Source organism: Mauremys mutica, chromosome 3, assembly GCF_020497125.1.
Source record: "Mauremys mutica isolate MM-2020 ecotype Southern chromosome 3, ASM2049712v1, whole genome shotgun sequence".
Lineage (NCBI taxonomy): Eukaryota > Metazoa > Chordata > Testudines > Geoemydidae > Mauremys > Mauremys mutica.
Window position 1 is genome coordinate 105,145,110 of NC_059074.1, and position 60,948 is coordinate 105,206,057.

Here is a 60,948-nt window from a genome sequence, read left to right on the forward strand (position 1 = left end):
TCTGTGACTCTAAATATTCAATAATCTATCAGTAACGTCCTATTGTTTCCTTGTGCTCTCATGTCTGTTTCTCTCTATCCACCTATTGTTTCTTGTCTTACGCTTAGATTGTAAACCCTTTGGGGTAGCCACTGCCTTTTTGTGCTGTGCTCGTTCAGTACCTCACATAGCATGGTCCTGGTCCATGAGTGGGCTCCTAAGTGCTACTGCAATACAAATAATAATAAATAACATAACCAGGGGATGTATTCCCACCACTTTTCCAGTTTAGATGGTCATTTGCTAACTAAAGATATGCACGCAGTCTGATTCCAACTAAAGTCAATGGAAGTTTTGCCATTGGCTTTAGTGTGAGTAGGTTCAGGTCCATTTATGACATACTATTTATAGTACAGCTGTTTACATCTCTCAGACCTTTGGGTTGTATCTGCCCTCCAACCCCAGGAATTTCACAAATAAATCTCAGTGTTAGGTAATAGGACTTGTAACCCAGTTCTAAATAAGGGCATAGGAAGCATAAGGAACCAATGTAATATTTTAGTGCATGGGAAAGCATGAAGATGAGGCTATTGGCACAACATGCTTTCTTGTCTCTTCCTTACCATGGGAAAGGAGTGACCTAATTTAAATCTCATTCCCACTTATATATACGCCCATCTTGCAGCGAATATGGAATCTCAGCCATTTTTAGCATCTGCTCCTTCACCCTAACCTCCTTATACTGTAAATTCTTCCAGATCCTCCATAAAATTATAAAGGACTATAAAAGACAGTGGAGCCTGACTTATGCTGTCGCTGATGGGTCCAGGAAAAATTGCTCTTTAGTAGAGGCATAAACTGAATATTTATACTGGAAGCTTCCAGCATACCTTAAAGTGGTTGCTTGGGAAAAATGATATGTTGTTGGAGATGGTCCTGAGTGCAGAGTTTTATATATATCTAAATTAAAGTTGGGTTTTTCAAAGAAGACTAAGGGAATTAGGCACCCACTTCCCACTGAATGTCACTGAGAGCCGGGCCCCCCCTGAAAATGCCACCCTAAAATCATACTTTTATCTTAATGCCAGGGGTGAAAATAACTTCAGGGACTTACCGGTACGCAGGGCGGCCGGGGTCCTGAGCCAGGTTGGGCGGGGCGGCTCAACCAGAAGGGGTGGGGCCTCGGGCAGAAGGGGTGGGGCCAGACTCCCCCAGCCAGCCCTTCAATGCTCTCTGCCCGCGCTGCCGGGCCTCCAGGAGCGATTTAAAGGGCCCAGGACTCCCAGCCGCCGCTAGTGCCCTGGAGCTTTGGCAGTGATTTAAAGGGCTGGAGCCCTGGGCTCTTTAAATCGCCACTGGAACCGCAGGGCTCCCAGCTGCTGCTACCGCTACCCCAGGGCTCCGGCAGCAATTTAAAGGGCCTAGGGCTCCAGCCGCTGGCACGGTAGCAGTGGTCGGGAGCCCCGGGCCCTTTAAATCACCGCCAGAGCCCCATGATAGTGGTAGCAGCGGCCAGGAGCCCTGGGCCCTTTTAAATGGCTGGACCCCAGGGAAGCTGCCCCTTTTGGCCCCCCTCATCAGCGGCCCTGCCGGTACGGTCGGCTGTGTACCGGCTCTTACCAGTACGCCGTACCAAACCGTACCAGCTTACTTTCACTTCTGCTTAAAGCTACATTCCCAATGTAAATATTTCCCTTATTATGCTACGTTGTAAATTAGCCCTGTCCCAAAGAAGAGATCCTTAACATGTCCATTCACTCAAATCTCACACATTTATTCCTAATCCTGTGAGATGCTGCGCTCTTACCTCTAGGCACTGAAAGCTAAATCGACAAGTGGGGTGTAGGCATCTAACTACCCTTTTGTGTTTAGGCATCACAGGCATTCACAAAACCATTGCTCAGCTGCTGCTTAACCCTGTAGTCACCTAAGCACCCAGGTTTATGACAGTAAAAACCCCTAGGTACCAAAATTTTCTACCAGGGGCATGAACAAATCTGTCGAAATCCTGACAGTGCTGAGCTGCCCAGGCCTCACCCCTGGCAGGATTCACAAACTAGCCATTCCCTGCCTGTTGCTCCAGCCTGGTGTGCTCAGAGACTGCCTACCTGACTGGAACCTGCACAAAACACAGAGTAAGTAGTCCCATCGACTTCAGTACTCCACCTCCCCAAGAAGCAGAAGCTAAGTCAACAGGAGAGCCAGGCAGGAGAAGGATTTGAACCTGCCTTGCCTACATCCAGGGTAAAGGTACTAGCCAGGGGCTTATTGTAGGCACCCCACTTTTTTCCTGTTCTTTCATGTGAGAGAGGGCTGGCTTAGGCAACTAACTCCTGGAAAGGGTTCACAGCTGAGAATCCCAAGCAAAGATAGGCAACTAACTATCAATGAAGGGTGGGGCTTAGGCTTTCCATTCTCCTTAGCATTTCCTATTGACTAGTTTAGGTTACTCCCTAGTGAAGGTAACCGTCATCTGTAAATCCTTTTTTGGGCTCCTAACTCCTGTACGGGGCCTAACTCAGAGCTGTGAATTCCATTAGGCAGGAGGATGCCTAAAAGCTAGAGGTTGCAATGCTGAGCATTGCAACACCAATGCCTCCTTTGTGACTCTAGCCTGGAGTGACCTAACTTTGCACTGATGTTAATGAGTGCTGAGAGTGCTCAACACCTTGCAGTGTCCAGCCCATTGGAAGCTTTCCCATAGCTTCTAATTCAATTTAATGGTGTTAGGACAAAGGTAAAGGGATATTTAATGAATTCACCATCTCATCTATATACATGCATACTTTATATTCTCCTCCCCCTCCCCCCCGCAATGCAAGCATACCATAATATCCTCAACTCCAGAATGGCATTAAATTATCTCAGATGATGGAATAGATTTATGGAACATATATATAGTTACCAGTTAATCCATATGGAGCAGCAAGTAGAACAGAGCTCTGCCAGCCCTGGGCTCTAAAGATACAAGCCCTAGCTCTTGAGCTAAAGAAGGGCCTCCCTGAGATGTTAACAGTAGAAATGGTTATGGTTACTATGTAGGCCAAACAGCAGAAAGGGATATAACCACTAATGACTGAGGATCCCATCCCGTCCCTTCCTTGATAACTGAAAAAACAAAGGCTCAGATTCCCAAAGGTACATAGGTACCGTCCCCCAGACTTAGGTGTCTCAGTATGGTTTTAGATGCCACTGTGATCACCAAAACTCCTGCTTGGCTGTCTCTTCTGACTAACTCACCTGCAGGGCCTGATCTGGTAGGAGTTGTATCATGATCAGTGGAACTGGAGTCAGAGGGTCAATGTTCCGTAGAGGGGCTGTTATTGACAGGCGGACACTCAGCCATATGGATAGAGCAGTCCACAGTGTTTAATAAAGTTTCATTTGTTTAACCCAGCCTGCACTCAGTTTTGCACTTTTGTGAATGAAACAGGCAGGCTCAGAGGCTTCCCAACTCAACACAAAAATGTTGGGAGAAGACGTAGTCCCTTGTAACCTTTAGCCCATTGGTTAGCATACTCACCTGTGATGTGGGAGACCACCACTTCAAGTCCCCGCTCTGGCTGATGAGGAAAGAGAATTTGAACAGAGGTTTCCCATTTCTCAGATGAGTGTCTAGTGAAAAATAGTGTCTTGCTATTTCTTTGTCCTAATGAATATTTAAATAAGGTGGAACAATTGCAATAGGAAAGACTGAGGAAGCCCCACATCAAAATATCCCATATCCCCATGGTTAGAGCACTCACCTGAGAGGTGGCAAAGCCGTGTTCAAATACCTGCTCTTCAACAGGCAGATGGGTAACTTGAATGGGTGGTCTTGGAAAACATAATCCCAACTATACATATAAAATGATGGGGTCTAAATTAGCTGTTACCGCTCAAGAGAGAGATCTTGGCGTCATTGTGGATAGTTCTCTGAAAACATCCACTCAATGTGCAGCGGCAGTCAAAAAAAGCTAACAGAATGCTGGGAATCATTAAGAAAGGGAAAGATAATAAGACAGAAAATACATTGCCCCTTTATAATCCATCTTGAAAACTGTGTGCAGATGTGGTCGCCCCATCTCAGAAAAGATATAGTAGAATTGGAAAAGGTTCAGAAAAGGGCAACAACAATGATTAGAGGTATGAAACAGCTTCCGTATGAGGAGAGATTAATAAGACTGGGACTTTTCAGCTTGGAAAAGAGACGACTAAGGAAGGATATGCTAGAGGTCTATAAAATCATGACTGCTGTGGAGAAAGTAAACAGGGAAGTGTTATTTACTCCTTCTCATAACACAAGAACTGGGGGTAACCAAATAACTGGGGGGAGGGATAGCTCAGTGGTTCAAGCATTGGCCTGCTAAACCTAGGGTTGTGAGTTCAATCCTTGAGGAGTCCATTTAGGGAACTGAGGTAAAAATCTGTCTGAGGATTGGTCCTGCTTTGAGCAGGGGGTTGGACTAGATGACCTCCTAAGGTCCCTTCCAACCTTGATGTTCTGTTATTCTAACACTAAAAGGCAGCAGGTTTAAAAAAAAAACCAAAAGGAAGTATTTCTTCACACAACACACAGTCAGTCTGTGGAACTCTGACAGAGAATGTTGTGAAGGCCAAGACTATAACAGGGTTCAAAAAAGAACTAGATAAGTTTATAGAGGATAGGTCCATCAATGGCTATTAATCAGGAGGGGCAGGGATGGTGTCCCTAGCTTCTGTTTGCCAGAAGCTGGGACAGAGGGTGACAGAATCACTTGATGATTACCTGTTCTGTTCATTCCCTCTGGGGCACATGGCATTGGCCACTGTTGACAGATAGGATACTGGGCTAGATGGACCTTTGGTCTGACCCATTATGGCCGTTCTTATGTTCTCCCACATCTTGAGGAAATGACCTAACCACTGGACTAAAGGTTATAAGGTAAGTCCTCCTCCTCTTCCTATGCCAGCTGTTTTGTGTGGCAACCTCTGAGCACACCTACAGGATCAGGCCCTACACGTGAGGCTCGTGGATCAGAAACAGACTTAGGCACCTATGTCTATGCGAGGGACAAGGCTTGGCACACGCACACCCCTCATCAGCATCTGCCATTGATTTGATTAGGCCAGAAGCCTAATCAGAAGCCTAGTGTTCTGGTTTTGGGGCTCACCTTCTAACATGCCTCTCTCCCCACATTCATTTTTTAGAGAGCCTAGGCATCTAACTCAGGCTTTGTGAAGGCTTTGTAGATCACCGTGTTGTTCCTGTGATCTTCCAGCTGCCTAAAAGTTAGTCGTAACACTTAAGTCCCTTTTGAGGATCCTGGCCAAAGTGACTATATTTTATACTGGCTGCTAATTGAGTAACTTTTTATGTATGTATTATAATAATAATGCTGCGTAAGTATATAGTAGTTCACATCTTCAGGGTGCTTTATAAACATTAAATAATCGTAGCAACATCTCAGTGGGATATGTAAGTATGCATTCCTATCCCCATTTTCCAAACACAGAAATTGAGATGCAAAGAGGTCAAGTAACTTAGCCAAGGCCATACAATAAATCACTGGAAGAGCTAGGATTAGAACTTGGGCGTTCCTATTATCAATTTCCATGCTAAATCTTCCAAACGATGCTGCCTTTCCTTTTCTGAAATGAATACATTAATTAAACTCATAATCTTTAAGACATTTTAATGATAAATAAGTGCCAGGCACTACAGCACTGTCTCAGAGTTAGATTTGCCTAGAATCATCAAGGATTAATATGTGTAACTCCCATGTACCTTCAGATTAAAACAGATGCCCTTGCAACTAACTGGTGTTTATTGAAGTACGTTTTGTGAAGGCTCAGATTCAAGGAAGTTCTTGGAATGATATATAGTAGTTTTTAAATTTGTTACAATATTTTCAGAGAACCAATTTTCCAATTGGCTCATCTTTATAGCAGGTTCATTTATATACCAGTTTAATGACAAGCATATGCATGCTGTATGTTCTAATTACAGATGTCAGCTAGTATTTAATTAGTGAACTAAGAATTCAGAATATGTGTTATCCTTAATAGCGACATATAATTAGCGAGCATCATGTTTTAGCTACTCCTTAAGTGATGGCAGTATGACTCAGCTTTATAGGTAAAAATAAAACAATGTATATGTATGTGCTTATAGATGACAATTTTAGGATGAAAAACCACTGACACATAATCAAATGTATAGAGGAAGGGACTGATGCTGCATCATAAGGGAGATTGAACTGCCTGATGGTTAGAACAAAGGAGAGGAAACTATGAGGATCATAGATTCCAAATGAGCCAAGACAATGACTCAATGTGGGTTTGACCCTGTACTACTTATTTATTTTTAATGGGGACAAGATCAGGCCTTGTGTGACTGTGCACAACTTAATGGACCTCTTCATGCTGGTCAACCCATCTGGGAAATTGGGTGAAAGTCAGGGGCTCAATCCTGCTCCCCTTGAACTTAGTGAACCAGAGGTTTATCACTGACAATATGACATCAGTGGGAGCAGCAGGCTTGCCCATAAAAGTAGATGCAAGGCTCCCAAATAAAACAAGTCTCACTGACACACACCTATGTGCAAGCCCTGTCATGCCTCCTGGAAGTCTTGCGAAGTTGCAGTACCTCCCACTGCCAATGGGGGACACGTGCCTGCTCTGCAAGCTTTCAATCAGTCTCTCTGCTGCCTGGCTCTGTTCCTGGCCCACTTCACTGCCCAGATCAGTAGCCAGGGGGAGTGAGGATGGAGTGGCAGTCAGAGACTGTCCTGGAGAAAGAGGGAACTGAGCTAAATATGTCAGGACAGACATACTATTTAATAGGGGGGGAAAAAACCAAACCTACTCATACTATGTTTATGGCCTGTATTATGCAGGAGGCTAGACTATAGGATCATAACCGTCCATTCTGGCATTAAACTCTGTGAATCTGTGCTGAAATTGTGACACAGACCAACACCAAGTAAAATGATCAAAGATAAGACAGACACTAGGATCCATTGTTCCTGCTCCTTGTTTTATTTTGTGAATTCATTTCTCATGAACTGTGCCAAATGATGTCAAGTAGCAGGGGGTAGCGAGGTTAGTCTGTATCCACAAAAACAACAGGGAGTCCGGTGGCACATTGGAAAAAAATAACCCCAACTATACATACAATATGATGGGGGCTATTTTAGCTACAACGAGTCAGGAAAAAGATCTTGGAGTCATCGTGGATAGTTCTCTGAAGATGTCCACGCAGTGTGCAGAGGCAGTCAAAAAAGCAAACAGGATGTTAGGAATCATTAAAAAGGGGATAGAGAATAAGATGGAGAATATATTATTGCCCTTATATAAATCCATGGTACGCCCACATCTCGAATACTGTGTACAGATGTGGTCTCCTCACCTCAAAAAAGATATTCTAGCACTAGAAAAGGTTCAGAAAAGGGCAACTAAAATGATTAGGGGTTTGGAGAGGGTCCCATACGAGGAAAGATTAAAGAGGCTAGGACTCTTCAGCTTGGAAAAGAGAAGACTAAGGAGGGATATAATAGAGGTATATAAAATCATGAGTGATGTTGAGAAAGTGGATAAGGAAAAGTTATTTACTTATTCCCATAATACAAGAACTAGGGGTCATCAAATGAAATTAATAGGCAGCAGGTTTAAAACAAATAAAAGGAAGTTCTTCTTCACGCAGCACACAGTCAACTTGTGGAACTCCTTACCTGAGGAGGTTGTGAAGGCTAGGACTATAACAATGTTTAAAAGGGAACTGGATAAATTCATGGTGGCTAAGTCCATAAATGGCTATTAGCTAGGATGGGTAAGAATGGTGTCCCTAGCCTCTGTTTGTCAGAGGATGGAGATGGATGGCAGGAGAGAGATCACTTGATCATTGCCTGTTAGGTTCACTCCCTCTGGGACACCTGGCATTGGCCACTGTCGGTAGACAGATACTGGGCTAGATGGACCTTTGGTCTGACCAGGTACGGCCGTTCTTATGTTCTTAAAGACTAACAGATTTATTTGGGTGTTTTTTACTCATGAAAGGATATGCCCAAATAAATGTTAGTCTTTAAGGTGCCACTGGACTCCCTGTTTTTTTTGCCAAATGATGAAATCCTCTCTTTATTCACACAGTGGGTATAGCATGGGAAATGAGAGTGCAAGCTTCCCTGCCACTGTAACTTACCAACTGTACTTCAGCCCTGATGTGGCAGGACCACCCCTCTGGGTGAAAGGTTAGTTCAGTTTCCAGGGGTCAGCCAATCCTTGGCCTCTCTGCTGAGTCTATCACCAAAGATGCAAATCAACTAATGCTGGGATTGTTTTAAGAGAAACAAATAATAATTTTGCCTTCTGTTAAACTGCTTGAAAAGAGAATTTATTTGTTAAAGAGAATACAGTTCCCAACATTTAAATAATTTTAAAACCCCATACATTATACTGAATGTAAATCTAGTAAAACTGATAATGTGGCTGTTTGGGTTTCTGCTTATTGTTTAGTGTGAGCAAGGAAAGAGAGGATGGAAACCAGCAGATTCTGAGCCCCTACAGATACATATTTATACATCATTCGGAAAGATTGTGATTTTTGTTAATACCGGGCTATACGCTTTTATTTTCCCTAGTACAAAAGATATTTTTTTGCATTGAAACTGGAGATGGATATTTATTACAGACAGTGAGGGAGGGTGATATATTGGCATTTATACAGTAGTCAGTAGCCTTCTTAGAAGGTATGACAGGGCTTGCAGACCCCAGGCTTACCTCTAATTTGGGTATGTCTACACTATCCGCCAGATCGGTGGGCAGCGATCAATCCAGTGAGAGTCGATTTATCGCGTCTAATCTAGATGCGATAAATCGATCCCCGAGCACTCTCCCATCGACTCCTGTACTCCAGCTTGGTGAAAGGTGCAGGCAGAGTTGATAGGGGAGTGGCAGCAGTCGACTCACCGCAGTGAAGACACTGCGGTGAGTAGGTCTAAGTACAACAACTTTAGCTACGTTATTCACGTAGCTGAAGTTGCATAACTTAGATTGATTTCCCCTCTTCTCCCCCAAGTGTAGACCAGGCCAGAAGGACACCACAGCTTCCTGCCCTCAAAGCAGGGCTCACCAGAGACTGGGGCCATGATGAGAAAGTGGCTGGGCCCAGCTGGTGAGAATTACCTAAACCCCCAAGAAACTACCAAAAGTTGCGTATCCTGGGGAATCTAGCAGCCTGCCTCAGTCAGTTCTAGGATCTGGAGACTCTGTGGAAGTAAAAGCCCTTTTCATGGTTCATTCTGACCAGGCAAAGCTGATCTTTCCAGTATTGCCCACCCCAAGCATTCAAAAACCATGAATCAGTCCACAAAAATAATGGCTGGATTAAAAAATGAGCATTTTAACCAGCAATAATGTTGGGCTCTCTTTATTTGGCTTCTAGTTGTTGAGCCTCTGGTGTTCATATTTTAAAGTATTTCTCTGCAACCGTGAGGTCTAGAAACTTTTTTTAAATGACAGGTAAGAGTCTCACGTAATCATATGACTTCAAATGCTGGGACATGAAGAAAAACACCAGCTATTGGACTCATGATTAAACCATGCCAGTTGGCAAAGCTGTCTTTCTATTTCAAGGATTTGCCTCGGATACAGGCAAACCTTCCTGGGTTGTTCTGAGTTTATGCTTTTATTGGGAAAGACCTCCTTTGGCTTTGTTCCAGAAATGGCCTTGAAAGCTTCTCTCCCTCCACTAATTTATCACAAGGTAGTGGGAGTGAATCCTGGTTCCCAGAGTAATTTTCTTCACCAATCCCTGTGGTCTTGGCTCCAACTCACCTGCTGTGTTATGGAAAGATTTTTGTTTTGCATGTGAACTAAAAGTAATAGTAAAAGGGACATCACAGACTCCAGCTCTGCCACTAGAGCTCACAAGTTTTTGTCACTTTGCCCAAATTGGATAATATCTAATGTAAAGAAAACCTTTGTAGTCAAAAATTAAACTCCCAGTTAGATTTCGGTGCCAACACTCTACCCACTTCATCTTGTTTTCTTTTTTTAATATTTTTGCTTTTTAAACTGGTCAGGTTACAACTTGTGATACACTGGGGCAGAGGCCAATTTTAAATCAGTTCTTTTTATGTAACAAAATTCCAGCTTGGAATTTCCCTAATAATTGACTTGGGCAAAGAATGTTTTTTTTAAAGAAGCTTGTGTCAATAGCTCCAAATAGTCTCTTAAAAGTAGAGACTGAAAGAATTTGAGCAGGATTTTCCCCATTTGCAGTACACTACTTCATGTCCTGTAAGTAGTCCTATTAACTTCAATGTGATTACACACAGTGCATGAAATTAAGTAAACGTGTAGGTCTTTGCAGGATCAGGGCCTTAGATAGTAAATTATTTTGGGGCCAGGACTGTCTTATTATGTGATTTTTACATAGCCTAGCAAAATGGGACTCAGGGTGATACAGTAATATAAAAAATAATATAGCACTGACCACTCTTCATTTTCAGATTTTAGTCATAGAGAATAGGAAGAGCTGTATCGATATTAGCTACGGGAAACATACCTTTCTTTACATCTGGTATAAAACACCAAACCATTCTGCATCAGGATAAAAATTAATCTTTTACTTGGGTGTGTTTACTGCTGCCTCCAAAACTAGATCCAGTTTTCAAAACTGCTAATACTGTGGAAAGCATTAAAAGGCATTTAAACCAACTGTTCATCAAGGGACTGTTGTCTTACCCCTATTATGCCCCCAAAATCTGCTTTTGTGTAATACAGAAGAGATTCATTTTGACAAAGGTGCCAGAGATAATTATAACTTGCATGGCATGTATTCAATAGGTGTTGTTCAAGGACTAAAACTTGCACCTCTGGCTAGTCACAAAAATCCTCTCAAGACTTAGCCTTGCTCTCATTTCTCCAGTATTGTGTACATTGTTCGCTGTTTGAATACTTCCTCCTTTCTAAAAATGCACATACATTATTATATTACTACTTTCATAGCTTAGTGCTTTGGCTTTCTACATTTTCCCAGGTGTTTAATGGGAGAATGAAATCTCTTTGAGCTGTACTGCTGATCCCAAACCAACACCCTCATGACTCACCCTCTCTTATTGTGACAATGAGAGATTGTGTTGCCCAGTTACCAAAACAAATGGATCTGTACATATACAGAGTGGTGCAGCAAAGTTCCCAGCCAAAAACTAGAGTTAGTCACTGTTGTACTGCAAGTGGGGAGAGTTACAGTTTGATATTACAGAGACGTTAATAATTAAGATCTCTTCCCTTAGTTCAATGACCTCTCTATATTCAACTGAGGGAAGGAAAGGGAGTTTGACTGATACAAAGTCTACTGCAGTAGACTTTAATTTAAATACTTTAATGTACAGATCTTCGGAACTTTAAACTTAGCCTGCAAAAAATATAAAAAGTCACACAGGTAAGAAAGCATAGTTTATCTGCTATGACTCTATGTACAGTTTCTCCCTGGCAATGCACCTGCTCTTCTGAACCAGCGGCAAAATAAATTGCAAACATCCTGCATAGTGATAAGGTAGCTCTATTGCTCTTTGTTGTTTTCAATATCTCTGGTGTCGCTGTTTCTGTAAAACATTAGAGGGCTGGGTATTTTAAACAAGGAAAGGCTGAGTTTACATGTTCCGGTCACCTGGATGTCTGATGAGGTGAGCAGATTGGGATTTTGAGGCACAAGGGAGTAGAAACAACTAATGAATTCTTCTCCAGGAGCAGCTGGTGGTGTCTTTGGTAAATGCCCAGTGCTAGTTGGGTGTTGTCTTTGGAAAGAGGGTGTGGTGGCATCATGAAGAACAACAGTCTCACAGTGATTGTTTGCCAGCATTAGACACCAATTATAACTAACTACTGATTACAACTTAACAACTCTACATCTTCAAAGTGCTTTACAAACATTAAGCCTGGCAACAACCCTGTGAGCTAGGCAAGCTTATATTATTGAATTTGTCCCCATTTTATGGGAAAACAGATGCACAGAGAAGATAAGTGGTTTGCTCAATCATTGGCAGGGTCAGGATTATAACTCAAGAGTTCCTAGTTCCCAGTTCTGTGCTCAGTCAGTGATTCCACGTGCTTTCCTGTCAACCTTTTGCACTCTAGTACACACTTCTGGACACACTTTGACTCTTATTCATTAAAATCACAACTTGTGCTCACTCTCCTTTACACCACCTCCACTAAACATGTACAAAAACTGACTTTTCAAAAGTAGACTCTAACCTCTGATGCTCACCTTGTGCACATAACTCCATCAAAGTCTGTCTACATTAAGAAAACTCATTAGCTTCTTGCTTATATTTGTCCATTCCAACAGACGATGAGAGGTGCCACATAATCTTAGCAATGCAATAAGCTAAGCTGCTGTAAAAATCGTTTGGAGTTATATCATAGGAGAACATGTCTGTCTTTCCAGAGAGTGTATGTTTTATCTCTCTTTGTTGGGTTTTATCATGTTTTTTCTCTGTAATGTTTGCACCTTAAGAATAAATGTGCTTGCTTAGAAAGTGCTGTGTGGTAACTTGTAACTGCTGGCAACGCATAGTTCAAGCCCTTGGAAAGAAACCAAAGCGTAGGCACTGACCTTTAGACAGTCTGACTTGCTGGGGATATCATAGTGTGAGGTAGGGAGCTGTGCAGCCTCCACCCACCCTGGTCAGAAGGGAGTGGGACAGGAATCCCTCCCAAAGACAGGTGACAGTGGGGGAACCTGAGACCTGACTGGGAATGCCTGGAGCAGTTACCCTGAAACTGTGACACTTGTCAACATAGTAAATTACAGCAATTCTGACTCTGCTTGCTCCTCACTGTTATCCATTCCAGCTGGTGCCAAGGCCTGGATCCAGCTCAGGATGATGACCCATGTCTGCTTTTGGCACTGTTAATGCAGTAAGATGCAGGTGAAGGGCATTTTGATAGCAGCGGGTCTTGGTGAAGAGACCATGCATGGCTAAGTGGAGACAGCTGATGCTGTTTGCAATAGCTGTGAATTCCCAGCTATGTGGACTAGCGGTTCTAGTGCAGAGCTATAATAATAGAATCATAGAATATCAGGGTTGGAAGGGACCTCAGGAGGTCATCTAGTCCAACCCCCTGTGCAAAGCAGGACCAATCCCCAGACAGATTTTTGCCCCAGAGGTAAAAGCACAGAGGTATGGGACTGCATCACCATGCAGACCTGGGATGACCAGTAGTGGCTCCAGAACTGCTGCATGAGGTAGCCAACCACCATAGAGCTATGTGAGGAGCTTGCCCCAACCTTCCAGTGCCAAGACATGCACATAAGAGAGGCCAAACCAGTCCAGAAATGGGTTACTACTGCCATCTGGAAGCTGGGTTCCCCCGACTGCTACCGGTTGGTGGCTAATCAGTTCGGTGTTGACAAGTGTCACAGAGTAGTTGCCCCTTTAAAGGGAGATGGGTCTCAGCCCTACCTGTGACATAGCCAATTCTCCTCCCCATGTGAAGAAAATGAAGGTCACATGACAGTGAATCAAGTGAAACACCAGACCTAAATTTTTAGTCCAGTGGTTAGAGCACTGTGGTGGGGGGACGACTTACCAGCACGGTGCCTCTTGCTGGTCATCCTGGGAATTAGCTCTTCCAGTCCAGAGCACTCTCTGCAGGCCAGTGTCTCACCTGCTGCTGGCCCTGTGTCCTTCCCAGTCCCCAGTGCCCTTTGCCCAGGGGTTCTGCCCAGTGCAGTGCCCCCTCACTCTGGGTCTCCTCTCCCAGGGGAACCGCCAACCCTCTATCCCCACCTCACCTCAGTGGCTACTGCCAGTCTCCATTTAGCCCCCAGTCACTTGGGCAGATTGCAGTCTATAAACTACTCATCAAGGGGGGTTGGACCAACTGCCTCTGCCTATTCCTGGCCTGCCTCTCTGCAGTCCTAGTGCCCTTTTTGTGGGCCCTTAACTCAGCCTGCGGCTTAGCTAGGCTGGAGCTCCCCAGCTCCCTCTGCCCTTCCCCAGCACTGCTCCACCCTAGGTACCCTCCTCAGCTTCCCAGGCAACCAGGTCTTTCTCTCTCAAGAGGCTAAAGAGAGAGTCTCTTTTTCCTTCTGGCCCACCACCAGCCCTGATTGCACTGGCTACAGCGGTGGCTGCTTTCCCAATCAGCCCAGCCTTTCCCCTGCCACAGCGCTCTCCCAGGGCTGTTTTCAGCAGCTCAGGGCAGGAGTGGGGTAACCACCCCACAACAAGCACTCACCTGGAATGTGGAGGACCCTAGGCTACAAACATCTTTGGAATTTCTAAACATTATGAATGACAATTTCCCAACTCAAATGTAATGCAGTGAACACAGGGGGATTTTTTATTGAACCTTGTCCTAACAGATAAAGAGGAACTGATCACAGAACTAAGAGTTTATGGGATCTTATGTACAAGTGATCATGACTTTATCACATTTATAATCATAGAATCATAGGGTTAGAAGGTACCACAAGAGTCATCTAGTCTCTGCCAAGATGCAGGATTTGTTGTATTAAAACCATACAAGACAGGTGGCTATTCAGCCTCCTTTTGAAAACCTCCAGTGAAGGAGCTTCCACAACCTCCCTACACAGTCCATTCCATTGTCCTACTATTCTTACTGTTTAGTTTTTCCTGAGATTTAATCTAAATCTGCTATGCTATAGTTTGAACTGATTGCCTCTTGTCCTGCCCTCTGTGGCAAAAGAAAACAACTTTTCTCCATTTTTTTATGGCAGTCTTTCAAGTATCTGAAGACCACAATCATATCCCCCTTAATCTCCTCCTTTTCAAACTAAACATACCCAGTTTCTTCAGCCTTTGCTCATATGGCTTGTATTCAATTCTTTTGATCATCTTTGTCACTCTGGATCCAGTTTCTCTACATCCTTTTTATACATTGGTGACTAAAATTGGTGACTAAAACAGTACTCCATCTGAGGCCTAACCAGCCAAGTAAAGCAGTACTCCTGTGACTTGAACGCTGTGCCTCTATTATTGCAACCTTTTATTGCCTTTGCTTTTATTGCAACAGTATCATATTGTTGACTCACGTTGAGGCTGTGATCCGCCACAACTCCAGTCCCAGATCCTTCTCGGCAGTGTTGCTTCCAAGCCAATTTTCCCCCTTCTGTATTTGCGCACTTTACATTTGTCTTTGTTGAATTTCATTTTGTCTATACCCCTGTTCTCCAAAGTATCAAGATCCCTCTGAATTTTAGCTCTATCCTCCAAAGTATTGACACCCACCCTTCATTTGTGTCATCTGCAAACTTGATCAGTATGCTCTCTATATCTTCGTCCAGGTCATTAATAAAGATGTTAAACAACACCAGACCCAGAACAGATCCCTGTGGAACACCACCTGAGACCTCCAATCTGACATCATTCCATTATTAGTTACTCTTTGTTTGCAGTTATTTAACCAATTAGATACCCACTTAATGGTAGTTCTGCTGAGCCCACATTTCTCCAGCTTACTTCTCAGAATGTTAAGCAGAGTGAAGTCCAAACCAATAATATATATACCTGGTGCTTTAATAGGGCCAATTTCAAAACTGAAAACAGTTATGAGCCAAATCAGCTGGGAGGAAGAATTTAATTTAAAAAAAAGTGAATGACAACAGGAAACCATTTAAGAACACCTTACTAGATACCCAAAAAGCCACAAGAAGAAAGCCATAGTGGCTGAAAAAACAACCTGGTTTAGAAGGGGAATGAAGGCACCTATAAAAATAAATAAAACAATTGGAAGAAAGGTAGGTTGATAGTAATGAATATAAATCAGAAGTTAGGAATTGTAGAAAATTGATAAGGGAAGCCAAAGGACACAAGAAGAACTCTATGGCCAGCAGAATTAAGGATAATTAGAAGGAGGTTTTTTAAAAAATATATTAGGGAAAAAATATCCTGGCAATGGTATTGGTCCATTACTAAATGGAAACAGTAGAATTATCAATATTAATGCAGAAAAGGCAGAAATGTTCAATTAATATTTCTGTTCTGTATTTTAGGGGAAAACAGGATGATATTATCTCATCATATGGTCATGATAACACTCTTCTCTTTCCACTGGTATCTGAGGAGGATATTTAAACAGGAGCTATTAAAGTAAGTTGTTAATCAGCAAGTCCAGATAACTTGCTTCCAAGAGTTTTAAAAAAGCTGTCTGAGGAGCTCACTGGACTGAGAATGTTGACTTTTCAATAAGTCTTGGAGCACTGGGAAAGCCCCAGAAGACTAGAAGAAAGCTAATGATGTACTAATTTTTAAAAACAGTAAATGAGATTACCTGCGTAGTTATAGGTGTCAGCCTGACATGAATCCCAGACAAGATAATGGAGCGGTTGATATGGGACTCATTTAATAAAGAATGAAAGGAGGGTAATGTAATTATTGCAAATCAACACAGGTTTATGGAAAATAGATCCTGCCAAACTAACCTGATATCTTTTTTTGTATAAGAGTACAAGTTTGAGTGATGAAGGTAATAGTGTTGATGAAATACACTTAGACTTCTGTGAGGGTTTTGACTTGGTACTGCACGACATTGTATTTTTACGTCTGATTTTGTAAGTAGTTTTTAAGTGAGGTGTAACTTGCGGGTACACAAAACAAATCAGACTCCTGAGTGCGCCATATCCCCGCTTCTCCTCCCAGCACTTGCCACCGCAAAACAGCTGTTTCACGGCATAACAAGCTCTGGGAGGGAGGGGGGAGGAGCGGGAACACAGCGCGCTCAGGGGAGGAGGCAGGGAAGAGGCAGTGCCGGGGCAGGGATTCCAATAGGGGCAAGGAGGGGGCAGAGTTGGGGCAGGGACTTTGGGGAAGGGGTTGGAATGAGGGCCAGGCAGGGGTGGAATCGGGGCGAGGGTGGGAGGGGTCGAGCACCCACTGGCATCAGGAGAATTTGGCGCCTATGGGTGGCCAGGGAGGCTCCCCGCACTGCCCCCACCCATAGTGCTTTCTCCGCAGCTCTCATTGGCCAGGAACTGTGGCCAAGGGGAGGTGTGGGTGCAGCGCCTGTGGGTGCAAGGGCAGCACGCGGAGCCTCCCTGGCCACCCATGCACCTAGGGGCTGCAAGGACCTGGCAGACACTTCCTGGGAACTGCGATAAGTCCTGCCGTGATCCTGCTCCCCTACCCCCATCCTGCACCCAACCCCCTGCCCTAACCCAGAGTCCCCTCCCACACCCAAACTCCCTCCTGGAGCCCACACCCTGCACCCACCCCAATACCCCAACACCCTGACCCAGCCCTAAGCCCCCTCCTGCACCCCAAACCCCACATCCCTGGCCCCATCCCAGAGTCCACACTCCCAGCCAGAGCCCTCACCCCCACCCCCGCATCCCAACCCTCTGACCCAGCCCGGAGCCCTCTCCCACACCCTGAACCTCTCCCTTCCGGCCCCACCTGGAGCCTACACCCCCAGCCCAGAGCCCATCCCCCATCTGCACCCCAGCCCTCTTCCCCAGCCCAGAGCCCTCTCCCACATCCCAAACCTCTCATCCCTGGCCCCACCCCAAAGCCGCACCTCCAGCCAGAGCCCTCCTATCCCTCCTGACCCCAATCCCCAGCCCCAGCCTGGTGAAAGCGAGGGAGGGTGGGGGAGAGCAAGCGAAGAAAGGAGGGAGGAATGCAGCAAGTGGGGGAGGAGCCTCAGAGAAGGGGCGGGCTGGGGCGGGTCCTCAGGGAAGGGGCAGGGCAGGAGTGTTTGGTTTTGTGCGATTAAAAAGTTGGCAACCCTACCACAAAGGGACTTAAGTGGTGCATGGCCGAACATTGTGGCACCTGCTGATGCTCACCGAAAGTTCACACCAGAGTGCACTAGGGAAATTTTAGTACATAGCTGTGGGGTCCACACAGATAGTTAGTGCATGACACACTGGAGCACTGTAGATTTACACCCCACCGTGCTGCACAGTGAGTGTGCATATGGACATGCCCTTACAGACAACAAATACTTCCATCAGATCAGATCTGTGTGTAAATGGGATTCAGGACCAGGAAAAAAGAGTATTGACAATTAATACTTTGACCACCTCCACTCCTGAAGTTTTACATGCTTTTACATGAGCAAATGGCTCATTTCTTATAGCTAATGGTTTCTGGTTAGTCCCAAGTGTGTTGGGTCCTGAATAATTAAAAACACTCCAAGTTGTTGTTGACCTCAGTCATTAACAATGAAAGTGATATTTATCACCAGAAGCACATGGCAAGAAGCTTCTACACAAGAAGTTTAAAGAACTAAACATCTTTGTTTAAAAAGAGACTTAGAGGTGATGATCTTATTAAAAGTGTGCAGATACCTCAGTTGGTGGACAGGAGTAAAGAAAGGGGTGTAGGAACGTTTTGTGTGTGCGGGGGTGGGGGTGGCATGGGTTTGGTGCAGGGAGATGTATTTGAAAGTAATTTACATATCAGACAGGACTTTTCATCCATGTGATGTACCCTGTGACATGGTTGGAGGGAATATAAGCCTAGAATGCAAAAAGAACATTAAGAATAACATGATGCTACATCTACTGAGATGCAGAGGAGTCCTGCAGATGGAGTAGGTGAACTTGTCCTTCATGAATTTGTGCTTCTTAATAATTCTCAAGTTACATACAATTGAACTCCTAAATGTGTTCCAGAGTGGCTAACATATTATAACTGAAGGGGAGATGAATTCCAGTCTTACCAAGGTGTCTAATTATTTCATCAGGTTCATACAGAGAGCAGCATTTATCATAAAAGAGCACAGTTCAAGCACACTTTCTTTAGCAGGATGTTTATTTTCCTGAAAATCATAGTAGCCAAACCATACTATAGACCAGTGGTTTTCAACCCTTTTCACTCTTTGAGCCACAAATTTGCTGAAAAATGCTCCCATTATCTCAGTCTTTTGCAGATTGCTAGCAGCCTGATAGTATGGTTACTGTCCCTTACGACGGGCCTTAACAAAAAATAGTTGTCTCAGAAGAAGGCGCCCCATATAGCAACATTTTAAAATTAAAACCAAAAGCAAGGGGGAGGGGCATATTGAATCCAAAATCATGATGTAAATTACTGATTTGGTTAACAAATCAAAGGAGGAAGGGGTAGGGTTGCTACTGGCAACACTCAGATAAATGTGGGTTTAGATGTGATGTAAGGCATTTCGCAGTTAATACAATGAATGAACGATCCAGTCTTGTAGTCCTTATTCAAGCAAACCACCACATTGATGTCAGTGGTGAAACCCAAAGTGAGCATCTCTTACACCTGCCACTACCTACCAAAAGCTTAATGTTATGAGGCCACTTTGAATAACTATGGTGTTTGTTCTAGTCTTGATGTTCACAGTGTTCCCCATTGCCTTCTAACATACTAGTTCACTGCAGTTACAGAAGGCAGACCATTTAATCAAAATAACCGGCAGCCTGAATTATTGCAGCATTCATGTACTGCTGCAGCAATGCAGCACCAATAGGATCCAGATCCCTTTTACTTCCATCCCACCTCCGCTTTTCCCTTTTTGACACTTTTCCATTTTCTCAGGTTGTTCCAAATATATCCCCAATAGGGTTAAAGAAAAGTTTAATTAGGCCACAGAGCTGAGGAACTCCACAGTGTTATTACACAACAATCTTTGTCATATTACACCTTGTTATGGCCTTCACAAAATGGTCCCATTTGGCTTGTTTGAATCATTTGCAGTATGAGTTTGTAATTGACTATTTGATAGAGTACAATTGTTAATTGAAAATACAGGGTGGAGACTACTGAATGTAATTATAAAGTTCCAAACTCTCTGACTGCTTTGCCATGGGAAAGCTGCCTGTAACTTTGATTTCAGCACTGAGTTGGCTTCCCTGCTAAGTGTCTCATTGCCCTCAAGCAATCTCAGGAGGGCTGCTCCTCAGTAAGTAATGTTAAAGCTTTACAGCTTGTGAGTCTTATCCAAGGAGGTGTGGAGGAACCCAGCCCTCGCCTGAGGCAAAGAAAGGAAAAAAGTTTCAGCTGAAGAGGGGATGGTGAATGTGTCATCTCTGGGGTTTCTAGTTAGGATTTTTCTCCTGATTCAGCTTTTTGGAGCTGTTTGGTCATATTGTTCTAAATCTGTTGAAACTGTCAGTAGAATCATTTGACTGCTTCAAAGTTTAAGAGGAACCATCTTATTTTTAATTGTTGCTTTTCCACAGAGATGGCAGAGTTAAATAATTCATGTCAGAGTATATTTTTATTGGGGTATGGACTATAACTATCTATGTAAGCTAGGATCTGCACCTTTCTAGTATCTTGACATTCCTGTGTATACCTGATATAGCCACTGGTTATTTGAGGTGTCTAATTCATAATTGTGCTTACTGAGGGTGGATTACAGTATTTACTCCTAATATTTAATTGCCTAATGTAAACAAAAAGCAAAATGATAAAACGCTACTACAAGAATAGGAACACCTACGTTTGAAATGCCTGTTGCATATGAGTTTATCCTGGAACTTGTATTCTACTCTTTCATTCCTAGATTGACTTACATTTTCAACATTCTGGTGCAAACCAAATGATCCACCCACAGATATAAAAACTAAAGCATCCACAGGACTGAGAGAGAGATTTAAGTCAAACTCTTAGGGCAAGTATGTAAGTCAGCAGCACTATAATAATACTGCTTAGAATGTCTACAGTGCTCAATAGGGTCACAATGCTTTATAAACATTCGTTCATTGTTCACAACAGTGTTGTTGGCAGTTGGTGTATGTTTGTGTTTGATTTGGCATGCAAATTAAAGGAATAATAAGCAACACCAGGAGAGTACGTGAGAAGGAGTTCCCGCACAAGGCCAGTCATATGTAACATAGCTTAGCCTTCTTTGATCTCGGCTACGATAACATTAAAAAACTGCCCTCCTCTTCAAATGTGTTCCTTTCGTTGTTTTAGACTCATTCATGCCACAAATACTAACACTTCTCTTTTTACATTGCTACAGTCTGTTAGCAGCTCAGAACTGTTATGTTCTTAACAGAACTATGTCAGGGATACAGAAGTGGGTTTTTTACCCACGAAAGCTTATGCCCAAATAAATCTGTTAGTCTTTAAGGTGCCACTGGACTCCTCGTTGTTTTTGTGGATACAGACTAACACAGCTACCCCCTGATACTTGAATTTAGAATACCAGATCAAACCATTAGTCCAGTACGCTACCTCCAGCAATGCCGAATATGTTAGAACATCATTTTCCCTTCCAGTTGTGCACTTAGATGATCTGTGTAATGTTACGTGGGAGAAGAAACCCTTCTGGATACCCGAAGCAGTCCCTGGAGCATGTTTAAATTAAATATATTCTTTATTAGCTTGGCTCACGTTTTCTAAGTCAGCTACCTGTGCTCAAGGCTGAGATCCCAGAGCAAGGGCTCAGTCTGGCCAGCCACACAAATCAGCTCCCTCTTTTGAGACCCCTGGTGCTCTTCTGAACCTTTACTGGAGGCCACTCTTGATGGCATTCCAGTTCAGGAATGGGATAAGAGGCTTAGATGGCAAAGCTAGAACATTTCAGCTCAGATCAACCATTGCCCCCTCAAACAAACTACTTCATAATCAAATAATCTAACTTTATTCCATGTCTGCCATCGTCATGACTATACGCTTTTGTGAAGGGGAGAAGCTTGTTTTTTTTATCAAATTCCTGCCATTTTTCTGCATACACCACCTCATTTGGGGCTAGATTGTCACAGCTGTTACCCAGCCATGCAGGGGAATAAAGCTGCCTCTTGTTCTGTGGACTGCCCTGCTCAGGTTCCAACTCCAGCTGAGTAGGGGTGGGGGACAGGAAAGGGAGAGGTGCTCATCCAGTACTCCCTTTGTAAGCAAAAGGATGGGGAGGTGTAGATACAAGTGGGAAACCGAAGGAGCCGAGCTTCCACCTCCACTACTCGCTGTCCACAGTAGCCAATGGGTACACAGAAGGAGTAAGCAGCTCCATGAAAAGGAGCAGAATAACTTACACATGCCCAGAAGAAGGGCAAACGCAAGGACTGAATGGCAACTCCCTGCATTCTCTGGTTTCCTCATGGGGTAATGCAGCTATGTGTCTCCCTATACTCAAGGCAGATTGTGCTTTCCCCTTTACTAATGAGCATTTCATAACACCTAAGAACCAGCTGTAAGAATAATTAAAGATCATTTAAATTGGAGGGTCTTGTTTCTTCTCTTTTCCATTTAATACTCATGGACATTTGTTTTAAAGAAGAGAGTAGCTCCTAGCAGAGTGGACCCCCAATTGTACTTCAAAAACCATTAAGTATGTCTTCATTGCATTTAATGTAGGTTCTTATTCCAGTGTTGCCTTTAACTCTGCTTCTTTCCACACACAAAGCCCTCTCACCTGAGTTTAGCAGTGCTTTCAACCCAGATTAGCTGGGCTGTCTAGGGCTGTGACTAAAATCCAAGTTAAGCTTTTACTTGGGCTGGTAACCATCCCATTTTGCAGTAAGGACACATGCTAAACCACTCAAGTCCATCCCATGCCTTCCCACAAATCCCTGCCTTCGCCCAGAAGGGCAGACAAGTCTAGGGTGACCAGATGTCCCAATTTTATAGGCACAGTCCCAATTTTTCGGTCTTTTTCTCATATAGGCTCCTATTACCTCCCACCCCCATCCTGATTTTTCACACTTGCTGTCTGGTCGCCCTAGACAAGTTTCCCCACAATTCACTGTAGCAGCTTAGCTTACTGCTGCACAATGAACCAGCGAATGTGCCCCAAGAAATTCTAGCGACACACAGGGTGAGTGCAGCACCAATGAGGACACAGTAACTGTAACTCAGGTTTGGCTTTACAATGTGGCTGCTCACATCCAAGCTAGGCTAACCTGGATGCTCAGACGCCAATCACCTGAGTTAATTCTGCAGTGAAGACATACCTCTTAAGCTTTCAAAGGTTATTTTCATGTTAGACTAAGCTCTAGTCTACACTACGGAGTTAGGTTGCTGCAAGACAGCTTATGTCAACCTAACTCTGTAAGTGTCTACACTACAATTTCGCTCCCTCCAATGTAGCTTGCCAGCTACACTGACTTAATAACTCCACCACCACGAGCAGCGTAGCGTCAATGTCAATGGAGTTACGTCAACACAGTGTCAGTGTAGAAATTGCATTGTTTACATTGACTGTTGCTGGCTTTCAGAAACCATCCCATGGTGCCCCAGATTGACAGTTCAATCGGTGCAAGTGCTCCTGATGAGGATGTACCGCACTGATACAAGGAGCAAAGTGTAGACCCACACAAGCCATGTAATTACTGTAGCAGCTGTATGCTGATGTAACTTAGTTTTGTAGTGCAGTTTGCTCCTGTCTCCTAGTCAATTTTGTTTTCTTTTCATTTTGATTTGATTGGTTCTTTCTAAGCATGCCAGCCTGGGAAAATCCTCCCCAGGCCTTTATCCTAGTCCACTTAATGTCCACTTAAGGTCACTAAGCTTTTCACTACTTGTACTTCAAATCTTTGTTGTGAAATGCTCAGGTTAAGTACAGACCCGGAGGGCGAGTGAAGAGGAAAATACTATGAGCGTCAATACTAACAGTAAGTGTGAGCATCTGAATTTTTTTTTTATTACTTTCCTTGTCATGGTTGGGTGTGGTGAAAACTCCAGTGTAAGCATTAAAGAAGCAGCTTTCCAAATGGCAATAGCAATTTTAAAGAACAGAAGTGGGAACTCCTAGTACTGCTACACAGAAGGAGAACAGAATGGGGAAACTTGAAAAACCTGTGTCAAATGTGGTTTACATCATCTGGGCCCAATCTTGCTCCCATTGAAGTCAATGGGAGTCTAAGGATCCAAAATATATTTTTGATATCATCTTGGTCTTGGCCACTGCACAATTAAAGACCTGTGGAAAAACTTTGAAAAATATTCCATTTTTGTAAAGGTTTTGCATGAAAGTGAGGCCAAATTTACCCTCCATTATATAGTGCAACCTCCATTGTAATAAACTGGAGTTTCACCTTGTAATGTGCACAGAATTTGGCCCACAATCAGTAATTAAGAGTTTGCTTATTCTGTACCTGACATTTATAATCCTATCTATGGTGTCACTATCTCTGCCCCATCACTTGAGATGTGATATGAATAATTCACCAGAGAAGGTATTTTAAATGATCCATGGTGTATTCCAGAGATATAATACCTTTATGAAGCGTCCTAAGAAGACTGTGTGCTACTAGCATTGTTCTGAAAATACAAATGTGCTCTTGAAAAAAAAGGTTTTACAAAGAAATAGGTGGTGTAGGTGAACAGTTGCTTAGGTGAATGATTGTGCAGTGGCTGTAAAAAGAAAGGCATGCGGAATATAAGGTATAACTACTGACCTCACCACATTCCTAGATAAATGTGAAATTAGTTTGACTTGGTTTTCCCTTATGTTCATCACTCACACAACACTCTCATATGCACGCAACATTTCTATAGTCTACTCAAGTTTTTATTAGAACATAAGAACGGCCATAGTGGGTCAGACCAAAGGTCCATCTAGCCCAGTATCCTGTCTTCCAACAGTGGCCAATGCCAGGTGCTTCAAAGGAAATGAACAGAACAGGTAATCATCAAATGATTCATCCCCTGTTGCCCATTCCCAGCTTCTGGCAAACAAAGACTAGGGATACCTTCTTCTGTTAAGGAAGGAAGAGAGACAGTGAGGGAGAGAGAGTTTAATATTTTGGAGGCTTTAAAATATGATGATGAGGAGGAGTGGGTTTATAACTACCTTGATAGACAGGAGCACGAGGACTTCTATGCAGTAAGCAAGGGATATAAAGAGACATCTGGGCCCTGACCTGCAAGCACTTAAATACAAAGGCAATGTTAAGCATGTGAGTAGTCCCAATGACTTCATTAAGTATGCAAATAGTTCCAAAATGTCCCATGACCATGAATGCTTTGTTGCATAGGCGCCAACTCTGTGGGTGCACCCGAGCTGGAGCACAAAATGGAAAAAAAATTAGCAGGTGCTTAGCACCCACTGGGAGCCAGCTCCCCCTCTCTCCCAGCACCTACCGCCTGCCGCAATCAGCTATTTCCTGGCATGCAGGAGACTTGGGAGGAGCAGGGATGGGGCATGCTCAGGGGAGGGGGCAGGGCGGGAAGAGGCAGGGTGGGGACTTGGGGAAAGAGGTCAGGTGGGGGTGGGGTCTGGGTCAAAGTGGGGGGTTGAGCACCCCCGGGGTCTGAAGGAAGCCGGTGCCTATGCTTTGTTGGACTGTGGCCCTCATCGTTAAGGAGCCTGGCAGACAAGTCCTATGCAGACTTTTTATAGTGCAATAATAGGCAAGTATTTATTAATTGCTTTCATACAATATCAGTTTAAACATGCAAATTCAATTAAGAAGTGCCCAGTGCAATGCTAGAATAATGTAGGAGGGCTGGGGTTATGTGTTCAGTTACTGTGCAGTAGCTGGTTTAGATAACAGGAAAGCATTCATTGTTGTGGAATAACCTGGTAATTCTTCTAACAGTTTTGATGAGTTGCCCATGTCAGTTTTGATGAGCTAGCCCATATCTAAGCAATTCCAAAAAAACCGAAGGGTTTGTTTAAATGCGTGTCTTTCATTTCTGAGAAGTAGTAACTGGATTTGAGCAGAAAAAAACTGTTTAGAATTGTATCTAATGATAAGAATCCACTGTCCTTTTGTGAGGGAGGTGGTAGTGATGTACCTATTAAAACCTAGTTTTATTAATGGCCAAATTCTGCCAATCTTACACAGTCTGAGTAGTATCTTACTCTGTGAATAGTCCCATTGGGCCAGATTCTGGTATCCTTACTCATGCTGAGTATTTTTTTACTCCTGGAGCAGTCTCATTTAAAATGAGTGGGATTATTTGTGGAGTAAGATACTACTCAGCTTGAATAAGAATGGTATAATATGGCCCTAAAGAGTTTTTATGCTTATAATGAGAAATCCCGGCCCCATAGAAGTCAATGGATGTTTTGCCTTTGACTTCAATAGGGCCAAGATTTCACCCATTGTGCCCGTTTGTGCAATGAAATATGCACAAATTTAGTACAACCTTAAGATTACTTCAGTTTAGACATTTTTAAGGGTTTATCAGGCAAGCTATTTCTTCTGGAGGGCAAATGGGAAATGCCCAAAGAAAACACAATGAAAGGGGTATTTCCTCTGCAAATATTTGAAAAGTTCAAGACCCAAAATTTGCTGTACAAATTCTACTAACTACTAGAAGCCGTTACAAACTGATTTAGAAGGTATTTTATTAAGTTACAGGTTGAAAGTTTTGTAGTTCTCGTCAGTTCTTTTGCTTTTGTGTCCTCCTGAAAGTCCATTTGAAGAACTGCCTGTTTTCAGCACATTTTGTAATTTGATCTTTGATATTAGCTACATACATTCCCCTCCACGTGCAGTTTTTCTCAGTAAATCATTTGGATGCTTGCCAGGAACTAGGGTGACCAGATGTCCCAATTTTATAGGGACAGCCCTGATATTTGGGGCTTTTTTTTATATGGGCTCCTATTAACCCCCACACACTGTTCTGATTTTTCACACTTGCTATCTGGTCACCCTACTGGGAACAGGCAGGAATGACTTCAGCAGCAAAATCTTTTGAGTGCTGGTCAGTACTTTCCTTCTTTGTTGTCGCAGCAGCGCTAAGGTTCTGAAAATAGCAAAAGCTTTAACCATCAGTTTATTTTTTATATCTTTTCTGCACTGCCATTAAAAGTCTCATCCTGTCCCCAAAGAGATATACAGAGACTTCTACTGTGCTGCCCATCATGGTTCACTGCCCCTTCCCTGTAAGAGCCTCGTTTAGAAACTAGGTCCTCTTCACACTGAAACACAGAAGCTGAGAGATGTTTTGTCTCTCCCCTTACTCCCCCCATTCCACTATGTCTTTAATTTCTCCTCTGACTGGAAATTCCAACATCCTAAAGTTGATTTGGCTCAGACCTGATTTTTCTAACAATGGGCTGGCGGTTTTTTTGTAGCAATGGAATCACTGCCACCTATTTTTCTTTGGCCATTCCTGTCTGCCTCAATCTCCTACCTGTTGTTTCCAAAAGATCAGCATGCAAGGGATTCAACTTTGTTTCAAGACATTTTTCTCCCAGAGACGATTGTGTTTTGTCTGTCATTTTAGGATTCCGGGTAGCTCCCAGCTGATTGGCTCCTCTAATCTGGGTGTCAGAGAAAGAGGAGGCACCAAAAGGATCTATAGAACAAAGGTTGGGAAACATGGCTTTCCGCCATTTTTTCTCCTCTCTCTCACCTTTCCCCACATCGCTGGGGCTTAGAAAGCTTGTTCTTCCTTTCCAGGGGTCTGTGATAATCATTATTTTCTGGGGATTAATTATCCAAAGTATTTGCTGCAGCACTCCAGTATTTTTCATCTTCTCAATGGCCAGACCACACCCTTCTCCCACTCTTTGTTTTAAAAATAGTCTTTTCATGAACTGGGCACTATCAGTCATTAGTTTAATGATTATTCAATCGCACTTTTGCACTAGGTCTTACACAGCTCAAATAGCCAATGTAACTCTGTAAGACTCTCACTTGGGAATGTGCTGCACTGGCTGTTGACACAAACTTCCCCAGAACTAATTAGTTACATAGCCAGTGTATAGAAATGCTGAAGTATCACAAACCCTCCTCCTTCCAAGTTACTTTATCATTTGTATTTATAGGATTTTCTGTGGGTTGCAGATCAAATGTCCTCATTTCTTAAAGCTTTTGTGATAGCTAGTGAAAGTATAAAAAACACTATCTCTCATATATTGTTTGTATAGGTATCATCTGTTATTATTCACTGAGGATTATTGCTGTAGGAAGCTACAAAATAATACTATCTAAAGAATTCTGTTTCAGTGTTTTCTAAATCATCCTCACAATAGTCTGAGGTAATGAAGTGATATGTTCTTTCTTACCGGAGAAGAGTTAGGAGTTCCTGATTCCCTTTTCTGTGCTGAAACCAATGGAGTCTTTGGGCTTGGCAACACTTGTGAGTTTGTGCGCAATAAAGGAGCCCCATGCACTCCCCGTCCACACTGGATCTGACTCCGCGGCTAGAGCACTCCTGGTACTCCACCTTGGCGAGAGGAATAACGTTTGCTGCGCCCCCACTGGAGCGCTGCAGCGCCAGTGTGAATGAGGTGTTGCATTATTGCACTCTGATCGGCCTCTGGAAACGTCCCATAATCCCCTTAAGTCAAGTGGTCACTCTTGTCATTGTTTTGTAATACCTGCAGGAATGCGGATATGCCCTTTGAAAGCTCTGTTTCTGACAGCCAGCTGCTTATCTGCTCTGAGACAAATCAACCATTACTGTGGAATGCTGTGTGTGAGAGAGGCTGGGGTGGGGTCAGAGAGGGTCTGCTGCTGTCTGAACTTACAAGACTGCATGCTGACATCTCAGCCCCCCAAAAACCCACTCTCTCTCCCCCCACATACACACAACACACTCCCTGTCATACTCCACCCCACCCCCATTTGAAAAGCACGTTGCAGTCACTTGCATGCTGGGATAGCTGCCCATAATGCACTGCTCCCAATGCCACTGCAAGTGCTGCAAATGTGGCCACACCACTGCGCTTGAAGCTATTAGTGTGGACAGACTTCAGCGCTTTCCCTACTGCACTCTCCAAAGGCTGGTTTAACTCAAAGCACTCTACATCTGCAAGTGTAGCCATGCCCTGTGTCAGCACAGGCTAAAGCAAGCGTTCAAAAGAAATGTATACAGAAGCTACAGTAAAAGGAGAGAAATATTCAGGATATGTTTCAAGGTGCTTGCAGCTCCCAGGTAATGCCAAGTGCAATGATGATAAATGTTAAGCTAGGTAAAGTTAATCTGTTCCTAGAATGCTTTACTCAATGAAAAGCAAAATCAATCACTGCTGACCTGTTGACTCTTGCTGTCTCTTGTCTGATCTCATGTTACTTACATCTGCAAATTGGTCAGTCCAGAGTGTTGAATAGGGGGCCAGAACCAGAGTTCATGGGCAATGAAACCTTGTTTGCCAAAAATCTAAGACTCTGTTCAGATTTCAAGGGCCTCAGTCCCACATGATCTCTTACACAGTTCCTTTAAGGGGACTGTATCCCTGCCACCTGTGTTTTAAGCCCCTCCCCTTGCACCCCAAAAACTACAAACTTTTAAAAGTGAACAAATTATTGACCAGATTCTCCTTTTGCTCCCTAAATGGATTGGCTCATCAGAAGTCTGTTGAATTTTGGGGAGTGGAAATAAAGGATTAGGCCCATTTCAACTTCATAGTTTGGTGAACATCAAAAAATTCATTGTTCTTCATTGTAAATATTAGCCTTGAAACAGCCTCTGTCAATACTTCTCCTTCTCATCAACAAACTGTGGTGTTCACCCCAACAGTTGATGTGCATTTAATAAGAAGGTATATAACATTGTACGTGTGATAATTGTATCCCTCTACCCTAACCATTATATGCTGTAGCTCTTCATAATTTGTAGGCTCTCCTGGGCAGGTTCAGTGTCTTCCTGTGCATGTCAACCGTGAATTATTGTGCTACCAGAATATAAATGAAGAATAATAAAAGTCCCATTAATATTAAATAATAAATTTGCAAGTTACTTTCCCACCCGCTACTTGCTTCAAAATTCTACTGCAATGGAGTGTAGTTTGAGGTATTTTATCCCTCCCTTTCCTTCCTATCCCCAAATAGAATTAAATACAATCACCATGTCTGAAACAAGATACAGACGACCATCATTTATTGAGTGTAGTGAGCATCATGAAAATATCTGCAACAGCTTATTCCTAAACAGATGGACTGCATGTGCATCAACTGCACACTGTCACTTTTTTATACAAAATATTTTCTAAATTTTCTGGCCAGGAAGAACCATAATAATTAATTACAAAACTCTTCTGTCTAACCATTCTCAAGGGTTTATATATATGCTTTGGGTGTGACTCTCCTCTCACTTTTATTGGTCTAAGTTAGGCGTAACTTCAGAGCAGTAAATGGAGTGACACTGCTACAAAACTAGTGCAATATAAGAATCTGGTTGTGTAGCTTCACTTTTTTTAACTGTCCAAGACTTTTAACAAGGAAGACAAGGTTTCCCTCCTGCATTTCATATTTTATAGTGTGGAATACTCAGTGTGGCAGTTTTCATCATCTGCAGTATATAAAGAGAGAGGCAAATTTATTACAAGGTAATATTCATCTTAGAAAATGATATAATTACTTCAATGAGCGTTCTTGTTTGATAAGGATAATAGGATTTGGTCTATAATTTTTTCACCTAAAGCAAAAAATGGAATATTACAAATCCAGGATATATGACACAGAAAACAGCAAGCAAACTTCATTACTTTTCACATATTTTTAGTGTTGTGGAATGTGAAATATATCTGAAAATGTTTCATAAAATGTGGTTGTGTCTTGTTATACAAGTCTTACGGTGGGAGGTTGTGTGAGAGTGTATTTGTGTGTGTGCATATTATATATGCAACATACACACACACACACACTTTCGACTCAGAAAGTAATAGATCTAAATGAAAGAGCCCAATAAGAAAGGGATTTTGTTTTAACTTGTTTAATAACTCTAAATTCAAATTCCAGCAGTTCAATAGTATAGATACAATTGAATACTATAGGGATGAGGGCCATAGGGGTAAATAGAGGTGAAACTCCCATGCCAGCTCTGTCCCTCTGCTACCAGGTAAAAGGGCTCGAATGGCATAAAGGGGCTCTAAAAGCCCTAGATTTGGTGGGGGAAGAATTCCAATGGTGCAGGAACTGAAGAAGACAGAAACAGGCTGTCCTTCAAGGACTCCTGAGGCGTTGGCATAGGCCCCGTGCCAAGGAAGGGGTTAGGAGCAGAGGAGGGTGGAGTCATAGCACATAGGTCTATGGAGGTTTGGACAGTGCTGCTGCCCATAGGGCAACCTGGTGAGGCTGACATAACTTAAACAGTTCCTCAGGACTCTCTATGTTACAGCAGGGGTCTCTCCAGCCCTCAGAGCAGCCCAGAATCTGAAGGGTGAAAGGATGTCTTAAAGCCACTTTTGTCCTCCTCCCGCAGTGTACTAATCCTGTGCTACTCCACTGAGTAGCAGCCCAGAATCTCACCCAGGATTTTTCAGACTGCTTGGATTGCAGCGCACACTACACAGTGATAATACTTGGTTATGTTTAGTGGTATTTGAAGACAGTTTATTTTTCTTCTTATTCTGACCTTTGACAATTTAGCAACTAACTTTGCAACAAAAGCATTGAGAGAAATGAAAATGGCTTGTTAAAAACAAGGAAGTCGTTTTCTCTATCTCTTATCTGACTCTAAGTGCTATATTTTTTATGAATAAAAGAGGAAACAAAGTTACGAAGTGGTAACTGAATTATTGGCAATGGTGGCACAAAGTGGGTAGGAAGGTTTTGTAAGCAACCAAATTTCAGTTTTCAGATTAAGCTATACAAATAAACCCACATATCATGGTATCTGGTTTTCCTGAGCTGCTTTGCCTCAGGGAACCAGGGTTTGTGTTGTCTGGTCCCATAACTGATTCCCTGAGGAATTAAAAGGCTTGTTTGAAATTAAATAAAAACACAAATGTTTGAAACACCAATACCAGAACCACCCCACACCCCTACTAATGGGAGGTAATGGAGCAATACAAAATGGTAGAATAATTAACCTTAACAAACCCACATCAAAGAGGAAAATTCAGAACAATTTAGATCTTCTATTCTATAACTCCAACACTATATTTCTACTTGCATAAAAAAGTTTCCAAGCCTTTCTACTAATTCCTGGTCATAATACTCTGTAAAAATAAGATAGTCTGTATGTATCTCTGGAATCTAAATATCAAAACAACAGTAAGGCACCTCTCCTGTTGTTTCTAGTATTTATGGGGAAGTATAAAAATACGTGGGCTTGATGTTGCCCAGGATCTCATCTTCGTAATTCGGGAGGCAGCAGAAGAAGAACCCCAGGCCTATTTCCATAATGGTGGTGGTCCAAGCAAAGCCATAGGCCCAGCTGAACATATTGACTCCTTCCATGACAATTTCACTTGTGAACTTCACTGGATAAATGACCAGGGCCATGATGGAGAACACCGCTGAAAAAAGAGAAAAGACAACAACAACAAAAAGTCAGAATGAGTGATTAAATTGGTATCCATTCAAGTTTCTGCCTTGATGTTATCTCTAGCCAATCCACCTTTGTTTTAGAGGTTTGAGGATTTACTACTTGGGTGGACTTTGCATTGATTTTAATTGATGTTTCCAACTGCCGAGTGTCTACAGACCTGGGCATAGACTCCTTTGTTTCAAGAGTCAAATAAGGCATGTATCAATTTTACAACAGGTACCATTTTAAAAGGCAACCTTTTCCTCATACACAGTCTTACCAGCAACAAAGAGCAAGCCTCCAATTCCTCGTACGAAGTTGAACCGAAGCGTATCAATGGCGAATGCTATGATGGCCAGGGCAAAACAAATGACCAGAATGATATAGCCAACAAGGAATGTGGCAGCAGCTGCTCTCCCCCAGGCTGAAATCAGAAAGAAAACATATTATGAAGGCAACAACGCATTAAGGTAGATTCATGCCTGCCTTAAAAATGAAGTGTTTTCATTTCAGACAAATGTGAGAAGAGGGTAAACTCTCAAGGAGAGAACACAGCCACCTACTCTCCTTTGACTGGTTTAGAATGTACAAAATGGTTCTGATCCAGCAGAGAGTTAATGCACAATGTATGATGTGTAAACAAACATTAATTCTGAACAGTATGTTATTGGAATGTCAAGGAATTTCAATATTAAGTATTAAGCACTGAGGCAGAAAAAGCAGAATGTAAGAATAACCAGATAACAACCTTATCTTATTTCACTAATACAGGGCATTTGTTCAACGAATGGCAGTCATGGCTCTGTTGCATATGTCTATCATGGCACCAATGGGTATTATGCATAGGCATCAAATGAAGAGGAGGCTCTTCCTCAAAGGCAACTTAAAATCTTCCTTTTTAAAAAACTGTCTATATTAGCATACCATGCTAGTATGTGAACATAAAAGTTTGGCATTATTTAGCAAATCTATACATCAGACACAAACAATCAGGGATAGATCATGACCCTAAGGTTTGCATGTGGAGGGCACCTTTCATGTATGTCTGGCCAAACCGGACAGTCTCTACGTAAAAGAATAAATGGACACAAATCAGATGTCAAGAATTATAACATTCAAAAACCAATTGGAGAACACTTCAGTCTCCCTGGCCACTTGATTACAGACCTAAAAGTTGCAATATTACAGCAAAAAACCTTCAAAAACAGACTTCAACTAGAGACTGCTGAATTGGAATTAATTTGCAAATTGGACACCATCAAACTAGGCTTGAATAAAGACTGGGAGTGGATGGGCCATTACACAAAGTAAAACTATTTCCCCATGCTAATCCCCCCCGCCCCCCCCCCAGTTCCTTACATATCCTTGTCAATTGCTGGAAATGGGCCATTTTCATTACCACTACAAACAGTTCTTTTTCTCTCCTGCTGATAATAGCTCACCTTAACTGTTCACTCTCCTTATAGTATGTATGGTAACACCCATTGTTTCATGTTCTCTGTGTATATATATATCTGCCTACTGTATTTTCCACTACATGCATCTGATGAAGTGGGGCTGTAGCCCACGAAAGCTTATGCTGAAATAAATTTGTTAGTCTCTAAGGTGCCACAAGTACTCCTGTTCTTTTTTTTCAAAAGAACCTAAGTGACTCATTGACTTTCACTGGGACTTGTGCTCCTCAACCACTTGAGCCCACACTAAATCTATAAAGCACCACACAAGTGCAAACAATGATCATTAGATGTCAAGATGATTTCAGATCTCCCAGGCCTTACACTTTGCACTCCAGAATGAACTAAGGCCTCCAGAGCTCAAGATGTCTGAAATACATAAGTGGTGAGATGATCTTTGGGCTCAGTGAGCCTTGGTTGGGGAAGCGAATATAGTTACAGATGATACAAAACTACTCAAGATCGTTAAGTCCAAAGCAGACCATGAAGACCAACAAAGAGATCTCACAGAACTGGGTGACTGGGCAACAAAATGGTAGATGAAATTCAATATTGATAAATGCAAAGTAATGCACATTGGAAAACATAATCCCAACTACACATATAAAATGATGGGGTCTAAATTAGCTGTCACCACTGAAGAAAGAGATCTTGCAGTCACTGTGGTTAGTTCAAAAAAGCAAACAGAATGTTGGGCATCATTAAGAAAGGACTAGATTATGAGACAGAAAATATCATATTGCCTCTATATGAATCCATGGTACATCCACATCTTGAATACTGTGCGCAGATGTGGTCGCCCCATCTCAAAAATGATATATTGGAATTGGAAAAGGTTCAGAAAAAGGCAACAACAATGATTAGGGGTATGGTACAGCTTCCGTATGAGGAGAGATTAATAAGTCTCAGACTTTTCAGCTTGAAAAAGAGATGACTAAGGGGCGATATGATTGAAGTCTATAAAATCATGACTGGTGTGGAGAAAGTAAATAAGAAAGTGTTATTTACTCCTGCTGATAACACACGAATTAGGGGTCACCAAATGAAATTAATAGACAGCAGGTTTAAAACAAACAAAAGGAAGTAGTTCTTCACACAACACACAGTCAACCTGTGGAGCACTTTGACAGAGGATGTTGTGAAGACCAAGAATATAACAGGGTTCAAAAAAAGAATTAGATACATTCATGGAGGATAGGTCCATCAATGGCTATTAGCCAGAATGGGCAGGGATTGTGTCCCTAGCCTCTGTTTGCCAGAAGCTGGAAATGGGAGACAGAGGATGGATCACTTGATGATTGCCTGTGCTGTTCATTCCCTCTGGGACCCTGGCATTGAGAGCATTCCCTCTGGGACCTCTGGGTCACTGTTGGAAGACAGGATACTGGGCTAGATGGACCTTTGGTTTGACTGAGTATGGCCGTTCTTATGTTATTAGGGAAAATCAAGGCCAATCCTTGGCTTCCTTGTTCCATTGGATAGCAAGTCCCAAATGTTCTCTGATTATCTTGGGTTTTTTTCTTCTTTCCTGTGATGTTCTGTTAAATACGACACTGATGACTTTATTATGTGTTCACTTCTTGAAATGCATCTGTAATATTGGCACAATGAAAGGAGTGCACACTACATAAAAGCAGCACTAGAATACAAGAAATGGACCTGTGCTCATATGGGCTGCATTCTTTTTCTCCTTAAAAGAAGCAAACAAATTACATGAAGCCCTGTTAATACAATATAAGATGATGCAGTTTAAGACTCACACAGTACAAGGATATGCAGAAGTTAAGGTTCCCATAACACTGTTACCCTGTCTGTATTTCTCGCAGCAAATATTTCCACTTTACTTTTTAAATCTTGCTACATTATGTTTTGTTAGAGTATGCCATATAACCTACAGGATGTGCAACGTGGTAGAGTTAACAATGATTCCTGTGGCAGTCAAATGTGCATCCAGAAGGTTGCATTAATGCAAACTTTTGAATTTAAATTTATAAAATCTCAATCAATGCAGCTATTTCTGAGGTGATATAATAACTAACTAACACCAGGAACTGTACCATCAATAGAACTAATTCAGCAGCAAAAAGGCTGTAAAGCTGCTTTAACCAGGTAGCTAAGGATTCTCCCCACCATGAGGGAATCCCTAAGGACATGTCTACTCTGCAATTAATCACCCATGGCTAGCCTGTCTCTGCTGACTTGGCCTCATGGGGCTCAGACCAAGGGACCATTTAATTGTGGAGCCGTGGATCTAGGACCCCCACATGAGGGAAGGGTCCCAAGCCCAAGCTCCAGCCAGAGCTCAAATGTCTACACCGCAAATAAACAGCCCCTTAGCCCCTGCCCTGTGAGCCTTAGTCAGCTGACACGAACCAGCCATGGGTGTTTAATTGCACTGTAGACATACCGAGCTTTACACACCTTAGGGCAGATGTGGGCAAACTATGGCCCGCGGGCCACGTCCAGCCCACGGGACCGTCTTGCCCCGCCCCTGAGCTCCCGGCTGGGGAGCCTAATCCCTGGCCCCTCCTCTGCTGTCCCCTCTCCCCCCCAGCCACACTGCCGCGCAGGCTGCATTCTGGCCTGCCGTTCCCGCTGGGCAGCATGGGAAGCGCTGCTGGCTCTGGCTGGGTGTCGCGGCTGCAAGCTCCTGCTGCTCGTAAAGGGGCAGGGAGCAGCGGGGTTGGGTAAGGGAGCAGGAGATCCTGGGGGGCAGTCAGGGGATGGGGAACAGGGAGGGTTGGGAGTGGGAGTCCTCGGGAGCCTGTCGGGGGGCAGGGATGTGGATAGGGGTTGGGAGGGCAGTCAGGGGACAGAGAGCAGGGGGGTTGGATAACGGGGTGGGATCCCAGGGGACAGTTGGGTCAGAAGGTGCCAGGAGGGAGTGGTCAGGGGAGGAGGAGCAGAGGGTGGTTGGATAGGGGCGGGAGTCCTGTGGGGGCTGTCAGGGGGCGGGGGTGTGGATAGGGATTGGGGCAGTCAGGGGATAGGGAGCAGGGGGGTTGGATAGGGGGCGGGGGTCCTGGGAGGGGGACAAGGAGCAGGGGGGGTTGGATGGGTTGGGAATTCTGAGGGGGGCAATCAGGGAGCAGGAAGTGGGAGGGGGTGGATAGGGCACAGCCTCTCCTACCCAGCCCTCCATACAGTTGCACAACCCCAATGTGGCCCTCGGGCCAAAAAGTTTGCCCACCCCTGTCTTAGGGTACACCAGCTCTACGTCATCTCACCCAGCATAGGAAGTCTGTCAGCTTATGGCCAGGTGAGGGGGACGTTGCCACTGCGTTGCTGTGCTTCACCGAGCTCCAGATGGTGTAATGGCCCTTTGAGCTTTTAAGTCGCTCTAACTTGCACAGTGGGACAAACCAACCCCCACCAATGCTGGTGACTGGGAGCATGCGGAGGTGGCAGTAAGCCATTCTCCTCACTCAGCTTCCAGACCAAGCATAGCACAAATAGGGGGAGAAAGTTCTGACCCAATCCTCTAGTCTATCTCTCTTTCTCTCAACAGTTCATGAAGGTTTTGACCATCTCCCATTGCTTTATGACCCATGTTCCATTTCTGTTCATTACATTTGACTAATTCCCCACCCCCCATTATAAAACTTTTTTCTCCCTTCCCATCCCCAGTGCCAGCTGAACCAATTGCCCTGAGGGGCCCCTGCCATTTGGCTGGGGAGAGGTGGAGATGGGACTCTCTCATCCACCCTGCTCCCCACCTCTTCATGCCACTAACCAGTTTTTTCTCCCAGTAGTATTGCAAATGCCATGACTCTGTAGGAAGGCACACTGGGAGAGACTGGCATACTCCCTGCCTTAAGGGAGTTGGCTATATGGCAAGAACAAACATGCTCACTGCAGGATTCTTACATCTTCTGCATTGCTTAGTCACCTAACCATTGCAGGTTTCTAACTCCATCTTCTGCAGCAGAGGACAATTTTAAATCAAGGTTTTAAAGATTCAGTTTTGAAGATGTAAAGACTTTAAGATGCTGTGTGTTCAAACTAAATCTAAGCTGCAAAATGCTACATCAGAGATTTAGTCTAAAAACAGACTTTTTGTTGATTAACTCTATTAACAATTTTGATATATCTCCTAATTTTGTGTTTCAGTAGGGTCATGATGATTTAGATTAACCCAGGGCCAGATTGTGACAGGGACCTGGATGTCACTGTCAACAGCTCAGTGAAGATCTCTGGTCAACCTGCAGCTGCAGTCAGAAAAACTAACATACCTTGATATAAATCCTTCGGAATGCTGTGTGCAACACTGGCCACCCTGTCTGTTAAAGGATATTGCAGAACTGGCGGGGATTCCAAAAAGAGTAACGAGAATGACTGAGGGAATGGCAAAAACTCTCCTATGAAAAGAGATTGAAAACATTGGGATGTTTTCCCAAGAAAGGAGATGAACAAGAGAGAACATGCAAGGTTTAGAAAAGGTAGATCAGGATCTTCTGTTCTCTCTCTCTCTCTCTCTGTTCTTCTGTCTCATAACAAGAACAATGAAATTTGAAGGTGGGAAATTCAAAATTGATAAAAGGAAAAACTTGTTCGCCAACTGTGAGATTAATTCACTGCCACAGGAAGTCACTGGAGTCAAGAACTTAGTAAGATTCAAAAAGGAATTGAATATTTAGGATAAAGAATATCAAGAATTATAATAATTAATTATAACGACAATTTTAGAAGGGATACTAAAACTTGTGCTTCAGGCCTTAAGCCAATCTCTACCTATTAGAGAGCAGGAGGATACCCTAAGATGGGGTCCAAATATCCTGTACTTGCCTTCTATGGGTTTCTTACGCCTTTTTCTGAGGCACCTGGCACTGGCTACTGTCAGAGACAGGATACTGGATTAGATGGACCATGGGTCTGATCTAGTGTAGCAATTGCTATTTGGGTTTAAGTAACAACACAGGGGAGTTACAGGCAGTAATAGCACATGGCTCCCTGCACAGCCACTTTAGTGCTTCCTGCATTGTGGCTGGAGCCTGAGGGCTGGGCCATGAGCAGGTAGGCAAGGAGGGTATGGGAAAAGAACCAATAAAAGTTATTTCCCTCTGAAAAAGGAGGGACTAAAGAAAGAATTTTGACTCCCTGGGCGCCTTGCAGAAGACACAGAGCAAAGGCTCAATCTAGTTTAAAACTTATTGGGCCAAATCCATCTCATATGTAACACTACAATTTAGTGGGGTTGAAAATGATGAGGTTGCATTAGTGTAAATGAGGGCAGAAATTGGTCCTAAGTCTCTCACATTATTTATTATCCACTGTGTTTTTATGTTTTGCTTTAACATGTGGGTAAAGTATAAACACCTATGTGAATGTTAACACATTTCACGGAAGTGTGGAATTAAATCAGGTCAACAATTTTTCACAAATATACACAGACTTAGTCAGGGCCGCCCAGAGGGGGGGCAAAGGGGGCAATTTGCCCTGGGCCCCGGGCTCCGCAGGGGCCCCCAAGAGAACAGCGGAGGCTCCCGCCTCCGCTCCTCTCCCGGAGCCCGAGCACATCGTGTCTCCGCCGGGGCCCCTGAGCCCTGCCCCGCTCAGAGCCGCGTGGTCAGGGGGCAGGGCTGGGAGCTCCGGGCTGAGCTCAGCTCCCTCCGCTCGTCCCGGAGCTCCCAGCCCCGCCCCCTAGCTCCCAGCCCCGCCCCCTCACCGTGCGGCCGCACGCTGCGGCTGTTCCGGCGAGGCGCTGAGACTCCGGGTGAGGAGGGAGCCGGGGGTAAGAGGCTGGGGCCGGGCCGGGCCGGGGGGGGGAAGCGGGACCCGCCGCCGAAGCGCAGCCCGGTCTTCGGCGGCGGGGGGCCCTTCCGTTCCGGGACCCGCCGCCGAAGTGCCCCGAAGACCCGCAGCGGGGACCCTCCCCCGCCGCCGAATTACCGCCGAAGACCGGGCTGCACTTCAGCGGCGGGTCCCGCTTCGGCGGTAATTCGGCGGCGGGGGGCTCCCACCGCGGGTCTTCGGGGCACTTCGGCGGCGGGTCCCAGAACGGAAGGGCCCCCCGCCGCCGAAGACCCCAGGCCCCCGGAATCCTCTGGGCAGCCCTGGACTCAGTATACATGAGACAGAGAGGTCACAGGTTCTAGTCCAGCCCGTTTAAAACTGAAACTAAACAAAACACAGAGAGAGTAGCAGTTTACTTAGCTTTCAGGATGTCAAGCTAAGTCCATAAAAACAAACAACTATTTGCCTGAGATCAATCAAGCAGCTGAAAGAACTGCAGAGTAATTTTTTTGTGTGTGTTTAAAGGTGGTCAGCAGAGAAAAAAAAAACAGAAATTTATATCAGAGAATCCCTAAATACTAGAGCTGGACAGGAAATGATTTTCCTGTCCTGTGAGAATTTTCAAAATTTTGAGCTTTTCCATCCTAAATCAGGACAAAAAATCAAAATCTCAGATTGTCACCAACTGAAAATCCAAGAAAAATTTTGGAGTGGGTTGATCGAAATGTGTTGTTTCAATTTTGACTTTTATATATTCAATATCTGTGTATTTTACTATAAGTAATGTAAATTTTTAAACAAAAAGGATTTTCAAACAAAAAATGAAAAAAAATAATTTAGAAAAGTTTGAAATTAAACATTTTGAAACTTTTTTCAAACATGGAAATTTGTCTAAACTGATCCTTTCCTTCAAAAAGTTTTGGTGAATTGGCATTTTCCAATGTACACCAGCATTCTAAAATGATATCATCATCATTTGAATGGCATGTCTGCTGGTTCCTTCTTGTTTCTCTTTACCACTAAATCAAAGAATGTGTATGATAATTATTAAATGCTAGGAAACTATATACTTTCCAGTCTTAAAAACTCATTACAACTGTCAATGTTTTTAAGTTTTTGTCTTTGGAAATGGGGAAGGCCTTCTATTAGGACAAGTAGAAGAGAACCCAAATCTTTATTTTTATATAAGCAGAGGGAGGAATGGTCCTTCTAGCTATATTTGTTTGATTTGTGGATGGTTAGGCTATCCAAAGGAAATGTAGCAACAGTGTAACCAGGAATCCGAGTATTCTTTGATAAGGCGAGTCTTCAGTCAAATGTAGATTTAAGACTTTTATTAGGGATTCAGATAGGGTGACCAGACAGCAAATGTGAAAAATTGGGACAGGCGGTGGGGGGTAATAGGAGCCTATATAAGAAAAGACCCAAAAACTGGGACTGTCCCTATAAAATCAGGAGATCTGGCCACCCTAGATTCAGAGCTACTAGGAATGTTGCTTTCTGATTTTCCTGACTTACCTCCTCATGTATTCCAGTTTTACATACAATTGAAGGGCTGTTTTCTACACAAAAGGATGTAAATTTAATTTGGGGTAATGTCTGCCCAGTGATGTCTTATATGCAAAACCTTGAAACCCACACTGAATTTTTTTTTACATGTTTGTTGTTCCAAATTTTCTGTGATAACACAAGGGCCACAACACACTGAAAATACACTTCATAACCTAATTGCCTTATACAAAACAAACCAAAGATTCTGGGTTCTTGTGTACTAGCCCACATTGTGTACAAGTATTCCCATCCACACCATTCCATCCCCTCGCTGTGTTTATTCATGGCATGGGTACTGCACTTCATGTGAACGACCAACTACCCTAGGCCTGGCTCAATAGGATGAAATCATGGACAGCTCCGATATCTATCTCCTTGTCTGATTAATAAGAGCACAATTCCTCAACTTTTAATTCCTTCTGCCCTGAAGCTGAAGACATAACCAGCATTTAAAAGAAAAATAAATCTATTGTCAGCTGTTCATACATCTCCACAATTATTTATATTATCATCAAATTATCATTTTAATACGCATTGTTCAGTCAACAACCTCTGACGAAGTGGGTATTCACCCACGAAAGCTCATGCTCCAAAACGTCTGTTAGTCTATAAGGTGCCACAAGACTCTTTGCTGCTTTAACAACCTCTGCAGTTCCTGCATGACATTGTGGTGAGTGACACAGCTGTGTTAAACAAGGGAAGCTTTAATTTAAAAAAACGGAAGACGATATGAAATGCCAGACCTGCACTGAAAATGGAATACTACTTTGATCCTAAGAGCATCCCAATGTCAGAGGGCAAGGGGATCTAGCAGTGAGTCTCAGCTGGCCTGAGCAGTGGAGTGTTCTCCAATTCACTGTTGTCATAATCTGTATCTAACAGATATAAGGTATCATACGCTAACTGGTTACATGCTGGTCATTAATAGTGTTGCCCGGTGATATATGAAAAACTATAAATGTGCTGGAACTATGTTCTTAAAATGTGTTTGGCAGCTAAGGCTTAAGGCGGGACTCCACCCTAGATCAAGGAGTGTGATTCCGCCTGCTCAAATGTGTCTTCAGTGTAAACTGAGCAAGGAGAGACCATAGAAATACATTTACCTACAAAGCCATCAAACTAGCGAGTGGGGGAGACAGCCACTTAACTATCCCAATGAGGTGAGGGGACGAGACAGCCAACAAAGTGCTGTCCACACCGGTGCTTGTGTCACTCAGGAAGGTGTTTTTCTCACACCCCTGAGCAACATAAGTTTTGCCAACTTAAGTGGTACTGCAGACATGGCCTAACTGCTGGTAACCGGGCTTCTCAAACTCAAAACAGACTGTTTCTCATTAAAAGCAAACAGACCTTCACCTGCTCATTATCTTTCTATTTCCAGACAGCATCATCTACACACTCATCAACATATTTGTTAAAAAATCCGGAGTCCACAGTTTTGACATGCCTGAAGACCCTCCTCCTTTTGAGGGAAGCAGCTCAGTTTAGGAAACATTTCAACTTGAAGAGTTTTTTGTTTGCCCAGGATTTTTTTCCCCCACCATCTAGAGGGAGTGGTTCAGTTTCAGCTACTCTCCTCGGCATAAACACACTTGACATGCAGGAGCTTGATTTAGAAGGGAGTCCAACAAAGCTTTGTGCTAATGAGAGATCCTCTCTGATGCTTAGTGCTAGGAAGGGAACAACACAGGGTGTAGAAGAATCATCAAAGGGAGCAGCAGAGGAGTGAGTTAGGTATTAAAAGTAACATGCATGCCAATGCCTCAAAATTGGCTTGATCAGGAGAGAGGCACCAAGTACTCACAGTTCACACCAATTTCAACAGGAATTATGGGCATCCTCAGGATCAGACCTTAATTTTACATGTTTTGATGCTTGATTTGATACATGGTTTGCGTCATTCAGTCTATTTTGAGGTAAATTTTAACTAGGGGGGATTGGAAAAAATGTGTAGCATACTAATAAGCCAATCCAGGTAAATCATGTCAGTTAATCCCAATGTAGCATGTTATATCTGTTTTCTAGCTGTTACTACTATTTGGACAGAAGACCTTGTCAAGGATTAAAGATGAGTTGATTAAAATAACCTAAAGTAACCTAAAAGGGATCTTCTTCTTTTATAACTCAGCCTTACAAACAATGACTATTAAGCAAAGTGTATCCTTTTCCCAAAGCTTGCTCACACTCTTACATCTGGCTGAAGCACAATGGATTTACATTTCATTTCCAAAACCAAGAATTTTTAATCAGCTAACTCTTAGTCTATAGTTTGCAGCAGAATATGAGCAAACTGTGTTCAGAAACCTTGCTGTGGCTAGCTTTAATTGCAGTGAAGGAGTTTCCCTGGGTAGGGAGTGGCTGTGAATCTGGAGCTAACTTTCTAATAGAAACTAAATCCTTCCCACCTAAGAAACAAAAAAGCCTACAGTGAGAGACATGATACTGTTTGCTCATTTCTTCTCCCTGTGACTGAACAAGAAGGCAATATTAACAATTGTTGCTGCTGCACTGTTATTGGCTGTTGATAGGTTGGTTAACATGTGATTGGGAATTACAGAAAGAGTCTGTTATAGTTGTATATTTAGGGACAGATTCTGATACTTTTACTCAATATAGAGGCATCAAGGTCTAGCAGACAAAGCACTGGACTTGGTTTTAGGAGGCTAACAGTTCTATTCCTGTCTCTGGCCTGTTAGTGACTTTGGGCAAGTCACTTTGCTGCTCTTTGCCTCAGTTTCATCTACTGTAAAATGGGGATAATTGATGCTGACCTTCTTTGCAATATATTGGTGAAAAGCACTGCATAAGAACTAATTATTATTACTCTTATTGGATAGCAGCTTCCTCTGTAGCTAGCTTCAGAGACTTCAGTGGAATTGTTTGTGGAGGAAGGCTCTATTCAGTGTCAGTAAAGGCATCAGAATCTGGCCCTACAGTTATCATCAAGCAGCACTTAGATCAAAATTAAATGTTATTTGCAACACATATATGTCTGACATATATATGTCTGCACATATTAATGCTTTCACCCATATAGCATGTACAGTGCCTCAAAGAGTCATACCCCCTCACACACACACACACACACACACACACACACACACCCCTTCCTAACTCCCCTTAAACTGATTTAAAATCCAGTGTATTAAATGGTATGAGAGTTTCCAGATCAGCTTGGACCTTATTTACCATGATAGTGTAGAGTCATTTCTCCTCTAGTAAATATCTAGCTGTGGTCCAAGTTTTCCTCCTTTAGCATCATTGGGCTAAATCCTGCAGTTCTTACTCAGTCAAAGCTGACTAATTTGAAACCATTGGGATTTTTGACTGATCAAGAAATTTCTAAAGACTCTTTGCAAAAGTTCCCAGGAGGAGCTTGGGAATACTATAATATTCTCCTACAATCTTATTCAAAATTGTTCAGAATAGATACCAGCTGTCAACAAGACTTGCCATGAAAAATGTGAAAGCATGAGGCCATGTCTATACTAGCACTGCTGTCAGTATAACTGTTGTTGGTCAGGGGTGTGAAAAATCACCCCTCTGACCTACATAAATTTCACCGACAAAAGCACCAATGTGAACAGTGCTATGCCAATGGGCATGCTCTCTCCCATCAGCATTGAGCGGCTACATGGGAGACCTTATAGCAGTGCAGTTGTGCCGCTGTAAGGTCTGTAGTGTAGACATAGCCCAAGGGATTTGCTTGTTTATCCTCCCAAAGTCATTCAAAGTCAACCTTATAATGGGACTTATATCCAGCTCTTACTATGAAGGAATCATCATCACTCCATCCTGTCAGATTCTCTGAAGAAATGACCCAACTAAAGAAAAACGACAACGTGGTACCTTTTTACCCATTCATAAATCCTCAGCACAGTTACCTCCTGTGTGAAAGGTTAGGAAAAGTAACTGAATGGTGCATGCTTAAGAGAGTTCATTGTCTGAGCCTGCAAAGTGCTGGGATCTCTGCAAGGTCTTGATTGTCCTCAACTGCCTCTATTTTCATATGGTAGCTGAGAGCCCTCAGCATCTCGCACCATAAGCACTGTTTTAGCCAATTTGACTGTAATTATTAGGGAAGTGATCTGATTATAAAAGAGTATTTATTGCCCTCTGAGAGGCTCTTTATAGAGTTAGTTACCCAACTAAGGAAATAACTTATTTAGCAAGGTTCTGATTAAATGCACCTGGCAACAAATGTGTAAAAGGGTGAACTGTGAAATGATAAAGAAAAGTATATCAGTAATTGCAAATGAGGAATATGAATTGCCATGCTGTGGGCCTGATTCCCCTCTCACTTACGCCTGTAAGCAAGAGGAAAATCAAGTCATATCTGTTATTTTCTTCCCTTCTTATCAGAGTTCCTTAAGAACAAAATAACTGAAACATTTTCACTATTGTAACTATTACATTTAACTAGGAGCCCATTTTTTCTAGCATTTAAAAGTCTAACTACTGTGTGAATCGTAAATTCTGTGCATGTTTTGTATTAAGGCTTGACATTAAATCACCTAAGGCTTTTTTGAGAGATGATTTAGAAAGTAGTGTGTGGCTAAGAACCTGTCCACTCTGCAATTGAAACTACCTAAAAAACACACACTGAACCGGTTTGTTTCAGGTTTTGGCTGTAGTATGGACAGGACAAAGTTCTTATCTTCAATTTGCCCTGCAAAGAAGGGGCAGAAAGATTGTACTGTGGTTAAGCAAGTGGACTAGAACTCAGATAGGCATTCCATTTCCAGCTCTACCACAGAATCCCTCTGTAAATCTGGCCAAGACACAATCACTCTGCCACAGGTCCCCCATAAAATGGAGGTACTAATGCTACCCTACCTCGCAGACGGACTGAGAGGATTAATTCATGAATGTTAGTAGGTTTCCACTTACTACTGTGGTGACGATCATGGAAATAACTAGACTAGAACATGCATGCAGTGTTGTTGTAGCTGGGTCGGTCCCAGGATATTAGAAAGTGACCTGAAGGAGAGCTCTGTGTAGCTCAAAAGCTTGTCTCTCTCACTAATAGGGTGACCAGATAGCAAATGTGAAAAATCAGGACGGGGGTGGGTGATAACAGGAGCCCATATAAAAAAAAGCCCCAAATATCAGGACTGTCCCTATAAAATCGGTCACCCTACTCACTAATGCAAGTTTGTCTAATAAAAGATATTAGCTCACCCATCTTGTCTCTCTAGAACAGAACAATTCAATAAAGATTCTGTGAGAGATTTGCAAGGAGGATGAAAGTGGAGAATTATTATTATTTGTATTACAGTAGTACTTAGGGATCATGGATCAGGGCATCATCATACTAGGCATTGTACGAAGATGTAACAAGAAGACAGTCCCTAACTTACTAAGAGAAAAAGATGTTGTACAAAGAAAGCCGCTGAATTATCCCATTGTGTTGTTTCATATAAATACATGAGCTACTAAAATTGACCTCTGTGCTGCAAATAGCATTTATTCTTATTGATACAAAAATTTGACTGGTATTAACAGGCCTTGTATGTTGACAGTGGAATCACTAAAGGAGCAGTAGTTCCACATTGTCGTACCCAGGTTCAGAGGTTGGCTTGAACTGAGTGAAGATAGGTGTTCGGCCACCTTAGTTGCAAACAGCTTAAAACAAAATGGCCAGGGGAATGGATGACCTCCCTTACCACCATTAGCCCAGGGTTACTCACCCAGGTTGTGGTAGACCTTCCTTTCAAGTTCCCCTTCCTCCTGATTGGAAGAAAGGATTTGCCATCTCCCAGGTGAGTGCCCCACGCACCAGGTTATAGAGGTTTGTAACTCTTTCAGGGCCCCGATTAATATGTAATTAGTCAGTTGTTTAAAGTTGAACGTGTTCAATAGGAGAGATTGGGGGAAGGCATGTCCAAGTATTCCATAGCCTAATGATTAAGGCACTCACCAGAGAGATGATGGGTCCTTGTTCAAATCCCTTCTCTCCAAATAGGCACGGGGCTGGGGTGGGTAGCGGCAGTGGCTGGGAGCCCCTTTTAAATCGCTGGCCTTGGGGAAGCTGCCCCTTTCCCCCTACCCCCGACAGTGGCTCGGGGGGTGGGGGCAAAAAGGGCAACTATGTTAAAGCGTGGCCACGCCAGCACTTTAACATCGGCTGCGTAGGGGCCGGTACCAGTTTCTTACCAGTACACCGTACTGACCTACTTTCACCCCTGGCTAACGGTATAAGGGAGGTCTTTCTTTGGCACCCTCCACCCCCATGCTTGAGGGGCCTGATCTGGTAGGTGACCTCTGAGCATGTCTACAGACTCAGGCTTCACACGTGACTTAGGCAGCCCAACATCTATCCCTCCTGATTTGTGAATCGCTGAGGCTTAGGCAGGAAATAGGTGATGTACTGGCCGCCACTTCCCGCATCTCCCATTGGCAGGGAACGGTGATCCGCAGCCACTGGGAGCTGCGGGGTGCCGTGCCTGCAGACGGTCAATGTAAACAAAATGTTTCATGGTCCACCAGTGGTTCCTGATGGGCCACGTGGCGAAGGTTGCCGACCTCTGCTCTGTATAATGACTAGAATCTAGTATTGGATGGTATTTGCAAGTCACTGCAAATATTGAAATTCCACTTGGCATGTGCACAAGCACTGTGTGGATTTTTCAAGATCTGCAAATAAGCCTAACATTTCACACTAAATCTGAAGGACTTTAACCTGCATTTGTCCTATGCATGGCATTTTTCATTGAAATTGATATAAGTTCTGCATGCCAAAGGACTGCAGAATCAGGCATAATATGAGAAAATAGAAAGATTGCATGGATTAAAGATTCTTTCATCTTATTATGCACCACATTCAACTTAGCAAAACAGGAGCAATCATTTTCTAGCAACAGGCAACAAGCATATTCAAACATGTCAAAAGCCTGCAGCACAATACATTAAATATTTAAAAGGCTTTGGCTAAGGCTTTGGGAGGCATACCTTGTTCTGGAGAGATCATATAGCCAAGAGTTAAGAAAATAAAAAGTTGTTGCGCAAACTTTTGGTCCTGCACTAAATTATGGGTGCAGCAGAGAAGCTGGAAATCAAGCCAATAGGAGGGGAATAGAGAAGAAACATGGAGTTCACTCCTCACAAAAAATGTCAAGTCACTTCTGCCCCCTTATAGCTATATTGTCTTTGTTCATGTCTCCATGCTTATGAAAGGGGGAAATGTAATCATACTTGTGATATGGTTTGTGATACTGGACACTTGTCCTCCTTAACATTTTTGTATTAGTGTAGATAAAAGGAAACACACAAATAAAATGCATATTTTATTAAAAACCTGATCATAGGTGCACCTTTTGCTTTAGTTTTCAGTCTATACCAATAGTAAAGACAACTTTTAAATTTGATTACAGGAGTTTACTACAGGTACAGGAAACCTACCATGATGCATTCAGATAGAGGGCTATGGAGCCAAAAATTAGCATTCCCACTCTAGCCAAAAAGGATCAGTGGAAGGCAGTTTTGATTTCCAGCTCAGAGCTGGTCAATAAGAAATGGCATTAACTTAATCCAAAGGGCTCAGTTTGCCCATTCTCTCCAGATCCAAAGCATGTCCTAGTACAGAGAGCGGAAGCATGAGCTTGTGATTAAAACACAGGATTAAGAGCAGCCAGGAATTCCGAATTCACTATCCAAATTTTGCCAAAGACTTCCTGTTCAACCTTGGGCAATTCATTTAGTCCCAAATTTTCAAAAGTGTCCATTAATCTGGGGTGCCCCACTTGATGCACCTATGGACTAGTTTTCAGAGACACTGAGCATGCAGAGCAACAGATGAAGTCAATGGGAGTAAAGTTGGACACCCAAAATTAGCAAACATTTTTTAAAATGTGGACAGTCACCTTTCTGTGCCTCAGTTTCCCCATCTATAAATAGGAGTTCATAGTTGCCTATTGTGTTTTGAGGATTAATTCACAGATGTTTTTTAATTGACTTGAGATCCTCAGTTGGAAGGTGCTATAGAACTCCAATGCATTTGTCTGAGAAAATACAAAAGCAGGGAAGAAAGACCATCATGAAAAGCCCAGGACCAGCCTGGACCTTAAATTCCAACCCTTTGTCTGCGAGGGACCTGGGTCCAGATCCACAAAGGAATTTGGGTGTTGCAGTGCTGAGCTGAACTTTTAGGTGCCTAGAAAAATCACAGGACCAGCACCACAATCCACAAAGCCTGAGTGGGGCACCTGGGCTCTCTGTACAATGAGTGGGGAAATACAAGTGCCTTAGACGGTGATCCACAAAGGCAGGGAGCTGCCTACACTAGCCAATGGAGATATGCTAAGCTGTGCCCGTCTCTTGGAGAAAGGCTCCCAAGTCCAGCTGCAGGGAGGCGCCTAGCTCTGCTAGTGATCCACAAACTGGGGGAAGATAGGCATTCAGCTGTCTAAACGCAGGCCAGGCCCAAAGCAAATTGGCTGGGGGAGGACCTGCCTTACAACCTTTAGCTTACTAGATAGGTGCTCACCCAGGATGCAGGAGGTCCCTGGTTTCAGTCCCCCCTCCACTTGAAGGGGAGAAGGGATTTGAATAGGGCTCAGCCATCTCCCCAGCAAGTGCTCTAACAACCAGACTATAGTAGAGTTATTCTAAATCTTTTACTGGCCCAATTAATATATAATTATTCACTTGCTTAATTAAAGTGGAACAACTTTGAGAGGAGAGACTGAGAGAGCCCCACATCAGAATATTTCATAGCCTACTATCTCCTAGGCCACTGACCTGAAAGAGATGACATATCCCTATTCAAATCCCTTCTACCCCCTCCGGGGTGGGGAGAAATATCCTAGGTGTGTTCCTTAAGCACTGAACTAGGGAGGACTGCCTCCTTTCCTCCCATCTGCTTTGTGTGAACTCACCTGAGGGGCTGGATCTGACAGCTGTGATCAGAGGCCACCTACCAGATCAGGCACACAACTTAGCCATCTTGTTGCCTGTCTTTCTTGTAGTCATCTTGTTGACGTTCTTCTGTGAATTGCTCTGGGAGACAGGCGTGCAGACGCCTACAGTGCTGCCAAAGTGTGCACGCTCAGGCAGGAGATAGGCACCCACTCACCTACAGTGAGGCTGCAGTGCACACATTCAGAGGAAAAAACATGGGTGCCAAGTGAATTTAGGAACCTACAGGATTAGGCAGCAGTGGGAGTTTTGTGGCTCATAGCAGTACCTAAAAAAGGGACATAGATCCCTGAGACTGTGGGCTAGGTGCCTAAGTACCTTTGTGGATCACGTCCCTGGCGCCTAGGGAGAAACAATACCATTGTGGAACTGATTAATGTAACATTAATGTGGGATTGGGGAGGGGAAGGATGCCAAAGGGCATCAGGAGTAGAAATAGAGTCCCCAAATAGAGCAAATAGCAAACATGCTTGAAAAATTCCACTAGCCCAGAGTGAATAACTTCTTTCTGACTAGTGAACAAATCACCATTATCTTTTCATTACTATCAGTCAATGCAGAGCAGGGCCAGCGAGCACAATTTGTGCATGGATGGTACGTTTTCATGACAGTTTTGGAAGGCTGAACCAAATGGACACTAACAGTCTGTGTCTCTACTGCTGTGCATCTTGCACAGACATGTCTATGTATAAGGTGAGTGTAACATGCTACTATTCTGATTTGGTAGTATTTATACACTCACTTTAGACAGGTGCAAATAAGTATACAAGCTGCACAACAGTTGAGAATCAGGCAGTTAGCCAAAGTGCCCTTATGACTTGAATTAATATTATCTATTTGGACTTCATCAGAGTCCAAACTTTTATCAAAACTCCTCCAAGTATGAAAACCTTAATTCAGACCTTTCTCAAAGAAAAAAACACTTTCTCCTTGCAACGTTTTGTTTCATAACCACGTCACAAGTGGTGTGGTGTGCCCTCTGATATAATTTTAGAGGCACGTTCTGCAACCTGATATTTATTGTGGACATCTCTGCTTCACAGCTTCTTTTTTACATCCCAACAGTTCCTTGCCAGTGAAGGATGATCCATCTTGTTAAACCCAAGTTTACCCATACAGCTTGCTATTTATTGCTTTATGGACTTGGCCTGCAATAATTATTCACTTCTGGAAAGCAGAGATTGTAGTTATTTCTAAAGAAATTAATCTCAAATGATTCAAATGTTCCCTGCACTATGTTTCCATATGTGTCTTTGTACCATGAACATACATAACCTCTAGCCCTATGAAAATAGCAATCATCCCTCTTTTTTTTCTAAAAAGATCACCCTTTGTTCCACTCTTTCTCCAAAAAATGTTCCATGTATCCCATCAAACTGATGAGACATGAGACATGAGTTGAGTGAGGTAAGCTCAGTCATGTGACCTAGACTCACTAGGGGCTGCCACCCCCATTGCAGTCACTTACCATAGTCCATCAGGGAGATGCATGTCCAGTCAGGATCACCGTTGAACTTTGTACAGCTTTCCCATAACGAGGCTTGATGCTGATAGGGGAACGACTCTGACTCCAGCCAGCCCCTGCCGGCCAGTGCAATAAGGCCAAAGATGACCGCTATGCCTAACATCAGAGGCAAGATCCATCTGCACCTTGTGTAGTCAAGGCCACACTGCACCATCTTGTGGAATGGTCAGTGGCTTCTCTAGAGGCCAGGTGCACAAACTGATGAGCTTTTTCTGCTACTGACTCAGCAGCGTGGGACAAAGGGGTTTTATTAAGGCTCCTGAAGAGTGTGTGTATATGTATGAATGTGTGAGTGAGAGCAGCTTTTTAACTGGAATAGACACTGAAGGAGGGAGCTCCACCTAAATTCCAATGACTAAGAGCTGTAGCCCTGGCACCAGAAACCTGTTGAGCTGCACTGAAGTTGCAGGGCTGGGCTGGCTCATCTGCCTGGCTCCTCTTTCCTCTCTGCTGATTCGTAAACACATCAGGCACCATTACACTCCCTGGCCCCGGGCTTTTAACCCTTTCCTGGCTGTCACTTCCCACTAAGGAGCACCTTGGATTAAACAAGGTGCTTTTGCACTAGAGTGGGTGCAGGTAGCACAATTATACTAAAAGCTAAAAAACAATTTGCATTGTAAGCTCTTTTGTCATAGTTGCCTGAAACTTTCCCCTTTAAGGCTGAAATGTTCCATGCTGGGCCTCTGCTCCAGTCCAAGGGGAAATCTTTTAAGCATGTTTCCTCAGCCACTACTAAGTTAGGACAGTGAAGAAAATTTCTGACTCTTTCTTGGAAGAGCTATGGCAAAAATCAACAGCTGAGATTTGACAGTTACGATAGGGCATGGCTTGGAAGTATTGAGGAGCAGTGCATGTTTCTATGGGGAGAAAATAGGTCTGATTTGACTATGCTCTACGAATATTCTCAGCAGGCGCAGTACAATATTTGGGCCTAATTCTCCATTGCCCGAATGTAAATGCTACTAAAACAGATTACTCCATTCGCACTAGTGATAACCTTTGCTTCCATTTTGCACAGAAGTAAGACTATATAATGTAGTGGAGAATTGGGCCCCTCTGGGATTGGGGACTGTGCCTTTAACTGCTGACCGTCCCAGAGAAAGAGCCTGGGCAGGGTGCTGTGAAGCTGATGTTATATTCTGCACCACCAGTTGGAATGGACACAGAATAAAGCAGATCTTCTGCAACCCCCTTAAGCACTGAGTGCTCACTGAACACCATACAGCCTCCAGTAAGATACACATGTGCATGGCTAGATGCCATAACTCAGTGGTTCTCAGCCAGGGGTATGCGTACTTTTGCATTTTTATGTCAGATTCTGTAAGCAAGTAGTTTTTAAGCGAGGTGAAACTTGGGGTACACAAGACAAATCAGACTCCTGAAAGGGGTACAGTAGTCTGGAATGGCTGAGAGCCACTCCCATAACTGATACATATTGAAATAGATCCACAGTGGTTTCCCAGTTTAAGCTAGAGAAACCTTTTGGGCAACTGATCAACTAGTAAAAGGCTCCGCCTACTTCCGCGCTCCACACCCCATCAAAATGTTCCTCTGGCTGAGAGAAGTGGGCAGGTGGCTGGGAGGTCAGCAATCCTAAAGTCTGTTCCTACCCTTTCCACTGCCAATACCTGCAGCTTCACTGGTGACAATTCTGCAGCATGGTTATGTATTATCAGAACAAAAAACTGCATCATATTGAAATGTGGAATTGCAGGGATGGCATAAACTACACTGAGGGCTTGGCTACACTTACAAGTTGCAGCGCTGGGAGTTACAGCGCTGGTCATGCAGCTGTGGAAGGGCCAGCGCTGGAGTGTGGCCACACTGACAGCTACCAGCGCTGCAGTGTGGCCACACTTGCAGCACTTTCCAGCGCTGTATTGAGAGGTGCATTGTGGGCAGCTATCCCACAGAGCACCTCGTCCCGTTTTGGCGCCGTTTTGGCGCTGAGTATTGTGGGAAGGGGAAGGAAGTGTGCGGGTCATTCCGCTTCCTGTTTGCCAGCGCCCCGTGGTGCATCGCTTCACATCCCAGCATTCACTCTTTCCAGCAGCGTTTGGCGCCATTGTGAGTGTCTTTCTGTTACTCTCTGTGTGAATCGCGATTTCTGTGGCAAATGGAGCCCGATCTGCTGAGGACTCTGCTGATGAGTGTCACCAGCACAACACGTTTGGCAGTCCAGCTATTCCTTCAGCTCCAAAGTGACAGTGAGGATTCCGACGATGATATCAATATGGATTTGCCTGCCGCGTGTGACACTAAAGTGCTTGCGGCATTTACGGAAATGCTCAGCACCGTTGAACGCCGCTTTTGGGCTCGGGAAACAAGCACTGAGTGGTGGGATCACATCGTCATGGAAGTCTGGGATGACGAGCAGTGGCTGCAGAACTTTCGTATGAGAAAAGCCACTTTCATGGGACTGTGTGCTGAGCTCGCCCCCACTCTGCGGCGCAAGGACACAAGATTGAGAGCTGCCCTGACGGTGGAAAAGCGAGTGGCTATTGCAATCTGGAAGCTGGCAACTCCAGACAGCTACCGGTCGGTCGGGAACCAGTTTGGTGTGGGAAAGTCGACCGTGGGAATCGTTTTGATGCAAGTTTGCAAGGCAATTAATCGCATCCTGCTAAGAAAGACCGTGACTCTGGGGAGCGTGCAGGACATTGTGGATGGCTTTGCACACATGGGTTTCCCTAACTGTGGAGGGGCAATAGATGGGACGCATATTCCTATTCTGGCCCCCCCCCACCTGGCATCAGAGTACGTTAATCGGAAGGGGTATTTCTCTATGGTTCTCCAGGCGCTTGTGGATCACCGCGGGCGTTTCATTGACATTTACACAGGCTGGCCTGGAAAGGTGCATGATGCACGCATCTTTCGGAACAGTGGCCTGTTCAGGAAGATGCAGGCAGGGACTTTTTTCCCAGACAGGAAGATCACAGTAGGGGATGTCGAAATGCCCACTGTGATCCTTGGAGACCCCGCGTACCCGTTACTGCCTTGGCTCATGAAACCCTATACAGGGAAGCTTGACAGGAGCAAGGACCGGTTCAACTACAGGCTGAGCCGGTGCAGAATGACTGTGGAGTGTGCTTTTGGGCGTTTAAAAGCCCGCTGGCGTTGCTTGTATGGGAAGCTAGACTTGGGGGAAAGCAGCATCCCCGCGGTTATATGCGCTTGCTGTACCCTCCATAATATTTGTGAAGGGAAGGGTGAAACATTCAGTGAGGCATGGACCACCGAGGTTCAAGTCCTGGAGGCTGAATATGCACAGCCAGAGAGCAGGGCTAATAGAGAGGCCCAGCACAGGGCTACAAGGATTAGGGATGCCTTGAGGGAAGAATTTGAGGCTGAAAGCCAACAATAATGTTTGCTGCCTTGCATGGGAGTGAATTGCACTGCTTACACTGTTATTCTATTATCCATAATAATAATATGATTTGTAGTGCCTCTTTCTTTACTGGGCTAAGGTATCTTTCACTATCTGCTATAATAAAGACTGTTTTCAAAGCCAAGAATTGTTTTATTGAAAAGAAAAAAACTTCCTTGACAGACAGACAGACACACAACATTTCATGAACACAAGAGGGCAGGGGTGTGGGTTGGTGAACTGTACAGTCACAAGTTTGCATATGCCCTGTCTGGATTGCTGTTTAATGAATCCTGCACTTCAGGGTTCATATACTGCATGGTGATGGGGGTTGAATGCAGAGGGTAAGGGTGGTGGTAGGTATCAGGGCTGGTTGGGGAACATACAGGTGTTGGAGGCAGCTGGTGGTGGTAAGAACCTGGATGCTGGGGAAAGGTGGTTTGAGCTGACATTGGGGCACAAGGCACAAAGGACGGGGCGGGTGGGGGAGTAGCACGGTAGTGCTCTGCTTGCATGGCAACGAGTGACTCTATAGACTCCGCTTGGCGCTCCAGGATGCTTAGCAGCCGCTCCGTGGTTTTCCTCTTGGCCACTGCATTTCTCTTGCGTGTCCTGCTTTCTTTCTCTCGCCAATCCTTCAAGTCCTTACTCTCTCGAGCAGACTGATTAAGAACAGTTTTCAGCATGTCTTCTTTGCTCTTTCGGGGATTTTTTCTCAAATTTTGAAGCCTCTGTGATGTTGAACATCTGGGCAGTCCAGTAGTCAAGGTCACTGTAGAAACAGAAATGACAACATTTAACACGGGCAGCATTGTATCCACTATCTCCAGACATGAATTGTTACACTGAGGGAGTGAGTTCTTATTTAAGCATTCTTTTACCCACACGCATAACACTACAGAAGCCACGACATGGTGAGTGAGCAGTGCTTATATGGGGAGAAGTGGGGCTTGGGTGATAGAGGGGAGCTGGTTGCTTCGGGTAATCTGGAGTGCTAGAGGGGTTGAGTGAAATGAAGATGCAGATGCAGGGGTGATCTTATCTCCCTATCTCTTCACTAAAGAGTCTCCCAACATTTTTCACAGGACTTAATCCTGGAAGATGTTTCCCTACTGCGAGTCACTAGGGAACAGCGGGGGGCTCTTTTAGAGCAATGTGGATTCCGCCCGGGACCCTATGCGGCTTGCCTGTGTTCAGAAATGGTCCCCCCACCACTGGCAGAAGAGTGGCGCGGACGCGTCACCGTCACTGGGACAAGGGACACAGTGGCTCTGCCTATAAACCTGCGCAGGCATATTGCCCACGCTCTGGATGAAGCTTTTGCTGAGATAACTGAGGCAGATTACCGCGACGTGATAGACCACATCAACGGGCTATTCCACATCTAGAGGCTGGCATGCATGCATCCATAACCCCCCTCCTCTCCAGAAACATTTCACCCAGAAAATAAAAGCCGCTTACCGGTAACACGCTCCTCTGCTTGTCCTTCTGCAACTGCTGGCTGCTGCGATTGGGTGCTTTCCTCCTGGCTTGAGAAGAGCTCCTGGCTGCATGCCTCCAGGGAATCTGCAGTTTCTTCCCCCATGCCAGGAGCTTCACTCGCGGTTTCCTCCCCCCCCCACGCCTCCGCCTCCGCCGCCTCCTCCGCCTCCTCCTCCTGTCCCCCAGCCTGCTCAGAAGTGTCCATCGTTATCCTGGGATTGGCAGTGGGGTCACCCCCAAGTATCTCATCCATCTCCCTGTAAAAACGGCAGGTCGTGGGAGCAGCTCCGGATCGTCGATTCCCCTCTCGGGCTTTGTAATAGGCACTCCGCAGCTCTTTAATTTTCACCCTGCATTGTACTGCGTCCCGATCATGGCCCCGATCCAGCATGGCCCTTGATATCTGCTCAAAGATATCGTAATTCCTACGGCCGGAGCGCAGCTGTGCCTGAACAGATGCCTCACCCCAAACACTGATGAGGTCCTGCAATTCACCAGTGCTCCATGCTGGGGCTCGTTTGCCGCGTGGAGGCATGGTCACCTGTAACTGATTAAAACTGATTGCACTCCACACCTGGCTGCAGCAAACAGGAAGGAGATTTTTAAATTTCCCGGGGCATTTACAGGGCGGGTCACCTGAGGCAAGAGCAGTAGAGTGCAAACTGATGTGCAGAGTGGCTGAACAGGAATTCTGGGATACCTCCTTATTCCCTGGAGGACAGGTAAAGCGCTGGTGAGTGTCCACACCTGCTGGGCAGCGCTGGATCACCAGCGCTGCACTCCTTATACCCCTGCCGGGATGGGTTTTCAGCCAGCGCTGCAACCAGGGAGTTGCAGCGCTGGTTGTGCCCTGCAAGTGTGGACGGGGTGTTGTTGCAGCGCTGGAAAGCCTCCACCAGCGCTGCAACTTGTAAGTGTAGCCAAGCCCTGAGTTTAATATAAAAATAAATATGACCGGATAACTGTACTAATTGTATTGTTTATTTTGTATTCATTAAGCTCTTCAACTTTTTCATTTAAATGGAATTGTCACAAAAATTCCAGACTGCTGCAGAGCCCAGGGACCTTGCTGTAGAGTAGACGTTAGAGCTGGTATTTTGCAGAGTACACAGGGCGGGTCTATGAGGGAGGTAGATACCATTAGCCCCATGACAGATTAGGAATATGTGTGTGTCCGATTGTAAACTCCACCTTGTATTTGTGCGCCCCATTTCAGGGGCTGCACTTTGTACTGTTGGAGTGTGATCTCATAATGTATTGCAACCTTCATTGTAGCTTAGAGCATCCATTTTATAGTGTGGTCTTGACACCTAGTTGAATGATTAGGGCTATGAGGCTGTGACAGAAGCATCAAGGGCCACCAGTGTTGAATGTCTCTTTCTACTGGAACAATGGGCTTTCTACCATTAAGGCCAAACCCATGACTAACAGGAGGGGTGAAATCAGACCAGGTGGGTGGGGCCTGCATTTAGGACTGCTTGTTATTTTTCAAAGACACTTAACTCTCTAGTGTGCATTGTTAACAATAAAGTGTCTGAGGATCAGAAAATATTTGGCTGCCTCTGTATACCTTGCTTTCCTGCCAAATTGTCTCTGAAGGGATTAATCAGAGAAACCAGAGCTCTCACACCCAGGAGAATTGGGGGAATGCGGGCACGTCTACACTGGTAAAGTTACAGCACCGCTCAGAGAGCGAAGAAGGAAAACCGCTGTTGTGTGTTCACAATAACAACTGCCTGCGCAATAGCATGTTCACACTTGCGGCACTTGCAATGCTATTCTGAGCAGTGCACTCTGGGCAGCTACCCCACAGAGCACCTCTTTCTCTTTCGCTGCTAAGACTTGTGGGAAGGTGGAAGGGGTCGTGGGGCATCCTGGGTCCTGTCCCAATGCCCTGTGATGCATTGATTCACATCCCAGCAATCCCTGTGCTTTCGTCTGCATTTGGCGCCATCTTTCAATGGTTTGTTCACTGTACACCCTGCCTCTTTCGGGCTGCAGGAATGGATCCCGAACTGCTGACCAGTATGCTGCTCGCTCTGACTAACACATCATGAGTGGCAGTGGCATTCCTTAAACTACAACAGCAAGAGGAATATGACATTGATCTCACCACACGTAGTAGCTACGACACGCGATCGCTTGTGGCATTCACAGAGGTGCTGATCACAGTGGGACACTGCTTTTGGGCTCAGGAAACAAGCACAGAGTGGTGGGGTCACATCATGATGCACGTCTAGGATGACGAGCAGTAGCTGCAGAACTTTTGCATGAGGAAAGTCACATTCATAATGGGACTGTGTGATGAGCTCACTCCAGCCCTGTGGCGCAAGGACATGAGAATGAGAGCTGCCCTGTTACAATGAGAAGCGCGTGGTGATTGCACTGTGGAAGCTGGCTACTCCAGACTGCTACCAATCAGTCACTAACCAGTTTGGAGTGGGAAAGTCCACTGTTGGAGTCGTGTTGATGCAAGTGTGCAGGGCCATTAATTGCCTCCTGAACCGAAAGACCATTACTCTGGGCAACATGTGTGACATTGCACAAACGGGCTTCCCTCACTGCGGAGGGGCAGTAGATGGCACACACATTCTAATTCTGACACCAGATCACTTAGCCACCGAGTACCTTAATCGCAAGGGGTATTTCTCAATGGTTCTCCAGGCGCTTGTGGATCACTGTGGGCATTTCACAGACATTAACGCAGGCTGGTCCAGAAAGGTGCACGATGCACGCAGAACATTGGCCTGTTCAAGAAGCTGCAAGCAGGGACTTTCTTCCTGGACCAGAAGATCACTGTAGGGGAAGGAGGGAGGGATAGCTCAGTGGTTTGAGCATTGGCCTGCTAAACCCAGGATTGTGAGCTCCATCCTTGAGGGGGCCACTTAGAGATCTGGGGCAAAAGCAGTACTTAGTCCTGCTAGTGAAGGCAGGGGGCTGGACTCAATGACCTTTCAAGGTCCCTTCCAGTTCTAGGAGATAGGATATCTCCATTTATTTATTTTATTTAAGTTGAAATGCCCATTGTGATCCTGGGAGACCCCACCTACCCCTTAATGCCATGGCTTATGAAGCCATACACGAGACAACTTGACAGCAGCAAGGAGCGGTTCAACAACAGGCTGAGCAAGTGCAGAATGACTGTTGAGTGTGCATTTGGCCATTTAAAAGCCCACTGCAATGCCTTTATGGGAAGATGGACATGGCCAATGACAATATTCCTATGCTTATAGCTGCGTGCTGTACGCTCCCTAATATTTGTGAAGGGAAGGGTGAAACCTTTACTCAGGGCTGGACCCCAGAGGCTCAGCACCTGGAGGCTGAGTTTGAACAGCCAGAGACCAGGGCTATTAGAAGGGCCCAGCGCGGGGCCATAAGGATCAGGGGTGCCCTGAGGTAGCAATTTGAAGCTGAAAGTCACTAATATTTGTTGCTATGCTCGGGATTGCACTGCTTGTAATGCAATGAGGTGATTGGTGCACAGGATGAAAGAAGGGGACTTAACATAATTGCATGTTGCTTTGCAGTGCTCTTTTTGCTTTCACTTAATAGAATAAAGATTGCTTTCAAACAAACACAATTCTTTTATTAAAAGACAACAACCGGAGGAGAGAGTCAAACGAAAAAATTCATCAGCAGGGGGACGATGGGAGAAGGGAAGGTCTCAAGAGGAGGAGGGGTCCCGGGACAGCTACAGATTTGTGTATGTTCAGGGATCATACCCAACCTTCTCCTTTGGAGTACGATGCAGCAGGTGCTGTATTTCAGCAGGGCCAAACTGCAGAGGGATGGGTGTTGAGTGCAGTGGCTAGTGGGAGTCCACACTGCTGGACTGTGAGGAGGGAGGAGTGGAATGCTGCAGGTAGAGAATGGAGTCTTTTTTTTTTTTTTTGATCCTGGAAATAGTGAAATACCAGGTCAATGCATGGGGTGGACAGAGCAAGCTCCTATTCCATCCCCTTGTTTCAAAAATCAATTTAACATACAGTCCTTAAATAAAGGACTTATCAGATATTAAACTGATAAGAACAGACACTATGCTTGATCTTAGCCAAAGGCCAAGAAGATTGGTAACAGTGTGTTGGTGGTGTGTGGGGGGGGGGAGAGATGGGGGGCCATGGGAAAGAGTTTTGTGACAGCAGCTGCAGGGGAGGGCAGGCGCGGAGCTGCTCGGTTTGAAGAGCTAGTATCACCTGGAGCATGTCCACTTGGCAGGGGCAGCTCTACGTTTTTGGCCGCCCCAAGCAGTCATGCGCAGGAGGCGCCCCGGAGCCGCGGGAGCAGCGGACCTCCCGCGGGCATGACTGCGGAGGGTCCGCTGGTCGCGCGGCTCGGCTGGACCTCCCGCAGCTGCTGATGGTTCGCAGGTCCGGCGGCTCCGCTGGAGTTGCCGCAGTCATGCCTGCGGGAGGTCCAGCCGAGCCGCGGGACCAGCGAACCGTCCGCAGTCATGCCTGCGGGAGGTCCACTGGAGCCGCGGGACGAGCGCCCCCTCCGCAGTCATGCCTGCGGCAAGTCCGGTCATCCCGGGGCTCCGGTGGACCTCCCGCAGGCATGACTGCGGCAGGTCCGCCGGCCTAGCCTGCTGCCCCCCCGGGAAAGGGCCGCCCCACGCGCGTGCTTGCCGCGCTGGGGTCTAGAGCCGGCCCTGCCACTTGACGCTCCATAACATTTAAGAGCCGCTCCCAGGCTTCTTTCTGGTGTGCCACGTTCGCCTTTCGGTCCCTTTTCTTGCTGTCCCGCCACTCCTTCAATTCCCGTTTCTTGATGGTGAAGTGCATCATAACCTCACGGAGAAAGTTGTCCTTAGTTCTTCTTGGCCACTTTCTAATTCTGCACAGCCATTCTGCCACCGATAACAAAGAGGAAGGCTGGGCT

General features: G+C 44.4%; 1 protein-coding gene and 1 non-coding gene across 3 annotated transcripts; both read right to left on the reverse strand.

Annotated features, from left to right (window-relative positions):
* Window positions 1-29,687: 29,687 nt before the first annotated feature.
* On the reverse strand, window positions 29,688-51,495 carry LOC123367070 (p53 apoptosis effector related to PMP-22-like). 2 transcript variants are annotated; one of them, XM_045011067.1, is made up of 4 exons: window positions 51,162-51,495; window positions 32,320-32,463; window positions 31,793-32,028; window positions 29,688-30,077 (listed from the first exon to the last, which is right to left on the reverse strand). In XM_045011067.1, exons 1-3 carry the CDS (start codon window positions 51,370-51,372, stop codon window positions 31,814-31,816), a joined length of 570 nt encoding a protein of 189 aa, XP_044867002.1. In that variant the 5' UTR covers window positions 51,373-51,495; the 3' UTR covers window positions 29,688-30,077; window positions 31,793-31,813. The 2 variants fall into 2 exon arrangements, with proteins under 2 accessions (XP_044867002.1, XP_044867001.1); XM_045011066.1 differs by having other exon boundaries at window positions 29,688-32,028.
* Window positions 51,496-59,950: 8,455 nt separating this feature from the next.
* On the reverse strand, window positions 59,951-60,140 carry LOC123367706. The gene has a single exon (XR_006578600.1). It is a non-coding gene; the product is annotated as a U2 spliceosomal RNA (small nuclear RNA).
* Window positions 60,141-60,948: the final 808 nt, after the last annotated feature.

Excerpts from the sequence above, each read along its gene's own strand:
- LOC123367070 (XM_045011067.1), bottom strand. The coding sequence starts at position 51,372 with ATGGTGCAGTGTGGCCTTGACTACACAAGGTGCAGATGGATCTTGCCT. Across the intron at positions 32,464-51,161 it reads CATCTCCCTGATGGACTATG|CCTGGGGGAGAGCAGCTGCT; the intron begins GTAAGTGACTGC and ends TTCTGATTTCAG. Across the intron at positions 32,029-32,319 it reads AGGCTTGCTCTTTGTTGCTG|CGGTGTTCTCCATCATGGCC; the intron begins GTAAGACTGTGT and ends CTCTTTTTTCAG.